At 31.4% G+C, this 53,023-nt stretch overlaps 6 protein-coding genes and 1 long non-coding RNA gene across 8 annotated transcripts; 3 read left to right on the top strand and 4 right to left on the bottom strand.

Annotated features, from left to right (window-relative positions):
• The first annotated feature begins 4,115 nt into the window (after positions 1-4,115).
• On the top strand, positions 4,116-10,053 carry LOC113518467 (uncharacterized). Its single transcript, XM_026903407.3, has 5 exons — positions 4,116-4,330; positions 5,888-6,034; positions 6,554-6,646; positions 8,438-8,654; positions 9,587-10,053. Exons 1-5 carry the CDS (start codon positions 4,267-4,269, stop codon positions 9,834-9,836), a joined length of 771 nt encoding a protein of 256 aa, XP_026759208.1. The 5' UTR covers positions 4,116-4,266; the 3' UTR covers positions 9,837-10,053.
• Positions 10,054-11,176: 1,123 nt separating this feature from the next.
• Positions 11,177-22,930, top strand: LOC113518041 (sodium-coupled monocarboxylate transporter 1-like). The gene is made up of 13 exons (XM_031913191.2): positions 11,177-11,449; positions 11,869-12,028; positions 12,700-12,765; positions 12,938-12,989; positions 13,062-13,129; positions 13,549-13,703; positions 14,991-15,131; positions 15,480-15,698; positions 16,273-16,412; positions 16,832-16,959; positions 17,402-17,571; positions 17,802-17,973; positions 22,773-22,930. The coding sequence occupies exons 1-13, from the start codon at positions 11,244-11,246 to the stop codon at positions 22,806-22,808; spliced, it is 1,713 nt and encodes a 570-aa protein (XP_031769051.2). The 5' UTR covers positions 11,177-11,243; the 3' UTR covers positions 22,809-22,930.
• A 647-nt stretch (positions 22,931-23,577) lies between these two features.
• On the bottom strand, positions 23,578-27,807 carry LOC113518092 (pancreatic triacylglycerol lipase-like). Of its 2 annotated transcripts, XR_008252614.1 has the most exons (6): positions 27,688-27,807; positions 27,338-27,525; positions 26,720-27,114; positions 25,710-26,043; positions 25,220-25,327; positions 23,578-23,671 (listed from the first exon to the last, which is right to left on the bottom strand). XR_008252614.1 is itself a non-coding variant. In XM_052892905.1 (5 exons), the coding sequence occupies exons 1-5, from the start codon at positions 27,721-27,723 to the stop codon at positions 25,282-25,284; spliced, it is 999 nt and encodes a 332-aa protein (XP_052748865.1). In that variant the 5' UTR covers positions 27,724-27,807; the 3' UTR covers positions 25,036-25,281. The 2 variants fall into 2 exon arrangements, 1 of the variants encoding a protein (XP_052748865.1); XM_052892905.1 differs by lacking the exon at positions 23,578-23,671 and having other exon boundaries at positions 25,036-25,327.
• Positions 27,808-27,943: 136 nt separating this feature from the next.
• LOC128200216 (uncharacterized) lies at positions 27,944-32,980 on the top strand. The gene is made up of 2 exons (XR_008252615.1): positions 27,944-28,138; positions 32,756-32,980. It is a non-coding gene; the product is annotated as an uncharacterized LOC128200216 (long non-coding RNA).
• Positions 29,857-33,220, bottom strand: LOC113518091 (pancreatic lipase-related protein 2-like). Its single transcript, XM_026902855.3, has 5 exons — positions 33,143-33,220; positions 32,682-32,868; positions 31,744-32,138; positions 30,565-30,898; positions 29,857-29,931 (listed from the first exon to the last, which is right to left on the bottom strand). Exons 1-5 carry the CDS (start codon positions 33,177-33,179, stop codon positions 29,886-29,888), a joined length of 999 nt encoding a protein of 332 aa, XP_026758656.2. The 5' UTR covers positions 33,180-33,220; the 3' UTR covers positions 29,857-29,885.
• A 2,601-nt stretch (positions 33,221-35,821) lies between these two features.
• Positions 35,822-37,979, bottom strand: LOC113518126 (pancreatic triacylglycerol lipase-like). Its single transcript, XM_026902899.3, has 5 exons — positions 37,853-37,979; positions 37,575-37,761; positions 36,942-37,336; positions 36,339-36,672; positions 35,822-35,893 (listed from the first exon to the last, which is right to left on the bottom strand). The coding sequence occupies exons 1-5, from the start codon at positions 37,887-37,889 to the stop codon at positions 35,848-35,850; spliced, it is 999 nt and encodes a 332-aa protein (XP_026758700.2). The 5' UTR covers positions 37,890-37,979; the 3' UTR covers positions 35,822-35,847.
• Positions 37,980-42,422: 4,443 nt separating this feature from the next.
• On the bottom strand, positions 42,423-48,859 carry LOC113518128 (pancreatic triacylglycerol lipase-like). Its single transcript, XM_026902900.3, has 6 exons — positions 48,716-48,859; positions 48,408-48,459; positions 47,114-47,259; positions 45,148-45,390; positions 44,237-44,585; positions 42,423-42,604 (listed from the first exon to the last, which is right to left on the bottom strand). The coding sequence occupies exons 1-6, from the start codon at positions 48,762-48,764 to the stop codon at positions 42,547-42,549; spliced, it is 897 nt and encodes a 298-aa protein (XP_026758701.1). The 5' UTR covers positions 48,765-48,859; the 3' UTR covers positions 42,423-42,546.
• Between the last annotated feature and the right edge of the window lie 4,164 nt (positions 48,860-53,023).

The raw sequence follows: 53,023 nt of genomic DNA, 5'->3' as shown, positions 1-53,023 counted from the left end.
CCTGGTAAATTCTAGAAGACCATAAAGAGTCCATTACTCTCGGATATACTAATCATGTTGTGCAATGGCCATTTATATTAATACATTCTAAAATAATCTTATTTACTAACCTTATCAGTTTATATAATTACAACGAGTTAAGCTTTTGTTTTAAAGTACCAAAGACTTTAATTGTGATTAAAAATTAATATAAAACCAACACGGAAGTAAAATAATTTACTAAATACAGTTCATATTTTGCCAATATTACACTATGGGGATTCTCTCATTGACAATGGCAATCTTATTGACAAGAGTCACTTGTCAATAATAGCCTATATTCAGCAGTGAATAAATAATAGCTGAAATGATGATGATGATCTTAATAATATAATTACTTATTCTGCTATCATCATTATCCTTAACTTTTTCGTGCCCCTATCCCAAATATGAGGTCAGAATAAAACGTGATTTTATTCTTTTTATTTTATGTATTATATAAAAATGCATTAATAAATACATTCAAAATCCACAAGTGTTATCTTAATAAAATACGACACGATTAGTGTCATATATATATACAGTCCCTGTTCACACGATATCTGAATTTTTGGTCGGGTCAAAATATCATCACAAATATTATTGACCCTTGCTCACAATATTTATAAATGCATTAACAATGTAATTTACAAGTGCAATAAAGAATATATATTATTGACGTACTACTTTTTGGAGTTACATGAAAATAATTAAAAAGAGGTTAACTTATGTATAAACAAATAACGAAGAACTTCATCCATTTTATTAGCTACGAGTGTAAACCTTAAATTAAAACTACTTTTTATAATAACCAATTTAATACAAGAGCAGTATAATAAGGCCGCCAATGGGCGAGCGCCCAAACGTCTAGAAGCCAGCTATGTATGCGCGGTCACTTTCTACCCGGAGAAAGTAGTCAGGATCGAGTAGGTATTTTATGTTTTATTTGTTGGACCACTGATTCATCTGTTGATAAATACACACTAATGAATACAGAAATTGTAAACACTAGACATGGTGTATTATATGTATTATTGTATGTGTCAATATATGCGTTGTAATATAAAGATGATATTGTAGAAAATTTTCTTATAGATATGTATTTTTTATAGATAAAAAAGAAATGGTAACCCCATCTACTCTATTGGTATACACTAGTAGGGCAATAATGAGAGAGGATAGGTAAGGATGAAGTCAGGTCAGTTAACCCATCGTGATAAATTTCACGAGAATTTACCACGTTATTTAGCAGGGCGAATCGTGTGGAGGTCAAGTTGACAGGATATATTGCGAACAATGGAACTGTTAGACCCCATTACTGACTATTCCTTTCCCCTATAGGTACGTCATCGTCTATACATCTACCTCTATAATCTTTTCCTTATTGATGCACTACCTACTGAATTCTCCATTTGTCCCATCGTTGACTGGTAAATAACGTCATTAGGTGTTGAGTCTGCCGTACGTACACTACCTTATATATTAGTGTATTGAAATTCAAATAAATAATATTATGAATGTGACAGTAGGATTGTTTGTTAACTCTTAACGCTATAATGGCTAAACCAATCGTTAAGTGATTTAACACATTATATTTGGAATAAAGATATAGACTGCTTTTTATCTCAGCAAATTTTATCCAATCTGTATTATTATTAAAACTCGTTTAAAATACAAAAATAAAAGCTATATTAGGCGTACCTTTCAAAATTATTTATTTTCGAATGTTATATAATATGTACTGTCTCTTAAAAAGACAAACAAACCGGTATTCAACTTTCTCTTTCTTATAAAACCCTTTAAATTTTCGTAATAGTTACTCAGATTCGACTTTTTATTTTATTTTAAAATTTTACGACTTGTTGAAAGAAATCATTGGGAAGCCGTTCTCAAACTACTGTTCTACTAATAATTAAAATTAAATTTGGTATATAAAATAAACAATTAATTCAATAGTGACAAATTTAATATGGAACTAGCGTGAGAGTAAACTCTATTGATTCCAAAAATATTTATTAACAACGTAACATATATAAAATATAAACGAACTGAAATGTTTCTTCTTTCTGAAATCTCTTAAAAATATAAAACTTGTACGAAGCTAGAATTTGGTAAATAAAATAGATATACGAGTAGAGTTTAAACAGCTCCTAATAAATATTTTTAAAGAAGTACATTGTAATTTCTAGGTTAATAGTATTACTAGGTACTTAATGGTACCAAGTAATACTATTTTCTAAGAGTACATTAACCTGCAAGTAAAGCAAACATATATTATATATATTACAGTTTGCTACTGCATAGCAACACCTCTATTGACAGACATAATATAGGCAAAAAAGTATGTAATTAATACATAAACTTATATCAGTATGATGAATAATATATACCTCTACCAGAGGGAGACTTTGTACAAAAGTCGATTGCTTGGGTACCTCGGTCCCATTCGTGTTTCAACCGTGAAGCAGTTGTGTATGTTGTAAATATAATATATTTTAATTATTGTAAATATAAAATTTTAATTCGAGGTGTAATATTAAATTAAAATAAAAATATTAAAGTACGGCCAGACCAATGTATAAATTAGTAAAATTATTAATGCACTTTTAACATTTATGGCTCAGATCCAGGAGAGATTTATTAATGAGATCCATTTTTATTTTAACGCTCTATTTATATTTGCAGAGGAAAGTTACCACTTAAATATTTGTATGAGAACACGATGTTACTAAGAGTTTCCATTCGAGATGTCTATAAATTCACCGAAGTACCTATAACTTTACCACTAACTACAACATACAGTCAAGTATTTATTAGGGCTACCTCCCGCAATGAAACATACTTTAGATTCGATAAACAGAGATAAGCCTTCCCTTGTTCACAATATTTATATATTATTATTTTAATACTGCCTTATCTTTGTAATGTACAAATTAAATCCTTACTAAATATATAAATATGAAAATGTGTTTATTTGTCACCTCTTAGCATCTTAACGTCATAACTAATCTCTAAGAAATTTAGAAGGTATACAAGTACTGTATGGAGAAAGAAGGACATAGACTTTTTTTCATATGTGGAAATATCCCAATCATGTAAAAGAAGTTATAAGGTAACAAATAAAAAATTCTCACCAAATTAAGTTTTCTCGTTCCCAAGACTTTTCTAATGCTCACTTTTCATCACCTATGTGTTCATTAATAGAAATTAATACAATCATTACGAGTATAAAAGCCACAAATAAAATATAATACAGTAATTCTAGATTTGTTTGAACCAACCCTAACAAAACGCCCTGTTTTACTAGTTCCCAGGTATGACATCCATTTAAGAGTCATTGACTTGACCTTTATCGAAGCATGGTACCAGTTAGCCAACTATCTCCATTGTATATTTACTTTCCTACTAATCCTACTGAACTAATATTGTTAAATTACTAATGTGAAAGTTTCAAAAGATGTTTGAAACTTTATCACATTTAATTATCTGAACAGATTATAAAGTATATTTACGTAAACAAAGTCTGAATAGGGGAAAAACAGTTCTAATTGTAAATCGAATCATCATAATTGGTAAAATTATAAGTATTGCGTTACGTTAATCGTGAGAAATCCTTCATGCGTTTCTGTAATTATTTGAATCATTTCGATGATTCAAATCTGTGCAGAATTGGCAAAGAAATCGCATGAAGCAAAAAAAATAAACAGTCAAATATTTTATGATTATTTTGATGAAATATATTTATAAGCAAACCCAATTAGATTATAAAACTCAAGAATAAGGAATAACAAAACTATTCGCAAATTATACAATACAAAAAAATAATTCTCTATAACATATCAGGTTTTCCCTTATTTACTATATCTAAATACCAAATTTCATTCAAATACGTTAATGTTTACAAACTTTCATATTAATTGATAATATTAGTTGGGTATGATCGGAATTATGGAAAGCAGTTTGGAAACCAAAATCTATCTGCCTTCATCCGTAGAGTTGTATAACGCTTTCTCGATGCATCTCACTGATGCATGTCATTATTATACTGCGTTATGTTTTATTTAAATTTCACCTTCTATTGTGAGTGTGGTGAAACGGGCTGAGATTCGAGAAAAGGAGCAGTGTCGACTTGGCGCTTGCGACGGTCGCCTCTCAGCCTTACCCGTCGTACCAACACTTAAGAAGTCCTTATAAATCGCGGGTTTACATTTAATATTCTTATTTGTTCGTGTAACCTATAAGTGGACAATGAAACTGGCAGTTTCGATTCTTATAGCGGTGCTCGCGGTGGTGCAAGGCACGAGCATTTTGGGTGAGTACTGCTTACAAATTACCATCGTAATTGATTAGAAAGTGGATGTGAATACAACAGCTGAATGATTATTCATTATGATAATGATATTATGGTGACACAATAGAAAAAAAGCCTTCAATAAGTCATGGCCCATTAACGATTAGTAAAGCTTTTTATTGTCAATAAATTAATCGGATCGTTTTAAACTGATATTAAATGTACTGCAATATTTTTTCACGTTATGCATATAAATAAATTTACTTTTTGAAGTGGATTCTTTTCTTTAAAAAAAGATTCAATTTTAATTTTATGACAGTTAAAAATATCACTATTTACATTGTCTACAGACTGTGTCTTAAAGACTGTTTTAATGCTTACAAAAAGATTTAATTGGTAAATAAAGTAAGAGAATTAAGTCACCAATTGTTTTATTTGTGAAGAAAAATATCAAATATTTATTCAATTTTAAAAATAAGAAAACAATTTCATATTGCGACATTGGTATCAATTAAAAAAATATTTTTGAAAAAAATGTGCTATTTCACTTAAATTAACTTATATATTTATTTCTTGAATATTTTACAAGTAGGGATTACGAATGGTACAAACTAATGCGATTTTTAGTATAGGGTCTAAATAAAGTAAAATTAACATTAATAAATACTAAACTTCTCTAAGATACGGACACTGTTATTGCTTATAATATATTTGGAATAATTATTATATAATATTTATTATTATTCAAGTATTACTTTACGAAATGTCAGTAATGTATACCTTACATCATAATATCTAACTGACAAAAATATTCTATTGTTATCTGTCGGTCAATGACTTGCCCAACAAGAGCCGCACGCAACGCAGTGAAAGTAGAAACTTATGCTACGCGAAAGCGTATGATATTTGGTTGTGAAAAACTATGAATGACATTATGTACATAGCTGAGTGCACCACAAAAACGGTCGTATTGTTTTAGTCAGCTACTTCATTGCGTGTTTGGTAAAAGCGTTGAAAATTTCGTAATATGGAATGCTTAAAGAGGTTGCAATTATTTCTACCAAAATCTTATATAACTTTAGAGCTTTCTATTTCTTTTGTCGTATATTAGAACATTTTATTTGAATAACTACTCATATGAATTAAATGACCATGTCTCATTTTCTAATTTTATTTCACAATTCATTAGTCTTATTTTATATTGAAATTATGACATATACACTGACAACAAACTTAGTTATATAAAAAATATTTATATTTATATAATTCACTGCTTATTTATTTACTTTTTTTTATATTTGCGGCCAATTTAAGAAAAATTAATATAGAGGATCTTAATTAATATAATGCAGTTTCTTCAGGACAATAACTGTGAATGTTGTTATCCTAAAGATCAAACTAAAAGTCTGATGTATGTTTTCTTCACGCATACGAAGTCGGGAACAAACGCTAGTGTATTTATAATTTATATTCTTGTATTAAATACCTCATACCAAAGTAATTTTACATCTAGATACTGCCTACATAATATAAAAATTAATATGTTATTAATAAAGATCATTCTGTTATTATCCACAGATTACCTAGACTGGGAAGATGGCAAAAAACTTATCGAAGTACCGGAACTGCGCAATGATCAACCTAACCGCAACTGCATGTGTAAGGGGCCAGCCTGCGTGTGCTGTGTTAACTTCAATATTACTCTCGTTGACCTCGGTGGACCAGGTAACTGTTGAAAAAGAATAACAATTAACTATACATATCATTAATAATTTAATTAAAAAATTACCTCAATTTAAATATTCTTAGGACTCCAAGAAGACCAATATTTCTTAATTATTTAAAATTCTTAGTTGGTTGGTTAATTAATTGAACAACTCCATACTTTTACTACTTCTTTTTTATTTATTAATAAAATTACTAAAAAGGTAAGAATGTCTATTAATGTTTAAAATCATTTTTGTATATATCTGCGATATAATCAATAATTGTAATAAACCTACACTGGTAATAACAGTGATAATAACTTCAACAAGGAGTCAAACATACAATTATTACAGATAATTATTGATAATTAAGAATTTACATTTGTAGTTTTTAGCCTGAAATTTGTCTTACTTTTGAACCTAAACAAGTATCATAATATTTATGGCTACTATAGTTATTAGTTTGTTTGAGATAATATAATAACACATTACGTTTGGCTACCATCTTTGTAATATTTTTATTATATCATATTTTCAGGTTGTGTGCATATGAAATACGTGTCTCCCGATGAAGGATTTTCAGTGAAAGTATCGTATGGCAAAAATCTACTACATAGCTCGAAAATACAAGGTAAAATACGAAATAAATCTTTCGCCATTTTTATTAGTCTCAAGTACTACATATATTATTATTTATATATAGTCTATTCAAATAGTTCTTAGAAAAAAATAACACTAATAATTGACATAATCATAAAGCCTGTTGATTTCCTGATTGCTGATAGTAATACGAATCAGAAATAGACTAATTTCTTTTCACAATCGCACCGTTCGCTATCGCTAGGGAATAACCTCTTCTTCACACCTTAGAGCCAGAATGTTCACGCACAGTGCAGTTTCAGAAAAACTTTCTGCCGCGAACACTCAGATTGTGGAATAATCTTCCAGCTAAGGCTTTACCTTCAGATACATGGGGTTCCTCAAAAAGCGCGTACTAAGGTTTTATAATGATACGCGTCCATGATATCCCTGGTGTCATAGGTGTCCATCGGCTACGGTAACCCCGTTTACCATCACACGGGCCGTATGCTTATTTACCAGTAGTATAAAAAAAATCTTATTACCTAATTTCTTTCAGAAAGTTTTGTTAATTTCTAATACTATCTCATATTAATTCTTTAAAATTTCTTCATTCTTTAAAAACTTTAATTCTTTATTGTAGGTCTTTTGTGTAAAAAAAATAACTAAATACCTATTTTGTTTACGGTTGATATTTATAAAAAGTAATGAGGAAAAAAAAGTGTAAAATCACATCCATAAAAAATACAAAACATATTGAACTAAAACATAACTAAAAAAATTATTTTTTCAATATAATTTAAATATACTTACCAATTCATGTGCAAATACACTGCATTGCTGAGTAGGTAGAGTTTATTAAATTAGAAAGTTGTCTTATGAACGATTTTCCTTTCCTACTTGTTTTCAAGCTGGTTAATGTCTGAAGAAAGTTACCTGGTTGGTACAAATAAGTTACCCTCTCATATACACGCTTATAATTTTACGTTTATTGTATGTATAACTACATATTTTTTTGTTATTTTTATGTTATCACTATAAAGTTTTATTCTATAAAATTACAAAATCATAGAAATTTTTAAATATTAAAGAAGAAATAAATAATTACATTTACGACTGTAATCCCTAATGACTACGTAATGTTTATTTTATTTTTTATTTATAATTGATAATCCAAAACTTATTTAAATTAAAATAATGGCATTTAAGTATAATAAATATATGTATAATCATATAAAATATATTAATCAAATATATTTGCTTGTTTGCCGTTCTAAGTTGCATAAAAAAATATTTCTTCGAAATTTCATGAATGCATTATGAAGTATATATATAATACAATATAATAAAATATTTTGAATATTTTATATATATATATATATATATATATACTGGTTATTTGTGCTTTCACTAGTTATTTGTTTAATTCCGCTACCATTAGTATGTGTGTGACCGCCAATGCTCATAGATTAACCACCACTATTACTATTACTACCAGAAGTTCCACTACTTTCCATACCATTACATTCCACATCAATCTTCAACTGCCATTTTATTCATGCACGCTTTGCAGTACGTGTTTCGTCTCTAAATGAGGTATCTTCAGGCACATTATTAGACCGTTGCTTAGAGCCTAATGTTAACCGTTCGGCAAAAAAACTGAGTAACATTTTCATTTTCATAAACTATATAACTAATGGTAGCGGAATTAAACAAAATAATATTAATCAAAGAACCAGTGATGTGGACTTCCGCAAAATAACACCTAGTTTCAGTAAAATGATGTCTTCAACCAGTGTGATCGTCTATCACAAAATATGAAAATGTACCTATCATATTGCAGGCGCAAACCCAGCCCCTATATGCTTAGAAGTCTTCGGTAAATTCGCCCAGCTCTGTGCTAAATTCAGCGATCTGGCGCCCACAGCTGATGGTCTGCGTGGTTGCTTAGATTTAGAGCCAAAGCTTCTTGGAGAATCCCAACTAGAGTTTCCAATCGGCTGTTTCAAGTCCACCGCCGGTGGTATGGAGATGGAAGACCCACCCGCTGAGCAAGAATCGTAAGTAGATAAAGCTGATATTTGCAATAAATATTATACTTTCACATTCGCATATAATATTATTGAATAATAACTATTGTGGTTCATTCTAAATAATACTACTAAATAGTTACAATACATATAGAACAATATTAATAGAATTACGATTACTAATATTATATACTTATACAAATGTTCTCTTATAGCCATATAATATTAATAGGATGCAGGTGGCTCAGAATCGTTCTTTATGGCAGTCTATGAGGGAGGCTTAAGTTCAGCAGTAAACGGATAAATGCTGAGATAAAGATGATGATGATATGAAAATGCAAAAGGATGAAAAGTATTGGACTATTTTTTTATATATTTTTTACGCAAAAAAGCTTAAATAACTGAATGCATTTGTTTTACAATTTTATATATAAATGGTCATATAGCTACTATATTAATGTGCTATATATTTTTAATTCAAGTTATCACAGGCAAGCCTCAATAACGTAATGGCGTTTTTATCCCATTCTTGTTACATAGACTCATAGCTATTTTTACTTATTTAAAAAATAAAGTAGTTGTGTACATTTGAACATATATCTAGCCGTTTCATCAAAGTAAAAATGTAGATTGAGTTTATTTCTATTAGATTCGTGAAATATATACATAAACATACATATAAGGTCCTTTATCAAAGAAGTTTTAAACATTTCTATAGGAAACCACAATGCACCTTCTGGTCAATTATTTACACAATAAACGACTTTATACTTTAAAAAATTCATCGTTTTAAACAATATAAACACATGTTGTCTACTTTCATTTATAAAAAACTTACAACAAATATTATTTCAAAAACTGTTATCTTAACCTAATAAAGTAACAATTTTGTCAAGGAATTTTTACATTACCACTAAGCATTACCATTACATTCTTATGAATATAATTTTTTTCAATTACAGAACTACAGAGCAAGAAGACAACACAGAAGATCCTAACCAATTTGACGCAGAATCATTCTTACTAGGCGTCTACCAAACTGCCGAACAAGGAGTAGCATTTTTGAGTAGTCTTCTAGATCTACCTAACAAATTGAACTCAACAAAACCCGTACAACCTAGCGTCACTACGATAAAACCTGAAGAAGGCAGTCCATCAGAATCATCTCAAAGAAGAGTCTCGAAGAACTTGAAACATCCCAATCAATTGTGATAGAAAGTACCTAACCTACATTCCTATTTAAGTACAAAATACAGCATTTTCTTAGTGTTACTTTAACTTAGCAAAATTAGAATGTACTATGAGCGCTTTTATTTTATTGAGTAATTCTATTTATTGCTTGAAGTTACTGGAAGATATATAATACTTATAATCTAAGACTAGACTGTAATTTAATTAAAAGTTATTTAATTTTATCACATTATTTCTTTTGTTGTTGTACTGGCAATAGCAAATAGGTTAACTACCTATATAATAAAAAGTGTAACTGTCACCCATATAAATAAACTAGTTTCCAAATCTCATTTCAAAATTTTCCAAAGTTTGTCTTTTTCGAAATATGAGTAATTGGAGCTGTTTAGCTAAATTTAGGCAAATCAAGCGTATTACTTTAATTCCTTTCGATAAATCATAGTCAAATCTATAGATACGTTTCTGTTAGATGCATACATGGCTAAAAACAGAATGTTCTTTTCTCGCAAGTCTTCTATATTAAAAGACTTTTCCTTTATTTTTTGTATTCCTTTGAATCTGTCTTTAGATAGATTAACGCTATCGCGTATTTGAGATAGAATGGAATAGCAATATCTGACATCACGTTCTTTGTCATGCATGACGAATAAACCTTATTTATCGTTTGCTTCTTGTCTATAGAAATTTACCTATTTTCTTGACTTAACTTACTACATTAAAAAAAAATTAAATTTTGTTAAACAAATGAAAAAAGTTAGACAATGCTCAGTAATATTACGAGTATTATAAACAAGTCAAGTTTAAGATTACTATGCAAAATTTAAAATTTAAGTTTTTTTTTGTATACCACTGAGGTGGCAAACAAGCATACGGCCAACCTGATGGTAAGTGGTTACCGTAGCCTATGAACACCTGCAATACCAGAGGTATTACGCGTGCGTTACCGACCCTGAAGAAACCTCTTTACTCCCCTTTTGAAGAACCTCATGCTGTAGTCTCTTGGAAAAACCTCGACAGGGAGCTCATTCCACAACCTGAGTGTTCGTGGGAGGAAACATCTCTGAAACCGCGCAGTACGCGACCATTGAGGCTGTAGGACATGAGGATGAACTCCCTGTCGATGGCGAGCCGTACGATGGTAAAAAGTAGCTGTGGGCATCATATTGAACAATTCCTAAGTAGTTTAAAACTTAAGGTTTTCTTATTATTACTCACATCCTTGGCAACATGACTAGCATCTATTTTTAACAATCGACGGATATTAACAATTCTAGACTAAAATAACCATACGCGTCTTGCGTAGGAAAATCGGAGACGTTAAATTGAAAAATTGGTCTTACAGGACATTACATTCAATCATACCTGCTCGAGATGTCGGCACAACAGTACTGTAGTCTTTGAAACAATAAAAAAGTAGATATTTCCACTATGGATAAAATAGATGTTTCGTTTGTTAGAAAATCCTTCCAACATTTTACATGGCTAGACTATTCCGTATTTGTTGTAATGTTAACAATTTGTGGAGGTATTGGCATTTATTTCGGTTTTGTAAACAAACAGAAATCTACTCAAGATTACTTAATGGGTGGAAGAAATATGAAATTACTTCCAGTTTGTTTTTCACTGGTTGCAAGGTAAGTACAAAAATTAGTCTAATATCCGATATCACAGGGTGACCAAATATACTGATAACTGTATCAATTACATGCATGAAATAAATATAGCTAGGACTTCTTTTCTTTTAAATAAAATAAAATATTTTTCCGCCTAGTAAAGAAAAATTTTATCAAAACAATTTAAAAGAATTTAAGTAAAAAGGATTTTTATAAATGTAGATTAGTACGCTTTAGTAATATATAGATATTCATAATCATGCCGTGCTATATACTGGAATTTTATGTATACATATATAAGTAGTATCTAATAACCCTATTTGGAGAATATTGTTAAGATTAAGAATAAGTTATAAAGGTTACAGCGAATGTCTACTACACTACTATATCTAAAAGCAAAATAAAATAAGATAATAAATAACGTGAATACGTCCTATCAGTTTTATTTCAGGCATATCTCTTCTGGGCACTCCAACAGAACTTTATGTGTATGGAACTTCATATTTGTTCTTTTTAATGGGTGCCTTGATGATGTCCGTAATAATCTCGTACACATTCCTGCCGGTGCTGCATGATTTGCAAATTACATCAGCTTATGAGGTATTAAAGATAAATTAAACACTCAATTCAAATATAAAAATATTACAATAAGATATTAATGAAACTAAAATGTCACATATAAAAGGATATATCACTTCCGAGTACGAAGGAACGGATTTCAGTAGAGTTTTCTCTTAAATAATCTAAATCTTAGTAATTTAAGTAATATTCAAACGTGTTTCAATAGAATATGACAGTGCATATACTAACATGTCGCCGTATAGGTCCCGGCATAGAATGGACCACTTCTTCCTTTCCCGTGAGTATCGTAAGAGGCGACTAAAGGAACTTATGGTGAAGGGATGGGCAGCTACATCCCTCTTAAAACATCTGTAAAAACCTAACTGCGGTTGCCAAACCGTCTGTCAAGCGTGGCAACTACTAGCAAAACTTCCCTTATGGGGGAGGCTTATGTTTAGCAGTGGACAGTTAACGGCTGAAAATAATAATAAAAGTAATAAATGTACTGATGTACAATGTACTGACATACAAAACAATAGTAATGAATATATATGTCATGCCATAATACTTATGGATAGAATGCCATTTTAATTTCAAGATTTCTACTTCACAAAAGACATTTATCATTCCCAGTACAACAGTGGATTGAACCAAGAATCTCAAGATTGTTTTGTCAGTAATAACAAATCTATTCTTTCAAATTATTTCAGTACTTGGAGCTTCGATACGATAAAAGATTAAGAATGTTTGGATCGGTTATATTTAGTTTATATTTGGTAAGTATTCTATAGTAAAAAAAAAGCACTGCTTTATAAATTTTAATTATTCAGTTCAAGACTTACTTCAAATTATTCTGAAGCAAAACAAATACCATGCCGCTGTTCATATCAATGTTGAAACTTTCCATTAGGTGAGATATTTGGATTAATTATTTTATACTTATTTCAGGTGGTTTGGCTTCCAATCGTCATTTATGTCCCAGCGCTAGCTTTCAACCAAGGTAATATAATAAAAATACCACATTTAGTAAAATTTTTAAAGAATCTATTACATTTAATTATGTTTGTTGCAGTCACGGGAGTGAATATTCATATTGTGACTCCAATAGTATGCTTCGTTTGTATATTTTACACTTCTTTGGTAAGTACTTTATAGATGCCTTTTTATTATTTACTTGTCGTTAGCATTTTAATTTCAATAATTATTACATTTCCATATCTAAAATTGTGAATAATATTACATACTTGGATAATACTAAAAAGGTATTTTTGAGGTAATTATCTTAAAGCAAATGCGTTGAATAATTTTATTTAAATATTAAATTAAAAATCGGGACTTTAAAATTTACACATAAGATTTTGATTATAATCTGAACAGAAATTTCAGCCTCAAAGGAAGAGAATTACTACTCCATTAATATAATACATACATTTTGAAAGAGATTTTAAGTCTATTCTCTAAAATCTAAATTTTGTGTGTTGGTACATCGTGGCAATATCTTTATTTTTATAAGAATGAACTGTTTTACACAAAATCAATCGCATTCGTTTTGTTTTCAGGGAGGTCTTAAAGCAGTTGTTTGGACAGACGTGATACAAACATTCGTGATGATCTGTGCGATGATCCTAGTAATTATTCAGGGTTCAATTACTGTTGGTGGATTCGACGAAGTTTTCAAAAGAAACTGGGATACTGGCCGTATAGAATTACCATCGTAAGCACGAGAAATAAATTCCCAGCATCCTCCAAACGGCATCTATAACTTGCATTATTACCATTATTGAAATAGATTCCTAGATCATAATAGGTTTGACATACAAGATTTTCAACTAATTATTATCCTCCATGAAATTATATTTTTTAATTTAAAAAGAGAAGAAGATTTAATATTTTAAAGCGATAATGACAATATTTTGTCTTAGTATAGACTTTCAGATCTTAAGTCCTATATTATTGATATAATTACGTAATTACTCGTATATGAGCAACGTAAAGATTTAAAAATTGTTGAATGATAGTCCTATAATTTTTTTGTAATTAATGTGGATATTTTGTATGAATAGTGAAAAAGACAACACACTTAATGTGTTGTCTTTTTTCATACTTTTGTTCATACTTTAGTTTTTGTCCGCAAATATAGATCATCCATTTTTCATCATAAAATACCTATAAGACAAAATGGATAGATAAACCGGTATAGTACTTATTCTTCTTAACGATTTTATTACTGACCAATACCATGCCACTTCACTAACTGTTACGTAGGGGGGAAAGGGATTGTTAGTAATGGAGACTGAGAATCCCATTGCTAGCAATATACCTAACCAGGTCGACCTCCTCGCGGTTCCCCCTGGAAGTTATCATGGTTAATTCCTGATTAATTCATCATGATGAGCTAACGGACCTGTTTTCATTGTCATCTATCATCCTTCACTGGTGCTCCGCCAGCGTATCCCGTTAGCGCAGGCGGGGTTACCATACCATTTTCATCCATAAAAAAAAAACTGTTACGTAAAAATTTGTTTATACACATATATACGAGTATCATTTTTTCATCTTTAATTATAATTACAATATTTAAATAATAATTATATATTATTGAAACTTTGAATGTTCAAATTATTTTCCGTGTATTAATATTATTACTACTGTTGCTTTGTATTCGTGGATCTACAAGCTCCATCTTAGACCACATCATCATTTTCTATAAGGTTAGATCATGATCAATAGTGGGACCCTTCAACTGTAAAAAAATTAAACAAAAAACTTATAATTAGAACTAATTCTTGTTATCTAAATTTGTTACTTCATAATTCCGTCAGTTATAAACCGATTTAGAAAACTCTTACGTGAAAGAATATACTTACTCAAATCCTTTTATCAGAATCGCTTGATTAGTTTAATTTTTATACCAAAGTAAGGAAGTTTTACCGCATTTGAAGTCGGTTTTTTTTTTAACCATAACCTTACATTATTTTACTTGTGTATCTTTTGCTTATAGTGCAAGCTTGGACTTAACGGAGAGACACTCATTGTGGTCATTATCAATTGGATCCACTTTCTATTGGATTGGCAACATCGCTGTTAATCAATCAATGATGCAAAGATTTCTATCTTTACCAGATTTGAAATCTTCTAAAAGGTATTAAATATAATATGTACTAGATACTATCTATAACTTTATTAATGAATAAGTTAATTATTGGTAACTTATAGAGTAGTTATTTATATTAAGGTTTATATATATTGAAATATATAACTGTAGCCTATATTAAAAACAAAGGTCGACAAATAAGCTTATGCAGTATTGCTTGTTTGCCCATGTCACTCATTAATATTGTAGCTTTCTATAGGTGAAAGAATTTATAAAATCGGCTGAGCAATATATGAATTTATCTATTACAAACAAATCACAATGAACTATTTCCTCTTTATAATATTAGTATAGATATAGATTACTTTATCTAATTAACTACATAAAATTTTCCAGAGCTGTTTGGGGATTTTTGTGTGGAGTGATATTTATCGTTTTTATATGCGCATATAGTGGTCTGGTAGCTTTTGCGCGGTACTATGATTGTGATCCACTGAACTCAAAATTAGCATTGGCGAAAGACCAAATTTTACCATTACTTGTGATGGATGTGTTGACGGAATGGAAAGGGATGCCTGGATTGTTTGTAGCTGGAGTATTCAGCGCCGCTCTAAGGTAAACATTAAAAAAATTGTTTAATTGTTCAATGGATAAATAATATATCCCTACTTTCATAAATAAATTGTAAAAATAATGAAAAAGAGACTAATATTTTCAATTCCCGCTTCAGGTTTTTGCTATGACGTGTATGAATTATTTATGATTTAAATAAAATTATATATATATAATAGGTCCCGGCATAGAATAGACCACCCCATCCTTTCCCGTGGGTGTCGTAAGAAGCGACTAAGGAAACTTATGGTGAAGGGATGAAAAATAGCGTCCGTCTTAAAATATCTGTAAAAACCTAATTGCGTGACAACTACTGGCAAAACCTCCCTTATGGAAAAAGCTGAACGAAATCTAAATTTTATTGTTAAATGTTTCGTGAGCACATATTATATTTTAATGTAATAACTACCAATTTAACTTACATGTAATTTACTAAGAATCCTGAAACTAGATAAGTTTTCTCGACCAAATTACACGTAAGTTAATCCGAAAGTTATTGAATTAAAATAGATAATTACATACAAAATTTGTAAATATTTCTGTTTTTATTGTTTATAGTAAAGTCATAATTTTTTAGTTCCTTATCAACTGGACTAAACTCAATGGCTGCTGTAGTGCTTGAAGACTTTTGGAAACCATTCTTCAGGAAGCTAACACAACGAGAAACTCAATTACTTATAAGATCGGTTGTAGTAATACTAGGTGTTATATGCCTCGGTAAGGAGTCCTAGAAAATTTGTTAATAATTGCTCCAATCAGTTGTATCCCCAGATATTCATTGCCTGGTTCCTATCCTAGCTAGAGAGCCAGGCCATTGGTGTAATTTTATGGTAGTGATTAAAAAAAAATGCTAAATACTTTAAATGAAACTAAGAATCAAACTCCATGTTAGTTATCTATAACCATGTTCGTAATCTATCACATTTAAAATAATTGCATGATGAGCAAACAGACCGAAATATACAGATGTTTGTTGCATCTTTGCCACCGAAGAATAACAAGTTGTCATTCTTCTTCTAGTTTGGATACGATATTCAGTTCCAAATCAAATGTCTACTTATCCCTACTTTATTTAAATAAAAAAACTGTTTATAATTATAAATATTTTCCTAAAGCAATGATTTCCTTTTAATTAGGTCTAGTATTTGTTGTGGAAAGATTGGGTTCTGTACTCCAACTGACAATGAGTTTGTCTTCAGCGTCGATGGGACCACTTACTGGAATATTTCTCATGGGCATATTTTTACCTATTGTTGGTTCTACAGTGAGTATTCTTAACATCGTTAAAAGGTGGAAAATACATTACTAACATAGTAGTGTATTTTCCATTGGTAAATATCGAATTCGTTCATGCTTGACATCAACTCCCTGCAACACGTTTGAGTTAGTTCATCACGCGCTATCTAATAGAGTGTCTTTGTTTGTTATGTTTATCTCAACTCGTTTCCACTCAAGTATTCTTACTTATATCTTACCTATCATCATCATTTCAGCTATTAACATTCTACATCTTACCTATATGTACCTTCCTTTATAAGCATGAAATATAATTTATTACATATTTTATCAGAATCCATCAAATAAATTATAAGTTACAAGTTGAAAAATAAATATCGTTCCGATTTCATTATTTTTAATAGCCACCAATTTTTTTTTATTTGATAATAACTCCTTTAAAAATTAATTACGAAATATTTGTTTTGCAGCCGGCACTGAGCGGTGGAATTATAGGCTTATTTTGTGCTTGGTGGTTGGCAGCACAATCGCAACTAGCTCAAGCTGAAGGATTACTCAAATTTAATGAAAAACCAAGATTTACACATAATTGTACTTATTTTTTTGAGTCGATATCATACAGTACGGAATATACTACGAAGTAGGTTTATTTATATGTTTTGTATTCATCTGTATTTTTTGTGGCTAACTTTATAATAAATGATGACTGTCGTTTATTGATATTAAAAGCATAATACATAATAGAATTAACAATTATGTTTATGCTACCATACTAATTGCAATTCACACATCACAATAAAAAAAATCTTATAATACCTAGCCACTATCTGTTATTTATTACTTATTAAATTACCAATTTTTATTTTTCAGCGAAGTGCCGTACTTATACCGCATCTCTTACTTCTGGTTCACGGCATTTGGATGCATAATAACTGTATCCATAGCATGTATAATAACATTTATAGTTAATAATCATGAAGTACACTACGATGAGAGACTGTATGCACCTGTTGTGAGACACTGGCTAGTAAGAAAACGAAGGGTAATTATATATATAAATAGAATATAAATAAACCGTTACGGTATTGCTAATTATTTATTCCTTTCTAATTGTAAATTCTATATAAAATCAGCTTTATACAAATCGTTTCATCGTTTGTCCTCACAGAAAAATCCTTTTTTTGTTCCAAAAAATAAATAAAAGAGTGACAAAGTTTATATACAAGTAAAACCAAAACGGAAATAAGACTTGTCTATTACAAAAATAATTTTCTATGTCGGTACATAATGGGTGAGAGAATTGAATTTATTCATTAATTTTGCTGTCAGTAGAGTTTACTCCTGTGTTATATTAACTTAATCTTATTAATATCACAGGTAATATTATAAACCCAAAAGTGAGTTTATTTGTTTGTACTTAGTACCTTAACAGCTAAACCAATCACTAATATACCATATGAGAAGGAGAAAGACGTAGGTTTTTTTTTATATCACAAAGGTGGCTAACAAGAATACAGACCATCTAATGGTAAATGGTCACTGTAGCCTATAGACCATTGAAACACAAGGGGTGTCACGTGCGTGTGGCCAACCCTGAAGAAACCTTAATATATCCTTTTTGGAATAGAATAGAATAGAATAGAATAGAAATCATTTATTCAAATAAACTTACATTGAAGCACTTTTGAAAAGTCATTACATTTTTTTTAATTTACCGCTCGTTCGGAAAGCTGTCTCATCACAAGAAGAACGAGCAAGAAACTTGCGTGATGCTCTTTTAAATAATTTTATTATTATTTTACATTTTTAAGTTTAATTGTGTGAATACAAACCACCAATTAGCACTAATTCAATTAAATACTCAAAAAGTAAAAAAAAATTGAATACATAACCAACTGGTTAAACAATTAATAAGAGGAAATCAGTCATAGTGATTAGAGCAGACCAGTCCCTACAAGCAGCACCCGTTCACGAGTATGACGGATGAGCCAGCCATCACTGCGCTCGACCATATTTTAGGGAGCCCAATGACCCGGCCCACCACGCCGCCACAAGTCTGGACATTTTAGTGAGCATGACTACTCAAAACACTAGACCACGTCAAAGCTACTCACAATTGCCATCTGATAGTTATAGTATTCACATTTTACATAAGAATGCATGCGGCAATTAATACAAAAAACCGCTACGCTTTCATATTTCTAAAATTAATCAATTAAATCAAGAAAGCAATGAGAAAATAAAATTATAACGTTGTATGCTAATAAACTAATTATTTACTTGATATGTTGTCATCTATGAATTCGTCTATCCTGTAATAGGCTTTCTTACATAAAAATTGTTTAATATAAGATTTGAATTGCCTCTCTGTCAGATTTAATGCAGATTCCGGCAGTTTATTATAAAATCTTATGCAATTACCATAGAATGAATTACTGATTTTGTGCAGACGGCATTTAGGTAAAATAAGCTTATTTATATTGCGTAAGTTTCTACTTGTACAGTCTTTGAGTTTTTTAAAACTCGCTAAATTCTTCCGTGTATACATAATATTTTCATAAATGTATTGTGAAGTAACTGTGAGGATATTTGAGTCTTTAAAGCACTGACGTAATGACTCTCTTGAACCCATACCATAAATAGAACGTATGGCTCTCTTTTGTAAAACAAATATAGTATTTATATCGGCTGCTTTACCCCACAGCAGTATGCCATAAGACATTATGCTATGGAAATAACTAAAATATACAAGTTTAGCCGTCGCCACGTCTGTTAATTGCCTAATTCTTCTAATTGCATATGCAGCAGAACTGAGTCTACTGGCCAATTTTGAAATATGGGGCCCCCATTGTAATTTCGAGTTCACTGTTATACCTAAAAAAACTGTATCATTAACAAAATTTACTATTTCGTCATTAAGCAATAACTGTGTATTTATTAGTCTTACATTAGGAAGTGTAAATTTTATACACTTTGTTTTGCTGGAATTTAATAATAGGTTATTACATGTAAACCAATTTAATATTGCAGACATAGCACAATTTACATCGTCTAATTGATTACTTTGACGTCCAATTTTAAACACTAACGAAGTATCATCCGCAAACAGCACTATATCTGCAATTTTCTCTACCATAAAGGGAAGGTCATTTATGTAGATTAAAAAGAGAAAGGGGCCTAAGATTGACCCTTGTGGAACGCCCATCTTAATATTAGCTCCCTAAGATTTTACACCGTCAATATCTACAGTTTGAACCCTATCCTCTAAATAAGTTCTCATTAATTTTAGATCATTATCTCTTATACCATAATGTTCGAGCTTGTACAAAAGCGTTTTATGATCCACACAATCAAATGCCTTTGATAGGTCACAAAAAACTCCGAGTGCATCCTGTGACCTCTCCCAAGATTCGAAAATATGTGTCATTAGCGCAACACCTGCGTCAGTGGTAGACTTGCCGGCGGTGAAACCATATTGCTGACTGTGAAGCAGTCCGTTAACCCTGAAGTGATGTAACATTTGATTTAACATTATCTTTTCAAACACCTTACTTAGAACTGGCAAAATAGATATAGGTCTATAGTTCCCTGGCTCAAATTTATCTCCTGATTTAAATAGTGGGATTAATTTGCTAAATTTCATTAAATGTGGAAAAACGCCATTATCAATACATTTATTAAAAATAGTGGCTAGATATGGAGCAACAATATCTATGAAAGAACTAACTACTTTTACAGACATGCCCCAAAGGTCTTCCGTATTTTTTAAATTTAGCTGTTTGAATATTTTTATGATATGAAAGGGGCTAACATGTGAAAATTTAAATCTTAAAGAACAACAACCGATATTAGTCTCTAGTAATTTTTTTGCTCGAGATTGAGATGAGTCCATAATATCAATCGGAATATATAAAAAAATCTTCAAAAATATTAACTACATCTTTTGTTGTTGTTATTAATTTATTATCATAATTTAATGTAAATTGATTACAGGCTATTTTAGATCTTCCAGTTTCTTTATTTATAATGCTCCAGATGGTTTTAATTTTGTCAGAAGACTGCTTAATTTGTTTATTAAAATAATTAGACTTAGCCATAATACAAACTTTTTTAAAAATTTTAGAATAATTTTTTACATAAGTGGTGAATTTGTCATCAAATCGATATTTTTTTTGATCGTATAAATCAAACAAAATATTTCTACTTTTAAGTATTCCTACTGTTGCCCATTCCGTGAATTTAGATTTAACATGAACTTCTTTTTTCTTGAAAAATTGTTCATATTCTCCGGATAAAATATTAATTAGCTTGGTGTAAAGATAATCAGGATTATTACTAGACTGTAACAGCAAATCCAATTTATTTTTAATCGCGCTTTTGTATTTATTAATATTGTAAACGTTTATTTGTCTTTTTGATTTTTTATTATTGTTGACTTTATTGATTTGACTGCTAAACTTAACAACTTGACCACAGTGATCTGAAGGAAGTTTATTTATTATGAATTTTTCTGTATACTCGCAGTTACAAAAAACATTGTCAAGACAAGTAGCAGACGTGGCAGTTACACGAGTGGGTTCATGAAAGACATGACATAAATCAAATGACTGAAATAAACTAATAATTTTTGTACATGTGGGTGTGTTACAAAGAATATCAACGTTAAAATCTCCACATACAATAATTTTTTTAATACTATTAAATACTTTTTTTAAAATATCCTCCATCACCCCTTCAAAAACATTGTAATCACTATTAGGAGGCCTGTACACACATATAAGGATATAATTTTCTAGTTCTATACAAGATAATTCTATACAACACTCAATAGAAAGTCTAACAATGTCAGCACGTTCCTTTACTTTAATATTATTTCTTGCAATTATCATAGACCCGCCTATTCTATTGAAGCAGCTGACAACATTATAATTATTTAAATTGAACATCATATTGCTTTCTTTAAGCCAATGTTCTGTGAAACAGACAATATCAATATTATACTTTTCTAAAAATAATTGTATAATTAACTTTTTGTATGTTCTGATGAACAATTATTAATTCTGATTGCTTTCCCTTTGTCTTTGTGAGCAGTTTAAATCTGCAGTCATAGTACTTATGTCACAAATATTAATAGAATTATCTGTTATGTCAGCATTTTTATGTTTAAGTTTACCATGTAAACTGTTCATGTAGTCAATATTATAAGCCACTAAAGTGGCTATTTTATTTTTAGATGATTTAGAAAGATACATTGTATCTTTTGTCAAATAAAAATCACTAATAAAACTATTAGTATCAAAAAATGTCAAAATGTCACTATGACGACATGTCAATGTATGTAATAAGTTATTCAGGTAATGTACCTTACTGTTAATTTTTTTATGAAGATGTCTATTTGTGTAAGGAAAAGCGCACAATACAATCTTATACACATTTAATTGTAATAAATATTCAATTCCTTTAATTACATCCATGGTCCACATGGAGAACCTCATACTGTAGTCTCTAGGAAAAATCTTGGCAGGGAACTCATTCTACAGCCAGAAAATTCTTTTGAAACCGCGCTATACGTGACCATTTAGGTTCAAGTATATGTGTATGCATTATTTCAAACAATTGCTCACAACAATTTTTTATCTCAATCAATTAACATATCTCGGTTTTGCTGAATATAACCTGTATATATAAAGAAGTTTATTATTTATTATATATAAAATTAAAAGAAAATTACTATTTCGGTATTATTGAAATTCAACTTATTTATTGCCCAAACACTACCTTATAGAAAGTAAATACAGTTAAAAAAATATGTACTATACTAATGTATTTTTTTTATTTCAGGTGAACGAGGTCTATTTAAATAATATGCCTGATTAATATAAATAAATATTAAAAACAAATATTACGTAATATTTACTTATTGTTTGTAATATAATTAGGTAGAAGCGATTAAATTAAATAATTTAAATGTATCTTTTTTATACTCTATTCAAAAATCGAATCCCTGAAATTTGCATCGATTCTGAGACAACTTTCCTTAAACTTATTTCTATAATCGAAATTTTTATTTTGATCATCATTATCATGTCCGCCGCTAGCTGTCCACTGCTGAACATAGGCCTCCCCCTCTTGTGGGGTTTTGCCAATAGTTACCGTTATTGCTAAGCAGTTTGGTAACCGCAGTTAAGTTTTAGTGATGTTTTAAAAGGAACGAATGGGCAGCAGCCCATTCTTTGACTATTATGTCCCCTAATAAATAAAAAATCGAAATTTATAATCAATTAGTCCACTACTTTCTTAAAGTTTTTAAATCAATTTTTATGAATTTGTAATAATTTTTTATATTTAATTAAAATTTACTGCACCTGTAATAAATGCATCAATTATAATATACACGGCTTTCTATTTGTCTGTGTTTATTTCTGACGAGCATTTTTAACGAACTGTAAAAATTAAATTAAAATAGGTATATATGAATATATAATAATGTTCATTATCACTTGTATATTAGTCTTTCTATGCACTTGTAGGTAGATAATATGTATTTACAGAAACTTTTTTAATAATTAAAAATCAACAAACTTTTTTGGTATAACAAAACAGCTACATTCGGAATTATTTGGTAGTCTCATTAAAAATGCTTAAATTTACTTGAACAAAAATTATATTTACTCTTATTCTATTGTACTTTTATTACATTAATAAATGAATTCCCAGTAGTCAGTGCGTAGAGGCCGAATCTAAAAAAACACACATGTTAAAATATTACCTTATTCAATCTTAAATAATATAAAAACTAAAATCACATCTATCTCAACATCATATTTCTTATATATTTTAATTTAAATATAAGTAATATTTTTTTAAAAACTAAATGTGTAAAATTTTCTCTTTCTATAAATCGTAATTCCAATTCTCAAGATTACCTTGCAACTTGCACTTGCAAAACCTTGCAACTAAATTAAATTCTGCGGCGTATGCTGTACGCAGGGTTAAACAGTATGCAAATATTGCGACTGTCAGATTAGTTTGTTTTAGTTACTTCATAGTATACTGTCCTATGTATTATTATTATGGGATAAACAGTCGACATCCATATCACATCCATATATATAACTTGTATTACAAAAACGTGCTATTTATTTTATATAATGGGACAAAATTTAAAAGAAATACAAACACGATATTTGTACATATATACGGTGAGAATTAAAAAGACCTTCACGACTAAAGTTGAACGAAGTTTGATTATGTAGCTCTTATCAATGATTATTTAGCTGACCTTTTTCTAGTTTCAATCAAATGTATTTTGATAATAACTGTAATCGGATTTAAATGATAATGTTCGAATATGACTCACTTTTATGTCGTAATCGTTATTTTTTTAATGCAATTGTTTTTAGCTAAACCTAATATCAAACGGATGAAACAATGAAAATAAAATTTCAATTATAAGCAACATAACATATTTTTAGTCTATACAGTCAATTCACTTGTTTCTATCAACCAATTTCAAGAAGAAGTAGGTTCTCAATTCGGTTGTATTATTTTTTGTATTTGTTACCTCATTACTCCGTCAGTTGTAAACGGATTTGGAAAATTCTTTTTTATCTCAAAGGATATACTTACAGTTTGATCCCATAGAAATTTTATCAAAATCAGTTCTGCAGTTCAATTTTTAAAACAACTGGTTTCCTCACAAATAAGGTCAGTATTTTTGTGGGACACAATCTTTAATTATGTCTATAGGCTACAGTGACCGACTACCAAAAAGATGTACTGTATTCTTATTTGTCACTTTCATTGTATAAAAAAGATGTGAATGTTACCTGAAATTCTTAATAAATTTTAATAATTATTTTTACAATCAATAAGGTTTACTCTCATGTGGTCGTACTACTCTGATAATCATTTTGAAATAATTGAAACCGACTTTTTTAAATTGCAGAGCATAATTCTACTCAACTTTGTTGATGTCAATTTCTTCAACTTCAATAAAATAGATCATGAATATTTAAAACCTCATCTATGAATGACACATCATTCACAGATGAGGTTATTACCCCAATCTCACTTTTGAAATTAAATAAATAAAACTTACATCAACTGTAGCTCTATTTTATTTCTTATATACACGTAGATATCTATTAATATAATTTATTTTTTACTTACTTGCTGCAGCTTACTTTGTTACTACAAGCTTTCACTATGCAAGAAACAATGCTCACTTAACTAATTTCTTTATTACATTGGAGCAAGCAAACGAAAACAAACGATCGTTGGCTTACCATTATTGGTTAAATATACAATAGCTTGAAACAGTAAATAGTATGCTTAATTTTATTCCATGTTAATAAGGCCAGGAACTTCCAGTAGTTAAACCATAGATGCCAGAACTAAAAAAAAACATTCACTCGAAATAAATAATATACATATACAACTTTATACGATTTACCACAGGTAATGTATAGTATTTGCCGTGTATTTCCGGCATAGATTGAAATAAATGAATACATTATGTAATTTTAGAATTCCTTGTAATTTATTTCAAAATTTCTTGTCTGTTATCTTAAGTCGTTCGTATTTTATTTTATATATTCTACACACATACGTATCTTCATCGTTTCATCTTCCAACCTACCATTCCACTATATACCTAATTAATTTATTTGATTACAGTCGTAAATATATTTTTATTAATATTTATATCATTAATTATTTGGCTACTCTAGTTATTACCCTAAAATAGGAATCCAAGGTTGAAAATTAAAAACTTACCCTCTCTTAGTGACAATCCCATTGCCCATATTGAAAACTCTACCGGTGCACTGCATATTCTGTGCTTGGTTGATGTCGTCACATAATCTGCCTTGAAAGTGATTGGTACGCACACTGGACGCAAACAGTAATATTGAGCGACTGTGAGAGCACGAACTACTCGAACAACCAGGCTGAGGGTATCTTCCACCATTGGGATAAAAGTCGGCATCTCCAATCGGGGTGAATATACCGAGAAGACCACCGTCAGTGTGGATGACTTCTACGTATTGTCCAGCATTACTATTTAGAGCATTGGAGTTTCCAATCCAGAGTGGACCAGCCGGATCCAAACCTACAAAATATTTTCTTGAAGTTTCCAATCTAGAGCAAGAAAATTGTTTAACCTATAAATTATATTTTTTTTTTTTTTTTTTTTTTATGCCACTTAGAATGGCAAACAAGCTTTTGGCCCACCTGATGGAAAGTGGTAACCAATAGACATAGAGCAAGACATAACAGAGTATGTTTAACCCATGATACCCCCCATGCGTTGCCATCCTGAAATTATATCAAACCGAAACACAGTCATGCCAACACAACTGCTTCACGGTTGAAACACGAATGGGACAGAGGTACCCAAGATATTAAATATATAAATATAAATTAACAATATATAAGTTATATAAATTAACCTACTGATATTAATATAAAAAACAATATATTAATATTTTTATACAAATAATTAATTAACTTGTCACAATGAATTTTTTATAAGAAAATCCTAAAATGTATAGTAATAACATAAGATTTTGTTTCACTAAAAATACTGACATCAGTCGTAGAAAAATCACTTATTTTGATTTAAAAACAAGACCGATTTTGATAAAATTTCTATGAAACTAATTATGAAAAATAATATGAAAAATAATTTCACTCCTTTCAATAAATCGGTTTATAAATGAAGGAGTTGAGAGGTAACAAACATAAAATAAAATCTCTCCCTTGTTTGAAGTCAATTGAATACTAACCAGTAATGCGGGCCGATCGGCCGCCGGCTTGTCGACCAGCACTACCAACGACATGAGCGCCCAAGCTAAATCCAATTAAGTGTACATTATTCCAATTTCCACCAGCAGTGTTGAAGAGCCATTCAATAAAATTGCCTAAATATTGACCAACCCCAGGAACTCCACGAACAGCACTTAAATAATTAGAACTAGCCAATACACGCCAGTCCACTACGATGACATTAACGTCTTGGGTATCAAGAAAAGCAGATGTGATGATAGGATTCTCTCCTGAATTACCATTACTGTTCCATCCGTGGACCATAACCTTTAAAGGTTTCCTACCGTCATAGTTAGAGTTCCAAACAGAGTTAGAATTACCATCTATCAATATTTGAGCATTATTGGGATTTTGTCTGAAAAAAAAAACGTTGAAATTTACTAATTGAAGCGATCTTATATTTACAATACATTAAATTGATAAAAACTATCCATTCAAAACCCCCCTTAAAAAGGTAATTATTGTCTGATATAGATTGTCTATATTACAGTTATCAGATGTTCCAAACAATTTATTTGTTTGTTTTGTTTAATAGCATAATAGTTTTTATACCGAACATATTATATAACTAAACAAACCTGGTATAAAGCCAGTACTGATTGTTGGCTCCATTACGAGAATTCTGCAAAGCCGCATCCATAGGCTCTTCCAGATCTATTAGATGAGGCACGCCCTCGCCATCTGACATCCAGATGTAGCGGCTCTCACCCTCTATGTAGTGGCTGTTATCACCAGGAACCAAAGGAATGGCATTGCCAACACACAAAACACAAAAATTAATATATATTTATTAACAAAAAGAAAATTTAACTATTTTTTTAAATATAACTAAACTAATTTAAACGAAACAATAAATTCCGTTTTAATAGAATAATAAGATTTTATTTAATAATTAAACAATAAAAATATAATTATTAAAATACCAACACGCTATAGACGCGATAAGAATTACAAGAAACTTCATGACTGAAGATAAATGTAATAAATTTTTATATAATAATGTCCCTTACATTTTTAAGAAATTAAATCAAATAAATTTTGATAACAACTATTAATCATGTTTAATCTCTATTAAAATAATATTTATCTTTTTTTAAATAATCTCTTACTAAATTATCAATTGTATAATAATATATAATCACTGACATTTTATTAACATCGCCTCATTCGTAAAAAAACCTGAACAAACAAGCCGTACTTTCAATATTTTTATTTCTATTATTATATATATTGTAGTTCTATATATTATTTTTTATATTATAGTTATAAAGTACTTTCCTTTTAATCCATCTATGCAATTAAGATACTCTACATAACTAAAAACAAGTTAAATGGAATTAAGTATTTTATTAAAAGGGTCACGAAGTTCCAGTAGTCAGGTATATGTACCGATCTGAGAATTTTTTTATAAAATATATGTAAAGCAAAGGTCAACAATAACTAAGCCTCGTAACACACATAAATTGGCAATAATAATGTACATCGACTGTAATTTTAATTTTTATAAATAATATACTTAACGTTTTTCATTAAATATCTTACCCTCTCTTAAGGATGATGGTATTGCCCATATTGAAGACATTGCCGATGCATTGTATATTCAGTGCCTGTCTGAAGTTGTCGCATAGTCTGCCTTTAAAGTGATTAGTAAGCACACTAGAAACGAAAATATCATCCAGTATAAACAAGTGCTGCTCTTTTCGATGAATATAAACAGCAGCAAAAGAGTTGTAACAAATTGGTCGAATTTTATCAGAGTTGGCATGGCATTAGAAAAGACTGCGAAACCTTATGAATTAATTGACATAACTTATAAATTTTACTATGAAGTAATCATGATCGTTCTAAAAGCGTATTGAATTTCTAAAGTTTTTCTAAATTCGTATAACAGTGTAGCTATGTATCTATTTGATAATAATATATCAATGAAACAAAATATCAAACAATAATCTTCAAATATTTCATTACATGTAGGTACGTACGTACGTGGTATACTATGACCACTTAACAAGAAAATGCGATTAGATAAACAGCTTTGGTTGCCTATTTACATAAACTATACTTATAAAAAATAAAAACAAAATAAATAAGAAAAGAAAAACTAGCTTTTATTAAATAAACTAAAAATATTGCGCATCATCATTGATTCCCCTTATCCTCCCCCATAGATTGCCTTAAGAATCGGTCCTGAGCCACCAATATCCACTGAATTCCTGCAATGTATTTGTGGTCATGGCTCCATCTAGTTCAGGGAAACAAAGCTAAAACATTATAATTTTTTAGCCTTGTTTCTCGATTTGTCCCCAATTTTTTCACCGTTTTGCGCATTTATGATGCCAATTTTCATAATTCTTTGCACAATTATTAGGTTTTACTCTCAAATGATTAAATTGGAATGACTAAAGCCGTCGTAGTTCACTGCGGAGCAAAAAAGTGCGTATTACCATACCATATCAGCCATTAATTGTCCACTACTGAATATAGTCCTCCCCCATAATTTGAAAAAGGGAGTTTGCCAGTAGTTGCTACGGTTGGCAAGCGGGTTGGCAACAGCAGTAAGGCCTTTGGTGATTTTTTTTTATTGTTAGAGCCAAACGAGCAGACGGTCTACCTGATGGAAAGTGGCTACCGTCGTCCATGAACACTGACAACAGGACAGGAATTGCTTGTGTGTTGCCGGCCTTTTAAATGATTGTAGGCACATTTTTTGAAATTTCCCATATTATAAAAGGAAAATTGAAGACGGGAGCTCATTCTACAACCCAGATGTACGAGGTAAAAATGAGCAAGAGGTATAGATAATAGTACTATGCCATTTGACCCAAAAATTAGGGTGAACTGCAGCTCTTTAGCAAGAGATTTAATGGTAAAAGGATAATATTTTAAGAGGAACGATGCCTATCCCACGACCATAAGCACCCTTAGTCGCTTTTTACAACCCCCACGGGAAAAGAAGGAATGGCCTATTCTATGCCGGAACCTACACGGCGAACTACTTACCTATTATCTTACTAAATGAATAGCATAATTTTTTTTTCCAAAAGGAAGTATTGATTAAAAATATTTTCATCAAGTAACAATATACAATTAAACACAATTACGATTCATCAACGAATATTTATTTTATTAAAAAGGCCACGAACTTCCTGTGGTCAGACCATAAATGCCGGAGCTGAAAACAAATATTTAAGTCTTTTTATTTTCAAGTATCTGGATAATATTGTAATGAGATAATCTCCGTAGTATAATGCTCCACAGTAACAACAGAGTGCTCTGTATAAGATTCAATTATCAGTTGAGCAATATTTATAAAATATTATATTTTTTCTGAATTGTGTCGCACTCATTATATTATGGACTACCATTTTACCCGCTACTTCGTACGCGTGGATTTCTTATGTAGAAAAACAAATGAAATAGGTCTTATTTAGATGGCGTATCAAGATTAAGAAAAATACACCAGATTTCATGTTAGACTTTCAGAAACACAACTATGAAAACTGCATCCAATTTGATGCAGTAGTCCTTGCATAATACTGGAACAAACAGATAGACAGACAAAATTTCTAAAAATTATTGTTTTGGCTCTTGTAAAGACTCCTCATACCAATTTCTCTTAAAGATCTCCCATGTACAATTTTATTATATTAGTAAGATATATTACTTTCCTTAGAAATTTCGGAAAATGCTTTCTTAGTCTAAATCTCATAAGAAGACTATCTCATGAGATCATCCACATTTTTATTTACAATATTAATAAAAATAATATGGAAAACATTAATCTAAAGTCATTGTATACTCTCACCCTCGCTTAGTCACGATGCCGTTGCCCATATTCAAAATACTGCCGCTGCACTGCACATCCTGTGCCTGGTTGAAGTTTTCACATAACCTGCCTTGGAAGTGATTCGTGCGCACACTGGATGCAAAGAATTCGGGCGCACGAGCATGAGAGCACGCGCTACTCGAGCAACCAGGCTGAGGGTTTCTTCCGCCATTGGGATAAAAGTCAGCGTCCGCGATAGGAATTAATATACCTTGTAGGCCACCATCAGTATGAATGGCCTCAACGTATTGTCCAGAATTACTGTTTAAAGCATTGGGATTTCCAATCCAGAGTGGACCGGCAGGATCCAAACCTTAAAAAAAATGTTTTATTGTATTCTAAGTATATTAGGATATTAGAAGTATATATCTAAGTATATTTCAATATTATTAAAAGAAGGCATCGTCGAATATAATAAATACACGGTAATTTGGTAAAACATATTCAACAAGAATTTCTAAATAACATTTCAATATCAGATCTAATATACCCTGAATTATTACAAAAACAATCGCATTTTTAAAGTTAGAAACAAAACAACCTTGATATTTTTAATCATAGCATATCTTTTTCTTATAAAGCTTATATAATCATAAAACATAATCAAAACAATAGATAGCAATTAAAAAAATATATTCCTATCTTTATGCTCGATATTTATTAATGTCTGTGCGGAAATTTAGTTTTCTTCTATATATAATTTTCATTCTCAATATATAATCTATCTATACTTATAATAAATCTGTAGAGAGGTCAATTCTGTATATATTATCAATCTATATATATTATCAAAATAATATATAAAAAATGCAATCAGTAAAATTTTTGTCTGTCTGTCTGTATGTTCGTTATAGAAACAAAAACTATTCGACGGATTTTAACGAAACTTGGTACAATTATTCTTCATATCCCTGGGCAGGCTATAGTATACTTTTCATCACGCTACGATCAATAGGAGCAGAACAATAAAGAAAATGTTGGGAAAACAGTAGAAGTTACTCCATTTTTAAGCTTCCGTCGTGTGTACCTTAATGGTCACTTTTTAAAATGTAAAAATGTCCAACTGTGCGAAGCCGGGACGGGCCGCTAGTAAATAATAAAATTACCATTTAATATCCCATTATGTTTCTAGAACAAAATAAGTTAATGTAAACTAACCAGTAACTCGAGCCGGTCGTCCCCCAGTCTGTCTGCCCGCATTACCAACGACATGAGCGCCCAAACTATATCCGATTAAATGCACATTGTTCCAATCACCACCAGCCGTGTTGATGAGCCATTCAATAAAATCGCCTAGGAATCGTCCAACCCCAGGAACACCACTAACAGCAAGTACATAATTCAAACTAGCAACAGTACGCCAGTCCAATACAATGACGTTCACATCTTGGACTGCAAGGAATGCCGACGCAGTAAGAGAATTCACTCCTGAATTTCCACTGCCGTTCCATCCATGGACAACAACTTTTAAAGGTCTGCTACCGTCATAGTTAGAGTTCCAAACGGAGTTAGCATTGCCATCTACCAAAATTTGAGCATTATTTGGGTTTTGTCTGAAAAATAAAACACCACAATTTATTATATCTGTTTCAAAATCCATTGAATTATTAACCTTGTGTATATTAATAACTTTGAAATCCTTAAAACCCTGTGTGTAACAGCTATTTGTATTTTTTTGTAAACTTCAAACAAAACAAGATGAATTGAGACACTTCAGAATTAAATTAGTGTGAGCAACTATGAATCAACACAAGGTTAGTCGTAATGAGTATCATCATCACCCCAGCAATTAATTGTCCACTGCTAAATCGCTATAAGTCGCCTCAAGTTAAATGATATTAACAAATCGTTGCAATCCTACATTTTTCTAAAACTATCAACTACATATAGTCAGGACTCAGGTCTGATGATGGAGTCCCCGTCACTTTAGACTTCTTTTATTTTTTAACATCAAATAAAGAGCTTACCTAGCTTCAAGTTAGTGCATGTGGTTCGTTAACGTAATTTCTATAAATACTAAGATGATACGAAGTCGATATTTTTACAAATATATGTATAAATACGCACATTTACATAACTTTATTTAAATAACAAACCTGGTATAAAGCCAATATTGATTATCGGCTCCATTTCGGGAATTCAGCAAAGACTTATCCACTTGCTCTTCCAGGTCTACCAGTTGCGGCACGCCCTCCTCATCCTGCATCCAGATGTAGCGACTCTCACCCTTTACGTAGTGACTATTATCACCGGGAACCAGAGGAATAGCATTGCCAGCACACACTTAAAACACCAAAATTATATTAATTTATACGAGTACATTTTTTAATAAAAAGTGAGTCTAAAATTAAATTAATTCAATAAAAATTTTTAATACAATAACATACAATTTCAACTGAATTATTTATTACAAAATAATCTTCAATAAATAATAAATACTAATATTAAATAAAGAGTCTAAATTAAATAGAAGCAATAAATAAATAATGAAAAATAAAAATAAATTGACTAATGTAAGGTTATAATTTAATACGAGTATAATTAATCAAATACTAACACGCTATACACGCTATGAGAGCTACAAGGAACTTCATGACTGAACTTGACCGTGGATTTGATTACGTATATGATTTTTATCCATTTTTATATATCCTTCTTATAGTTGTCAATCTAATACTTTCTGATAATAATTTTTAATCAAACTTTATCTCTTTTGTAATTATGTTAATCTATCTGATTAATGAATTTGCAAATTGAAAATATGCTAATAGTCACTTGTACGCAAATTTACACAAAAAGTAATTTATAAATTTCTTCAAGTTTCTTTCGATCGATCTTAAATGGCTGGATAATTTTGAATGAAATTTTGTACATAGATCTATACTACGTCCGCTCATTGACATATAAAATATAAGTAATTAAATAGTAGGTACATATATAATATATCGATCATAAACTATCAAAAATATACATAAATAATAATAAAAAAAAATTCAAATCAATCGATTTATCTCAATAATATCTTTTTTTTTTTACAAAAAACAGCAAATTGAGAAATGATTTCTACATTTTTTAAACTTGGTTATTGGTTCTCTGTCTTTCTATTTTGTGCTTAATCCATCCTTGCCCTTCCTGTACAAGTAGATTTCAGACAAGTAGAAATCGACATGGTTATGAAAATAATCACTAGTGATTTTATAATCCCTTATTTTGAACAATAATTGTAACTTAAATATGCTTAATATTGATAAATCTTAGCTTTTGAAGGGATTTTTTGTATTCAATTTAGAATGGCAAATAATGAAAACTAATGAAATGTTGTGCTGGAGAAGGATGAAGAAAATTAGCTGGAGGGATCGAATTAGCAATGAGCAGGTCCTGCTTAGGGTTAAGGAAAAAAGACAAATTATTAGAACTATTGAGGACAGAAGGGGAAAAAATGTTGGGACACTTGATACGACACGACGAACTTATAACATTATAATAGAAGGTAAGATAGAAGGAAGGAGGGGGAGAGGGAGACCGAGACATAGTTACATCAGGCAGATCAAAGAAGAAATTGGTGTCGTGTCGTATCAAGAGGTGAAGAGACTCGCTGAAAATCGTAGTGAGTGGCAAGAGCTCCACCGACAAGAGCGCAGCTCTTAAATAGATAAATAGATAGAATGAAAAGTGGTAATCATCGCTTATAGTCGTAAACAGTACCAGTAATATCACATAATATATTGGAATATTCATGATATTCTTTATGCGTTGCCATTTCTATTTTTGTTCTACCTCAAGAACTGCTCTAGTTAGAAACATTGTTTTATTTTTTCTATAATATTCACGTATAACCTTATAAACTGTATTCAGGCTTCTAGAATTTCAGACTTTGCGCTTCACAAACTTATCGAAAATAAAGGATGACTGGTATTAAATTAAATATAAAAGTTAAATTAAATGTTAAAGTGTTATAGAATATACAAATAAAACTCTTTCACATAATATTCCCTCTGGACTACTATAAGCAAAGAAAATAAAAATCTTTTTTAATTATTTTATATTTAAAACGTTGAGTAAAACTATTCCAAATTTTAAATCAATAGCATTTGTTATTGCTGAGATATATATACGCTGCTATATACGCTGTTATACTTGGATAGTCAAATTCGCACCTTAACGGTACCTATGTACCATTTACCAGAGAGAGACTTTGTACAAAAGTCGTTTGCCTAGGCACTTCTATCCCATTCGTATTTCTATCGTGAAGCAGTTATATATGTATGGCTGTGTTTCAGTTTGAAAGGTGGGATATGGCAGTGAATTTACAGGGTACAAGGAAATACACTTAAGTGTTCTTAGAAATGGCAACGCATGAGGAGTATCATGGGCGAAACAGTATACTCTGTTACGGCCAAGGTACTGCTCATGTCTATAGCGGCGGTTACCACTTTCCATCAGGTGGGCCGTCAGCTTGTTTGCCATTCTAAGTAGCATAAAAAAATTTAGGTATGAATCCTAAAATACGATATATGTAATTGAAAAACTCTTCTTTGTATGTCGCTAAGAAATCGTCCCATAGGCAAGCCTTATTCTTGTAATATTTATTGTCTACTACTGCTTGATTGTAAATATTTAGTCGCCTAATTTTAATAATCACAACCGTTTTATCGGGTTTAATTTTTGTGATTATATTATTATCATACTTATATTAATATAATATTCCTGGAGTTTTTGGATCTTCTACATTTGCAGTTTAATAAGAATAAACGCTGTAATTATGGAATTAAAAGAATCGTAATCATCGTAAGTACTAAAAAGTTCATTTTGATCCGCATAAAAGCGATTTCAATCAATCATGAATACACATATCAATATAACAAGGGCTTAATAACTTTGATAGACACCTTATAATTATTATAAACATAATTATAGCTTTTTCTTTTGTCACGAAATTACATCAAAAATCTGTTAAATAATTTTGTAATCCTAATTATTTTTGTAATCGATCAGCTTTTCTCCCATGTTGATCTCATAATAATTTGGTGATGGCTGAAACAGGCATTTGTCTTTGCAAAATACATTATTCAATAACTAAGATTATTAAATTGTAAAACACATAGGCGTAGCATAAATTACTCTAAACGCATATGTAATATCTTCTTTTTTATGGGTGTATGTGTGTGTTTACGATTAGATTAGTAGATTTTTTACGGTAAAAAGTATCAAAGGTTATTAGAATAAAACAAAAATAAACATATTTATATTAATAATTTAATATTAGAAAGGCCATGAACTTCCAGTTGACAGACCGAAGAGACCGGATCTGAAAATAATATAATAATTACAGAAAATATATAAAAAAAAATAAGACCCAGAACTATTACGAACAGTTAGAACTAGAAATGAATATTGCAAGAATCTATATTATTACGAGTATTTGTAGCAATATTATGGGAAGAAAGTGGAAGTATAGAAAGCTTAGATTGTTTGTAAAACCTAAACATTTCAATAAACAAAAATAATATTTATTTAGTATAATTGTTTGTCGATTATCGAATAATGTACGTACTAGATTTATTCACAGCAACAACTGAAGATTACAAAACTGACTAAATATGTATATCTAATTTCTTCAGGAAAATAATTAATTTAGCATTGTCGTATATAAGAAAAGATGTCTAATATTTTTGTTCCACTTATATATGAAGAATTTTACAAACATTCGAACTTAAGTAAATACTAAAAATAAATTAGAGTAGAATTCTTACCCTCTTTTAGAGACAACACCATTGCCCATATTTAAAACACCACCGCTACATTGCACATTTTCTGCCTGGTTGATGTTGGCACATAATCTCCCTTGGAAGTGATTAGTACGCACACTAGACGCAAACAGTTCCGGTGCACGGCTGTGAGAACAGGTACTAATCCAGCAACCAGGCTGAGGGTTCCTTCCACCGTTGGGGTAGAAGTCAGCGTCTGCTAAAGGCGTGAATATACCGAGAAGACCACCATCAGTATGAATGGCTTCCACGTACTGCCCCGCGTTTCTGTTCAAAGCGTTTGGGTTTCCATTCCAGGAGGGGCCAGCTGGATCCAAACCTAACAAAAAAGAAAGATATAAATTGTGTATAGTAGTGCTTTACAAATATATTCATTATTCTGTTTTCATTCTCAACTCATTAAAAATAAAGATAAAATGCTAAAAAGCATATTATTATATCTTTATTACTGAAATAGTTTCTCTCGATAGAAGAACATAAGAGTGTTAAGAAAATCATAATGAATTATATTTTTCTTCTACTTTGGTATTGATCGGACCTTGGTACATAATTTGAAAGAAAATAACGAAATGTATAAAAGAAACTAACCAGTAACACGAGCCGGTCGCCCACTAGCCTGTCGGCCAGCGTTTCCTACTACGTGAGCGCCTAAGCTGAATCCAACGAAATGCACGTTGTTCCAATTTCCACCAGCTGTGTTAATAAGCCATACGAGGAAGTTTCCTAGAAATTGGCCTACTTCAGGTACACCGTTAACAGCAGTCAAATAATTTGAATTAGCCAGAGCACGCCAGTCTACCACAATCACATTAGCATCTTGCACAGCAAGAAACGCAGATGTGATAAGAGGATTCATAGCTGAATTTCCATCACCATTCCATCCATGGACAACAACTTTTAAAGGTCTGCTACTGACATAGTTGGAGTTCCAAATAGAGTTAGCATTACCGTGTACCAAAATTTGAGCATTGTTAGGATTTTGCCTAAAAAAATATAATATTTCATTAAAAAATAAATTTTTAACAGAAATATTTTTAATGAAAACATATCTATGTTCACGTTAAGACACTTCTGATATAAGCAACAAAAAGTAAATGTGAAAACACTTTTACATATATCTCTTACTTCATCTACTTTCATACCTCGTTATATTTTTTTATTATAGTTTAATTATAAACCTTAAAATTATATTCTAATTTATTATTGTGATAAAAAACGAACCTGGTATATAACCAATACTGATTGTTTGCTCCATTACGAGAGCTTAGTATAGCCTCGTCGACAGGCTCTTCCAGGTCTACTAGATGCGGCACGCCCTCTCCATCTGGCATCCAGATGTAGCGGCTCTCACCTTCTACATAGTGGCTGTTATCACCGGGAACCGAGGGAATGGCATTGCTGGCACACACTTGAAACAAACATTTTATTTAATTAACATTTTAAGATTAATTTCATAAAAATTAATACACAAATTAAAAACAAATAAATTAGACACCAACATGCCATGGAGGCTACAAGAACTATGAGAACTTTCATGATTGAAGTTGACGGTCGAATTAATTATGTAGTTATAAACGAACTATTTATATCCACCATTGCTGAAGTATATCTAACATACATTGATAATCAATTAAATGACATTATTAATCCCTTGTAATGATAAATTAATGTAGTAGGGAGATATCTTGTAAAATATTAACATTAAATTTAAGGTTTTATTGTCAACCCAAAACGACTGTCAGGTGGGAGATTTTTATAAAATTAAAATGGAATAGCAACTTTGTCCACACTACCAAAGTACCAATGAGAAATTTTAGATGAAAATGATGTCAGATCAGTTGAAAAATCCTGACAAACCTAGAATTAATCTAAATAATCATATCATTTAGGGGGACCACATGGGGGTTAACCTGATAGGACACGCTGCTATCAATATACCTGTTAAACCCCACTACAAACAATATCTTTTACCTTAGATAAGGGGCTAGCGGTCCCATTGATAATGTAAATTATGAAACATATTATAACGCTGTATAGAATCTTTTTATAGATTAAAAAGAAAACAGTATTTATGTCTGCATTAGTATATACTAGCAAATTTGCAGTGAATAAGTGAAGATGAAGCCAGGTCAGATAATTTGTCAAAATGTATTTACCCAGTAATTGACCGTGATGGTTTTTAGGGGGCACCGCATGAAACTGGATTGACATGCTATTGTGTTAACAATAAAAACGCTATTCCACGTTACCAACAATTCTTGCCCACCGGGACAGTATTAAGTCTGCCTCATTGCTCAAAGAATCAACGAAAAAAAAAATTTTAAGTGTCATTCACGTACAAATAAACACAGTAAAATATTGCAAATTAATAGATACTAATGGCTGAGGACCGTTCCTCAAATAAATATATAGATAGATAGACTCTTTATTGTTTCCTCCAAAAGTAAACTTATTATATATATTACATTGAGAAAATAATGGGTGGCCTTATCGCTAAAAGCGATTTTTTCCAGACAACCTTTTGGATGAAGAAAAGTATAAACAGTTTTGTATAAAACTATAAACAGTTTCACTAGGCACGTAACTGTTCGTTTTTATAATACATATAGTCCTTAACTTTTGTTTTAAAATTAGGAAGGTATTATATATTTTGTATAGAGGTTGGTAGATTATTCCATAATCGAACAGCTTGCACAGTAAACCATTTCTCATAAGGGATTAAAAAGAATATTGTAAAGCAGTGAAAGAATGTAAATATTTCGGCGAGAACGAATGGGAAGCCACACGAGCTTAGTAAGAAACAGGTAAATATGATCATATTTTCTAAAACCGAAAAGAAACCTGATAGAAACATTTTGAAAACGCTCAACTAATAAATAAATAATACTATATAGATCACGTATCCTGATCATCTAAACCTTTACATGATAACTAAATTAGTATTTTTCATCAGATTAATATAGCTATCTCGTACTTATTTTTTGAGTTAATCGGATAATCGGTATCCGTAAATAAACTTATCGGAATATTTGCTTCTTTTTGCCGGATTAACTGCTTTTTGTAATCTAGGATGTGCCCATTCCAATCCCGAAAAAGAAATACCAATTAGTTATTTATTTTTGGGATAATATTTAAATTGCATTCACTTATTTTAGTAACAGTCTCAGATCTTATTTACCCTTATACTACTTATCTCAAACAAAATATATTACGCCCATCATAACAGGCATCCTGCCACTCGTATCAAATGGCGAAGATAGGATATCCAAATCTAACAAAAAAGCTCACCTAATTGGTGAGCAATAACGTTTATTCCTTAGTAAAACTTATTTAAATAACTAAATATACAATAAAATCGATATTCTTTATCGTCTACTACATTTTTCTTGTCAATCAATATTTTTATTTTACATACGATTTATTATAATATACACATAATTAGCTGAATTAATTTGGAGGTTGTCTTGTTAAAACATAATTTAGTAATCCCAGTACTTGACCAGTGAATAACCAGGAAATATATAATATCTAGAACAATCCATAATACGAACATACTTTTATCACTTTCATTACGAAATATGATCACCTCATCCTCACGCCACAATTGATTATATCTCTTGTCGGATTAAAAATAATATTATATGTATTTCTAACTAGCTTTTTGCCCGCTACTTCGTACGCCTGCATTTCAGAAAAAGGAAAACTAATGAAGTGAACCACTTCTAGGTGGCGTATCAAGGTAAAACATACACCAACTTTTAAGTAAGACCTTCAGAAATACTACTGTGAAAACTACATTCAATTTAGTAATTTTTACGTAATGCTGGAACAAACATATAGACAAACAGAATCACAAAATTTCTTTAAAATATTGTTTTGTCATTTATTGCTGTTATTAAGACCCCGCATACTAATCATTCTTAAATATCTCCTATGAACAGACATCGTCCAGTAACAATTTTATTATATTAGTAAGATAAGATTTCATCAAATAATATCCGCGAATGCAGAATTTATAAAAGCAATAATATATCAATTTGTTACTATGTCAAAGAATTGAACTGATTTTCATACATTTCTATTTTATGTATCATTATGAAACTTGTCAATTGTGTATAGATCTGGGTTATTGTACTTTTTTAAATAACATGACAAGTGACAATACCATCTCAAGCGAAGACACTGCTTTAGCGATTACGTCGATAAATTTGTACGAAAATCTGCTATTTTTAAACGATTAATAAGGGACGCAGATAAAATTAAATTTCAATACAAATTATCAATATAAACTATCTTGAAATCCTCTAGACATTAAGGATACTATAACAATATGTAATGCCGACCTTGACCTATCTGCTACTCCTGGGCGTCTTTAAATGCACCTGTAAACGACGAAAAATAGCCAGAGGAGATGCATAGTCCAAAATACCAACGTCGAATTTAATACGACGATATGGTAGATCCATCACGTAACATAGGATCTAATGGCGAAAAGTGTATCACTATTAACCTAAACTGTATTCAAGATTGATACTATTGAGATACGCTCTGATCGTTAATAGTTTTCAGGATACATAGCCAGATATGGACTTATTCAATTTGTCTTTAAAGAATACTCGAATAGTATCAATAATATAACAGTCTAATGCATGTCACTGCATTCAAAGATACTGAAACCCCAATATAGTGAAAACAAAGAGAAAAAATATATATTTATTTTCTGTAAAATTATATACAAGACAAAGAAATCAAATGATGGACCAAAAATATCGTATATTCAATATATGTATATTTTATTATAACATTTAATGTCCATTCCCATATAACTTTTTCTAAACGATACTTCGGAATAGCAAGTTTGAATTTGTATCTAGTGTAAAGATTTTTGAGATCCCTAGTTTTAAGAAACAGTTGAAGATTCTTGCGTATATTTTCAAAACGTTTGCGTATATGTATTGTGAAGATATGGTGAGAATATTTGCTTCTTTAAATTTCTCACACATTTTTAATACAAATATGCTGTGGATGTCGGCTGCTTTATCCCATAATAATATTCCATAAGACAGTATACTATGAAAAAAAAAAAACTAAAATAATCTAATTTGGCAGTCTCAATATTAGTATACTGTTTATCCCTACATACGGCATACGCCGCAAATTATATTCTGCAATTCTATTACTTGCATGGTTTTGAATGTGAGGACCCCACTGAGTTTCATTATCAAAGGTGATTCCAAGAAAGACAGTGGGCTCTATAAAACCAAGGGTTCGTTATTTAAATTTAAAATAGAATTATGACATTTAGAAAGATAAAAATTTATGCATTTTGTTTTTTAACTTCTGATTAAAGGTATTATTATCTATGACAACGTAAAGCCAAAAAACTACGATATATAAGATTTTACTCAATGCGGGAAGAATGGAAATAGTCCTATTGTTTACTGGATCACTTCATTTTATTGATACTATCATCAAGTGAACCATATGCTCATTTTCCACCAAATGTAAATATAAATTTAAAAACTTACATTTTGATCAACGATTCATCACAAAAATTGCTCTATTCTACAAATACTGTAGCTAGATTTCATTTTGTTTGTATTCCCATAAATCTTATATAATTAACATATCCTGTCAGGTCGATCACTGCAGTTTAAACACGATTGTAGTTAATTCCTAGTGATACCCCATTAGAAAGAAAAACAGAAAGAAAATTAGCGTAAACTAATTTCGTAGACAGGTTGGTTACTTTCTTATTCATATCCATTTAAAAATACTTACAGCCATTTCCAAAACCATAAAACTGTTTAACAAATCTCAAGAATAATAACAAATATCATGGACGACAAAGTATACAGTGTCATGTCCATGATATTGTTCATGTCTATAAGCAGTGGTTACAACTTTCCATCAGGTAAGCCGTTAGTTTGTTTTCCATTTTATGTTACGTAAAAATCTGTACTTCGACTATTTTTAATCTATTCAAGATATAATATTCCCTCTATAGTCTGGCCTCACATAAAATGTAGTTATGTTCTATAAATACATTTGAAAGAAAATAATAATCAGTTTAAAATGTTTAAATATGTTTTAATAATAATAATCTTATAATTTATTTAATCTATACTTATTATAAATATACATTTTTATTAGACACATCAAAATTTTTAAATAATGCTGGACGCAATGCTATTTAACCTCTGGCAAAAGGCGCGGTAGGATTTGTAAGGAAGTTGTAAACGCCGGATACACTGAAACAAAAATTTATATAATAAACAAATATACATATGATGTATGTATATATACCTCTATGTTACATAGCGGCATATAAATATACATCATATCCTTAATGACCTGCGCGGACGAATAAGAGAGCAGACAGAGACATTTTTTGTTTGTGGGAAAAATTTATTTTATATGTCGTTTGCCTCAGCTTTAAGGTCCAACGAAAGTCAATCTTCGGCCTATAATTTAAACTACTTATACATAACAAATTCTTGAAAATATACAATAAAAATTAAAAAAACTATTATTTTATTTATTTATTCAATTAAATATATATATATATGTATATATATAATACTTATATTACCTACATTATACATAATATATTTTACATATATTGAATACTAATTTGCTTGGGGTAGATCTAAATTCAAAGAGTAAAGCATTGCAATGTTCGATTTCTAAAACATCGGAGACAACGGTTACTAATATATCTGTAAAATTTAAATTTAGACTTAAGGTATTCGAAGAATTTGGATCGTATTTGATATTTTATGGTTTGGGTATAAAGCAGACGAACTTTTCTACGTTATCTAATGGGTAACCATTTAAGCTGAGAACGGTGGAATGAAATATATTCGTATTTACGCAACCCATAAATGAAGCGAACAAAATTATCTATAATTATCATCATCGTCATATTAGCCCTTTACTGTCTACTGCTGGGCATAAACCTCCTACTGGAGGGATTTTGCCAGTAGTTGCCACGCTTGACAGGTGGATTGGAAACCGCAGTCAGGCTTTAGAGATGTATTAAGAGGAACGCTGCTACTCATCCCTCGCCTTCCCTTAGTTGGCCCTTAGACACCCACGGGAAAGGAAGGGGTGGCCTATTCTATATCGGGACCACACGGCCAAAATTATCTATATTGAAATATAATAATGATATAGCGAGTTTCTTTGAAATGTCAGTATTGATAGAAAATGAAAATAGGCATACTGCAATGATAGGTTGATTCGGGCAAGAGGATATAACATCGATAGAAAGGATAAAATAAATATAAAATTAATGGAAGGATTTAGCTATACAGAAACAAATTATAATGAATATAATTTTGACTTTTATTGTCAACTACGATTAATATAATAAAGAAAATCTTAATCATCATCACCATTAACTCATAGCAGTCTATTACTTGTTACAACAGTGTACTACTGTACACTACACTACACTACAGCTTTCCACATTAAGTATTTTTCTGCAATAGTTTATCAATATCATCATCATAACAGCCGTTAACTATCCACTGCTGTATATAGTTCTCCTCCAAAAGGGGGGTTTTCCAGTAAACGCCGCTTAATAGGCGGGTTGGTAACTGCAATTAGGCTTTGGTAATGTTTTAAGAGGGACGCTACTGCCTCGTCCATTAAGTTCCTTTAGTCGCCTTTTACAGTGCCTACGAGAAAAAGAGAGTGGTCCATTCTATGCAGTGACCACATGGAAAATACGACAATATTTTATGCAATCACTATATTCAAATCTATTCAGCCCAATTGAACTTTGTTACAAATGAATGAATGACTAACAAATGTTAATAAAAAAAAACAACAAAGTCATATTTATGATCTTAGTAAATTATCATACCATGAATACTTACCCCGCTTTATCTCTTCTTCCACCAAAAATGGCGTTTCTCTCGCCCTCACAAGACGAAGCGACAGCGCTTTCGTAATCTTCGCAAGCTGTGCCAACGAACTCGTTACCGTTAGACACTTCACTTGTGATTGACTCAGCGTAAAAGACGTAAGAGAGTTGATGGGAGCAAGATAGATCGCTACCGCAACCGGCCTGGTGAGCACCACCGTTGGGGTAGAAGTCGATGTCACCTAACGGCAAGTCATAACCGTAGTTGCCGGACGTTGTGTGCAGAACCTCAACAACTTCGGCGTCATCAGGATTCAGAATATCGGGGTGATGAGACCAGCCAAAGAAGGACGGATCCAAAGCTGAAAATGGAAAAGAGCAAAACGTGTTTACATAATATAAACAGGATTAGCCGAAATTTAGTGGTAAAAGTTGAAAGTTTACAGTGAAGTGGAACTTATGATGCTATTCTTATTTTTTTTATAACATTGAGGTGACAAACAAGCCTACGGCCCACCTGATGAAGATGAAGCGGTATGAACGTCTGTAATACTAGGGGTATTACGCGCGCGTTACCGACCCTGAAGAAATCTCTTTACTCTCCTTTGTAGAACCCCATGTTGTAGTAGTTTCTTGGGAAAACCTCGGCAGGGAGCTCATTCCATAACCTGTGTGTTCGTGGGAGAAAACATCTCTGAAACCGCGTTGTACGCGACCATTTAGGCTGTAGGGTATGAGGGTGAACTCCCTGTCGATGGCGAGCCGTACGATGGTAAAAAGTAATCTGGGCATCATATTGAACAATTCCTCTGAGCACAATCCATTGTACAAGCGGTAGAACACGCAGAATGAAGTAAAACCTCTCCTAAGACTAAAGGGTTCGATACCGCTTGTAAGCCTTATTAGAAGAGTAACGAATCTCACCTGTAATATGGGGTACAGGCCCGTTAATTTTTCTTGCAGCTATACCCGCTACATGAGCACCAAGGCCCACGCCAATAATACGCAAAAGTGCAGTATTGAATCCCAAATCCTGGATCAAGATGTTCACGAAGGATGCCACTACCGCACCACACTGAGGAGCGTTGCCAAGGCCTTGGGTATACAATTGAGCGCCAGCACTCCAATCGACCGCGATAATGTTTTCATCACTAGTATTCAAGTGAGCTATAACACACAATTCAAAAGATGTGATAAAAATTTATTTCTTTATGTACTATATTTACTCTGTAAAATTAGATGAAATTAAAAAACTAATATGAAATTTTCATTAGCTGTTCATTGTATACCAGCGATCCGGCCCGACTTCATACGGATAGATAGAATTTTTAAAAATAATATACCTAGCCCAGCTATAAGTTCTGTTAAAAATGAAAACGCATTTTTTATGAAGTAATGTAATATTACTAAAATTTATACCTACATATTTATTAAAGTCTCAGCAAAAAATAAAAAAATATTCTATTCGAACCACCTTTGGCTTTTATATAGGCCTGTAATCTGTCTCCATAGCAAATTTCACCACTGCTTGCTTCAAAGATTTTTTAAGAGATTTTCAAAGATTTCTTTGTTTTTCTAAAAGGTCTATGTTAAATGAGGACCAGTCTTCAACTCTTATATAGTCCGGAACATTGGCTTCATGCCAAGCATGGGTAGTTCATGCTTTGTGACCAGGTGCAAAGTCCTGCTAGAAAGTCCACGGTATTTTTTTTAAAAGTGTATTGCTGAGAAGTTTCACAATACGATTCAAGACTGTATTATGATACACTTTGGATGAAGTTTTCACTCCTTTTTCACAAAAATGTAGTTTTGTGACTTCTTCACAAAACACACCCCACCAAACCATTACTAACGCAAGATGATGACTACGTTATACCTTTCCGACCACTTGAATAGCTTCTTTAGAACTGTGAGTGTATACTTTATCATTTTGCGTATTCTAATGTTCTTCAATCGTGAAACTTTTTTTATGGGTAAAAAGGATATTTCTGTGCCTTTCTACTTGCGTATCGCGACAGAAGGCGATTTGATCAATCCACACTCTTTAATTGTAAAAATTAGTTTGGGGCATGTCCTGTATATCGACGATAAGCATCGAGCTTCAGATCATGTTTTATAATACGCGACAAAGTCCTAGCGGGAATCTTTATTTCTCACAATAAGATTTTTTGTGTCCTAATGGGGTTTCGACGAATTCTGGCTTTAACAGCATTAATAGCCTTTGTAGTTCTAACAGCACGCGGCCGCCCCGATCTTTTCTGGTCTTCGACAGAGGAAGTGTTGTTGTATCTATTGGTAGTACGATATACGAACATACGGCTGATACCAAGCTTTTCAAGTGTCTGGAATATGACCGACGGCTTCATAGACACTTTGTGCAAGGCGATCACTGCAATCCTATTTTTGTTTAACACCCCATTCCATATTTTAATTTGATAATGATGAAATGAACACGAAAAAATAAGTGAAATAGCGCAAAATCAAAAGAAGTTTTTAAAATAATTAACGTGCTCCAAATCCAAAATATTTACAAAATTGACAAAAAGATAAATTTTTATGTAACAGTATTTATGGCCAGGCTAGTTATTATTTTAATGTTATGATTTTTAATGATGAAATTAATGTCCACTTCTGGTATTTTTTAATGTTTCTGATATTAATAAAAATTTTACATAACAATCACTTATTTAAATTTTTAAATACATAATCCTTACTAATATCACAAATGTGAAAGTGAGTTTGTTTGTTACCACTCAGCGCCTTAACAGTTTAATCGATCACTATAAAATTTGATATACACGTATATCAAATTTTATAGTGATACTATAAAATTATATGAGATGGACGAAGTCACGGGTAAAAGCCACTTTATTATATTAAAAAAAATTACCTGAAACAACGAATGCATTAAAATTTACCGCCGAATTTTCTACATAGTTATGTATAGTAATAACGACTGGTTTATTTATGTCGATATCAGATGTCATAATTGAATTTATGTTGGGCAACAACGGCTGGCTTACTGTAGGATTAGACCTGAAAATAAATTTAATTTTAAAACATAAATAAATATATTTTATAGTATAGAGAATATCAAATCCAGTTGGGAATGAGCCTGATAGAAAGACCTCAATTACTTCATGATATTAATATCACAGAATAAATAGTAAATTCTAAGACAAATTTGTTGTCGAAAATATAAAACTGCTCCCACTTAGAATTTAATAAAGGTAATCTTGTCACTATCAAATTTCTTAAACCAAACACAACATTTATACTCACTATATGACATAAAATAGGTAAAATGATGGTATGTAATGGATGGTAATCAGGTGCCAATATCTATATGAACTTTATTACTCTACCCTTACTAGTTATTTAAATCCTTCAAACTAAAATTGTATGTATTTTAGCGCATATTACTCCTCTATAGCCACTATCATTTACTGCTACCATTGCCATCTATTACTTTAGTTACTTAAACAAACTATGTCCCACCCTCACCAGCTATCTAAATACATAAAACTAAAATATAATGGTCACGTTATTACTTTATGACCGAAATAGTACATATGTTCAAAATATTATCGAAACTGTGGCTGTGTTTCGGTTTGAAGGGTGGGATATGGCGTGAATTTACAGGGTACAGAGGAATAACACCTGAGTCCTCAGAAACGGCAAAGCATGGGGGGTATCATGGGCGAAACAGTATACTCTGTTATGTCCATGGTACCGCTCATGTCTATAGGCGACGGTTACCACTTTCCATCAGGTGAGATGTCAGCTTGTTTGCCATTCTAAGTTGTATAAAAAAAAAAAGAACCGTTATCCGCAATTAGATGTATTTGCCTCCAACTTACGGGAGTTTCGTCGAATGACCACAAGGTGATTGTGTACAGAAATTTAGAAATTAAATTTATTTATATGTATTATTTCTTTCTTATATATGTTATTGTACTGATGATTTCCTGGGTGAGCGTATTGGAAGACTGTAAACCTCATCCGGTAGATGTAATGTAAAATTTTTACAATTTTAACGATATACCACCTAACTTCACTGTGAATAAAGAAATATTAATATTGCCATAATTCACATGTTTTATGTTTGTTTAATACAAATTTAAGAGTTTAAAAAATATACTAATAAACAATCTCTGAATTGTGTAGCATGATATTTTACTAACCTGCTGAAGAAATGAAAAACGACATCTGTGGGTGACAAACTGAAGCCAAAGGCTGAAATTAGAATTATTTTATGTTAAATTGTGAAATCTATGAAAGTATTACAAACATTAAAAAGGTTTGAAGTTTAATTGTTATATACAACTCATAGTACATATTTTCAAAATTTATTTATATATATTTCATAAACAGATTGCCTAAGTTAAACAGATTTGAATTAAATTCAGTACACAAGTAACTCATATCCTAATTATTTTTTTATAACTCACATCAACTAAACCACTTTTCTAAAATAACATTTAACACAAACCTGCAGTTGCGACACAAACAATAACAGATAATTTCAACAGAGCGCGCATGTTGACGATTAAAATAAAATAACTATCAATTCCAACTTTACGAATTTTATATAAAATCGATTTATCATTTATTACTTCCTTCTAAGTACGTTTAATCCATCAGATAGCAGGCAAATTGAAGTATTAAAAACAGATAGATGTAGGTATTTCCGCTGAAAATTTTTAAAGGAAAATTTTTACAGTGTAGGTGGGCACTGATATAGGTAATTAATTACAAAATGACTAAACAACTGCACTTACTGCGCATACGTGAAATTTTAAGATATATTAATACCTTCCTTATATTTCATCTTTCTCGAGCTGCGCTCTATCACTATTCCAATCAATTCCTTTTATCTAAGGTCGTAAGCAGTTGTGTTTGCATGACTGTGTTTCGGTTTGAAGGGTGGGATATTGCGTGAATTTACTGGGTACAGAGGAATAACACCTGAGTCCTCAGGAATGGCAACGCATGGGGAGTATCATGGGTGAAACAGTATAGTCTGCTATGTCCATGGTACTGCTCATGTCTATAGGCGACGGTTACCACTTTCCATCAGGTGGGCCGTCAGCTTGTTTGTCATTCTAAGTTGCATAAAAAAAAAAAAAAAAAAAAGTTTTTAGGACATTCGTTTACTGTTCAAGCTATAGGTAGCTGTAGATTGTTTCTATAAGTTTGTTTATTTACTTATTTCTTTACATGCCTTATTTTGTAACCTTGTATTTTATGAATGTATATAGGTAGGTATATATTGAAATCTGTTATTTTTTAATACCTATGGAGATGTAATTCATGTAATGATATATATACACTGCCGATCAAAAATTTGAGACCACTAATAAAAAAATTTACGAGTATTATTAGTATTGTAACGCGGGCACCAAAACCGCCACCGCGCAACGGCCGCGAGTAATTCCCCTTTCCGATCGTCCTCCCCGCCCACGTTGCCCTCCCGTGCATTATCGTTAGCTTAGCGGCGCCGTCGCCGCTAAGACAGTTACAAACTGGCTCTTAAAGCATCTATACACGACGCACTGGCTCGCGTGCTTACGCCGATTATTCAAATGTAACTCCGTTTCAATAGCAAAGATATGTTGTGAAATTCATAGTGTTTCCATTCGATGCCTACACACTATAATATTATACTCTAAATATTATTTCCAAAATATTGGTGATAAAAAGTATATAATCTACACACCTGCATATTCTACTATTTACTGCCTAATAGTTTATTCTTTTGTATATAAGCCAAAAAAGGGCAATAAACAAATATTTTTTCCAAACTTTCCAATGTGAGCCGAGGAAGAGCTAGTTCTATAACCGATTGTAAAAATTTTATTATTTATTTATTTAACTCTTTATTGCACTATAAATAAAAATATACAATGACAAGTGAATAATTCAAGTGAAATACAGTCACATAAATACAGATTGAAATATACACATAAAGGTACAAAAGGCGGTCTTCTCGCTAGGGCAATCTCTTACAGACAACCTTTGGTTAAAGGAGAACAGATAGAAATGGGCAGGTGGCGCAAGAATGAATCAATAATTTTTCGTGCATAAAATACAAAAATCTGTAATGTACAAAAATATCAAATACATATAATTTATTAAACTACTTACTATAACAATATATATAGAACATACATACAAAATACATAAACATACACATATAAATACATACATAGCACACACAAGGAAATATGACAAATCTAGTCCAAAAATTACAAAGGAATGGAAAAGAGTAACTACAGTGAAAGAAAATGTGATTTGACTTGACCTTTAAACGAAGCCAAGGATTGAGCACTCCGTATAGACGGTGGCAGCGAGTTCCATAGGCGCACTGCCTAAACGGAAAAGGATTTGGTGTAGTACACGGAGATATGTGCAGGGGTTTTTAAACGGAGACTATTTGAGGTACGCGAAGCGTGACTGCACTTCACCTAGAAATATAAATCGCTCTTTAAGATAGTAAGGTGTAAGAAGATTGAATAGAATGGAATAAAGAAGAGATAATATATACCAATCTCGGCGTCCACATAATGGGAGCCACTTGAGCTGAGCGCGAAAATTAGAGATGTGGTCGTATTTACGAAGTCCAAATATAAATCTAATACACAGGTTTTGGAGACGCTCATGTTTATTAAGCTGGACTTCGGTGAGATCAATGTAGCAGGTATACCGCATTACCGCAGCTGACACTTTTTTTTATTTTACATCAACTTTTAATTCTAAATTCTTAAAATATTTTTAATGTTTATTCTACTAACTCTATTCTATAAACTCAGTATTTTCAGGATTATCTACGAATATACGATGTCGTTACAGGTGATGAATTTTGGATTTATCTTTACGATCCAGAATACCAAAGAGGGTTGACGTCAGGCAGGTGGCCGGTCGTAAAACTAAAAACCAAATCTTTTTGTAATATGGATAAAATCATATTACGCCGACCCCAAATGATTGGGATAAGGGTAGGAAGATGATGATGATCTACGAATATCCGCAGTTAGTTTGATTTCGTGATTCATACAGGCAAGACGTTTCTAAAATTGAAAAAATTCGTGAAATTAGTATTAAAATGCAATCTGCTATCGTTGTTCTCCATAATTAAAGCAAATCTGAACGTGAGATTGCATCTCAACTTAAATTATCGAAGACTTGTGTTCATCGCACTAAAGATCGTCCACGCTCCGGGATACCAAGAGCTACGACTTCTAGTGAAAATAAATTTATTGTGGTAACCAGCAAGCAAAATAGACACCAAGTGTTAAAGTCAACAAGTCTCGAGAAAAACCAGTGTCAGTGTCTACAGTGCAAAGACGATTGCGAGACGCCAAGTTGTTTGGTCACGTTGCTGTTCGGAAACCTCTTCTAAAACGGCAGAATAAGAAAAAACTGTTACAATAGACCGAAGATTTTAAAAAAGTGCTAAGTATTAATAAAACTAAATTTGAAATATTCGGTTCAAAAAGAAAAATTTTCATTCGATATTCCGCCAAAAAAAAAGATAATGCCACGGTGTGTAGTCTCGACTGTCAAGCATGATGGCAGCTCTATTATGGTCTGGGGTTGTTTCTCAGGCTATAGAACTCAAAATCTGGTTTAAATTAAAGAAATTATGAAAAGGAAGCATTGGTAAGTAATTTTGGAGAAATATACTCCCTCCGGACTAAAGTAAATCGGCCAAGGATTTATGGAATGGAATGGCTACAGGCCATATGGAATGCATTAGAAGAAAGCTGGAGGAATATCTCGCAAGAGACTATAAACAAATTAATTGCTCGCACGCCAATATATTTTGATGAAAAATCTTTTTAAACTCTCTTGGGTGTATTTTTTTTTAAACATTGTATTCGTCAAGACTTCAAGTATTTTTTTTATTTCAAAATTTGTGTAACATTAAAATAAAACCTGTTTTTCATAGAGTTTTAAATGTATTGACTCATATCACTCATATATACTCAGAAAGTATTCCAAGAAAAAGTTTTTATGTATGTGAGACTGGCCAGTTATGATTTATTTAAAAGCATGATTACTTATATGTAAAAATAGGTACGTTCTAAATTCAAAACTTCCCTCCACATTTTTTTGCGAGCTAATTAAAATTACCGTGAAAAATGGATTTGCGTCGAGAACATTTTCGCGCTATGATTATTTATGATTTTAAATGTCGCCTAAAACTGGACAAATCGTACAATAGACTTCAAATGGCATTCATGAATGAAGGCCCTTCTAAGGCAACCGTGTATCGTTGGTATAATGAATTAAAGCGCGGTCGACTAACTTTGGGGAATGAAGAAAGAAGTGGTCGCCCTTTGACGGCTGTTACGGAAGAAAACGTGCTAGCAGTGAAAAATTTGATCCAAGACACTAGACGAGTTACATACTAAGAGATTCAGCATATACTGCAGATTGGATCAGGAAGCCTACACGTGCATCTATGGGTGCGGAGGATAGTTTCACGCTGGGTGCTGCACAACCTCACTGATGATCAAAAGCAGGCAAGGATGGAATGGTGCCATGATATAATAGACAAGTTTGAAGCAGGCTCGTCTCGGTGTGTTTACGATGTCGTTACAGGTGATGAATTTTGGATTTATCTTTACGATCCAGAAACAAAGCGCCAGTCGACGGTTTAGGTGTTTCAAAACGAATCAACGCCTACCTAAAGTAAAGCGACCTAGAAGCGGGGGAAGATTTTGATCGCGAGCTTTTTTAATTTGACTGGCTATTTGGTGTTATTTCCTTTACGAAACCAAAGAAGCATTAACGC

The sequence above is a fragment of the Galleria mellonella genome, unplaced genomic scaffold (genome assembly GCF_026898425.1).
Source record: "Galleria mellonella isolate WM207_F2 unplaced genomic scaffold, CSIRO_AGI_GalMel_v1 utg171, whole genome shotgun sequence".
Classification (NCBI taxonomy): domain Eukaryota; kingdom Metazoa; phylum Arthropoda; class Insecta; order Lepidoptera; family Pyralidae; genus Galleria; species Galleria mellonella.
Note: the sequence above shows the minus strand (reverse complement) of the source record. Positions and strands in the feature narration are given on the sequence as shown.

What these genes read in the sequence shown, in the direction of transcription:
- LOC113518467 (XM_026903407.3), top strand. Translation starts at nt 4,267, where the DNA reads ATGAAACTGGCAGTTTCGATTCTTATAGCGGTGCTCGCGGTGGTGCAA. An exon ending in GCAAGGCACGAGCATTTTGG is followed by an intron (nt 4,331 to 5,887) that starts GTGAGTACTGCT and finishes TATTATCCACAG; the next exon opens with ATTACCTAGACTGGGAAGAT. An exon ending in CCACCCGCTGAGCAAGAATC is followed by an intron (nt 8,655 to 9,586) that starts GTAAGTAGATAA and finishes TTTCAATTACAG; the next exon opens with AACTACAGAGCAAGAAGACA.
- LOC113518041 (XM_031913191.2), top strand. Translation starts at nt 11,244, where the DNA reads ATGGATAAAATAGATGTTTCGTTTGTTAGAAAATCCTTCCAACATTTT. An exon ending in GTATATTTTACACTTCTTTG is followed by an intron (nt 13,130 to 13,548) that starts GTAAGTACTTTA and finishes TTTTGTTTTCAG; the next exon opens with GGAGGTCTTAAAGCAGTTGT. An exon ending in GGCTAGTAAGAAAACGAAGG is followed by an intron (nt 17,974 to 22,772) that starts GTAATTATATAT and finishes TTTTTATTTCAG; the next exon opens with GTGAACGAGGTCTATTTAAA.
- LOC113518092 (XM_052892905.1), bottom strand. Translation starts at nt 27,723, where the DNA reads ATGAAGTTTCTTGTAATTCTTATCGCGTCTATAGCG. An exon ending in TTCTTATCGCGTCTATAGCG is followed by an intron (nt 27,526 to 27,687) that starts TGTTGGTATTTT and finishes AATTTTTGTGTT; the next exon opens with TTGTGTGTTGGCAATGCCAT. An exon ending in GGGATTGTCACTAAGAGAGG is followed by an intron (nt 25,328 to 25,709) that starts GTAAGTTTTTAA and finishes GTTTTTTTTTAG; the next exon opens with TTCTGGCATCTATGGTTTAA.
- LOC113518091 (XM_026902855.3), bottom strand. Translation starts at nt 33,179, where the DNA reads ATGAAGTTCCTTGTAGCTCTCATAGCGTGTATAGCGT. An exon ending in CAATATTGGCTTTATACCAG is followed by an intron (nt 32,139 to 32,681) that starts GTTTGTTATTTA and finishes TTTATTTTTCAG; the next exon opens with ACAAAACCCAAATAATGCTC. An exon ending in ACGACCGGCTCGAGTTACTG is followed by an intron (nt 30,899 to 31,743) that starts GTTAGTTTACAT and finishes ATTTTTTTTAAG; the next exon opens with GTTTGGATCCTGCCGGTCCA.
- LOC113518126 (XM_026902899.3), bottom strand. Translation starts at nt 37,889, where the DNA reads ATGAAAGTTCTCATAGTTCTTGTAGCCTCCATGGCAT. An exon ending in GCGACCGGCTCGTGTTACTG is followed by an intron (nt 36,673 to 36,941) that starts GTTAGTTTCTTT and finishes CTTTTTTGTTAG; the next exon opens with GTTTGGATCCAGCTGGCCCC. An exon ending in GGTGTTGTCTCTAAAAGAGG is followed by an intron (nt 35,894 to 36,338) that starts GTAAGAATTCTA and finishes TATTATTTTCAG; the next exon opens with ATCCGGTCTCTTCGGTCTGT.
- LOC113518128 (XM_026902900.3), bottom strand. Translation starts at nt 48,764, where the DNA reads ATGCGCGCTCTGTTGAAATTATCTGTTATTGTTTGTGTCGCAACTGCA. An exon ending in GTTTTTCATTTCTTCAGCAG is followed by an intron (nt 47,260 to 48,407) that starts GTTAGTAAAATA and finishes ATTTATTTTCAG; the next exon opens with GTCTAATCCTACAGTAAGCC. An exon ending in TAATGCATTCGTTGTTTCAG is followed by an intron (nt 45,391 to 47,113) that starts GTAATTTTTTTT and finishes TGTGTGTTATAG; the next exon opens with CTCACTTGAATACTAGTGAT.